This window comes from Lolium perenne, chromosome 4, assembly GCF_019359855.2.
Source record: "Lolium perenne isolate Kyuss_39 chromosome 4, Kyuss_2.0, whole genome shotgun sequence".
Classification (NCBI taxonomy): domain Eukaryota; kingdom Viridiplantae; phylum Streptophyta; class Magnoliopsida; order Poales; family Poaceae; genus Lolium; species Lolium perenne.
The window spans coordinates 141,908,645-141,980,733 of NC_067247.2; the positions used below are offsets into that span (position 1 = coordinate 141,908,645).

General features: G+C 43.2%; 2 protein-coding genes and 2 long non-coding RNA genes across 10 annotated transcripts; 1 reads left to right on the top strand and 3 right to left on the bottom strand.

The window, feature by feature from the left end:
• Nucleotides 1–17,305: 17,305 nt before the first annotated feature.
• LOC127348669 (uncharacterized) lies at nt 17,306–20,926 on the bottom strand. The gene is made up of 4 exons (XR_007879869.1): nt 20,665–20,926; nt 20,448–20,565; nt 18,900–19,025; nt 17,306–17,740 (listed from the first exon to the last, which is right to left on the bottom strand). It is a non-coding gene; the product is annotated as an uncharacterized lncRNA (long non-coding RNA).
• Nucleotides 20,927–28,884: 7,958 nt separating this feature from the next.
• On the top strand, nt 28,885–40,263 carry LOC127294073 (uncharacterized). Of its 2 annotated transcripts, XM_051323821.2 has the most exons (18): nt 28,885–29,076; nt 31,268–31,445; nt 31,567–31,702; nt 31,865–32,016; nt 32,314–32,397; nt 32,466–32,528; nt 33,163–33,300; nt 33,377–33,586; nt 33,687–33,800; nt 34,498–34,547; nt 36,018–36,180; nt 36,262–36,384; nt 36,758–36,886; nt 36,970–37,068; nt 38,910–38,999; nt 39,086–39,170; nt 39,263–39,393; nt 39,782–40,263. In XM_051323821.2, the coding sequence occupies exons 2-18, from the start codon at nt 31,317–31,319 to the stop codon at nt 39,944–39,946; spliced, it is 2,061 nt and encodes a 686-aa protein (XP_051179781.1). In that variant the 5' UTR covers nt 28,885–29,076; nt 31,268–31,316; the 3' UTR covers nt 39,947–40,263. The 2 variants fall into 2 exon arrangements, with proteins under 2 accessions (XP_051179781.1, XP_051179782.1); XM_051323822.1 differs by lacking the exon at nt 28,885–29,076 and having other exon boundaries at nt 31,253–31,445.
• A 527-nt stretch (nt 40,264–40,790) lies between these two features.
• Nucleotides 40,791–44,380, bottom strand: LOC127294076 (uncharacterized). Of its 6 annotated transcripts, XR_007846360.2 has the most exons (9): nt 43,982–44,380; nt 43,822–43,899; nt 43,670–43,729; nt 43,477–43,559; nt 43,189–43,271; nt 42,997–43,047; nt 42,325–42,461; nt 41,446–41,583; nt 40,791–41,157 (listed from the first exon to the last, which is right to left on the bottom strand). It is a non-coding gene; the product is annotated as an uncharacterized lncRNA (long non-coding RNA). The 6 variants fall into 6 exon arrangements; XR_007846358.2 differs by having other exon boundaries at nt 41,446–41,549; nt 43,822–44,380; XR_007846359.2 differs by having other exon boundaries at nt 41,446–41,565; nt 43,822–44,380.
• A 23,293-nt stretch (nt 44,381–67,673) lies between these two features.
• Nucleotides 67,674–71,601, bottom strand: LOC127294077 (methylthioribose-1-phosphate isomerase). Its single transcript, XM_051323824.2, has 9 exons — nt 71,419–71,601; nt 71,262–71,317; nt 70,300–70,455; nt 70,052–70,151; nt 69,198–69,340; nt 69,010–69,115; nt 68,403–68,541; nt 68,053–68,321; nt 67,674–67,932 (listed from the first exon to the last, which is right to left on the bottom strand). Exons 1-9 carry the CDS (start codon nt 71,482–71,484, stop codon nt 67,864–67,866), a joined length of 1,104 nt encoding a protein of 367 aa, XP_051179784.1. The 5' UTR covers nt 71,485–71,601; the 3' UTR covers nt 67,674–67,863.
• Nucleotides 71,602–72,089: the final 488 nt, after the last annotated feature.

The following is a 72,089-nucleotide window of genomic DNA, read 5'->3' on the forward strand; positions in this document are numbered from 1 at the left end:
CCAAAGCACGGACATGATCTCCATCATCTTCGGGCATGATCTCCATCATCGTCAGCGTAGCGTCATGGTCAATGGCGCCGTCTTCATGATTATCCTCCATGTAGCAACTATTACAACTACTTTGAAATACTACTCAACATGAAATTTAAAGACAACCATAAGGCTCCTGCCGGTTGCCACAATATAATAATGATCATCTCATACATATTCATCATCACATTATGGCCATATCACATCACCAAACCCTGCAAAAACAAGTTAGACGTCTCTAATTTGGTTTGCATATTTTACGTGGTTTAGGGTTTTCGAGAGAGATCTAATCTACCTACGAACATGAACCACAACGTTGATACTAATGTTGTCAATAGAAGAGTAAATTGAATCATCACTATAGTAGGAGAGACAGACACCCGCAAAGCCTCTTATGCAATTCAAGTTGCATGTCGAACAAGGAACAAGTCTCATGAACGCGGTCATGTAAAGTTAGTCTGAGCCGCTTCATCCCACTATGCCACAAAGATGCAAAGTACTCAAACTAAAGATAACAAGAGCATCAACGCCCACAAAACCATTGTGTTCTACTCGTGCAACCATCTATGCATAGACACGACTCTGATACCACTGTAGGGATTCGTTGCATAGAAAACAAAAAATTTCCTACCGCGAACACGCAATCCAAGCCAAGATACAATCTAGAATACGGTAGCAACGAGGGGATTATCGAGTCTCACCTTTGAAGAGATTCCAAAGCCTACAAGATGAGGCTCTTGTTGCTGCGGTAGACGTTCACTTGCCGCTTGCAAAAGCACGTAGAAGATCTTGATCACGGCGCCACGAACGGGCAGCACCTCCGTACTCGGTCACACGTTCGGTTGTTGATGAAGACGACGTCCACCTCCCCGTTCCAGCGGGCAGCGGAAGTAGTAGCTCCTCTTGAATCCGACAACACGACGGCGTGGTGTCGGTGGTGGTGGAGAACTCCGGCGGAGTTTCGCTAAGCGTGCGGGAGCGTTGGAGGAGAGAGGGGGCGGCTAGGGTTTGGGAGGGGGTGGCCGGCCACTAAGGGGGTGCGGCCAGGTGACACGCGTACAGCACGCGACCGTTGGGAACCCCAAGTGGAAGGTGTGATGCGTACAGCAGTAAGTTTCCCTCGGTTAGAAACCAAGGTTTATCGAACCAGTAGGAGTCAAGAAGCACGTTGAAGGTTGATGGCGGCGAGATGTAGTGCGGCGCAACACCAGGGATTCCGGCGCCAACGTGGAACCTGCACAACACAAACCAAGTACTTTGCCCCAACGAAACAGCGAGGTTGTCAATCTCACCGGCTTGCTGTAACAAAGGATTAGATGTATAGTGTGGATGATGATTGTTTGCAGAAAACAGTAGAACAAGATTGCAAAGAGATTGTATTTCAAGATAGAGAATTGGACCGGGGTCCACAGTTCACTAGAGGTGTCTCTCCCATAAGATAAACAGCATGTTGGGTGAACAAATTACAGTTGGGCAATTGACAAATAAAGAGGGCATGACCATGCACATACATATTATGATGAGTATAGTGAGATTTAATTGGGCATTACGACAAAGTACATAGACCGCTATCCAGCATGCATCTATGCCTAAAAAGTCCACCTTCAGGTTATCATCCGAACCCCCTCCAGTATTAAGTTGCTAACAACAGACAATTGCATTAAGTATTGCGCGTAATGTAATCAGTAACTACATCCTCGAACATAGCACCAATGTTTTATCCCTAGTGGCAACAGCACATCCATAATCTTAGAGGTTTCTCTCACTCCCCGCATTCACGGAGACATGAACCCACTATCGAGCATAAATACTCCCTCTTGGAGTTACTAGCATCAACTTGGCCAGAGCATCTACTAATAACGGAGAGCATGCAAGATCATAAACAACACATAGACATGAATTGATAATCAACATAACATAGTATTCTCTATTCATCGGATCCCAACAAACACAACATATAGAATTACAGATAGATGATCTTGATCATGTTCGGCAGCTCACAAGACCCGACAATTAAGCATAATGGGGAGAAGACAACCATCTAGCTACTGCTATGGACCCATAGTCCAGGGGTAGACTACTCACACATCACTCCGGAGGCGACCATGGCGGCGTAGAGTCCTCCGGGAGATGAATCCCCTCTCCGGCAGGGTGCCGGAGGCGATCTCCTGAATCCCCCGAGATGGGATTGGCGGCGGCGGCGTCTCTGGAAGGTTTTCCGTATCGTGGCTCTCGGTACTGGGGGTTTCGCGACGGAGGCTATTTGTAGGCGGAAGGGCAGGTCAGGGGGCCACACGAGGGGCCCACACTATAGGTCGGCGCGGCCAAGACCTGGGTCGCGCCGCCCTATAGTCTGGCCACCTCGTGGCCCCACTTCGTCTCCTCTTCGGTCTTCTGGAAGCTTCGTGGCAAAATAGGACCCTGGGCGTTGATTTCGTCCAATTCCGAGAATACTTCTTTACTAGGATTTCTGAAACCAAAAACAGCAGAAAACAGCAACTGGCACTTTGGCATCTTGTTAATAGGTTAGTTCCAGAAAATGCACGAATATGACATAAAGTGTGCATAAAACATGTAGATATCATCAATAATGTGGCATGGAACATAAGAAATTATCGATACGTCGGAGACGTATCAGCATCCCCAAGCTTAGTTCATGCTCGTCCCGAGCAGGTAAACGATAAACAAAGATAATTTCTGGAGTGACATGCCATCATAACCTTGATCATACTATTTGTAAGCATATGTAGTGAATGCAGCGATCAAAACAACGTATATGACATGAGTAAACAAGTGAATCATATAGCAAAGACTTTTCATGAATAGTACTTCAAGACAAGCATCAATAAGTCTTGCATAAGAGTTAACTCATAAAGCAATAATTCATAGTAGAGGCATTGAAGCAACACAAAGGAAGATGAAGTTTCAGCGGTTGCTTTCAACTTGTAACATGTATATCTCATAGATATTGTCAACATAGAGTAATATAATAAGTGCAATATGCAAGTATGTGGGAATCAACGCACAGTTCACACACGTGTTTGCTTCTTGAGATGGAGAGAAATAGGTGAACTGACTCAACAATAAAAGTAAAAGAATGGTCCTTCAAAGAGGAAAAGCATCGATTGCTATATTTGTGCTAGAGCTTTGATTTTGAAAACAAGAAACAATTTTGTCAACGGTAGTAATAAAGCATATGTATCATGTAAATTATATCTTACAAGTTGCAAGCCTCATGCATAGTATACTAATAGTGCCCGCACCTTGTCCTAATTAGCTTGGACTACCGGGATCATTGCAATGCACATGTTTTAACCAAGTGTCACAAAGGGGTACCTCTATGCCGCATGTACAAAGGTCTAAGGAGAAAGCTCGCATCGGATTTCTCGCTATTGATTATTCTCAACTTAGACATCCATACCGGGACAACATAGACAACAGATAATGGACTCCTCTTTTATGCATAAGCATGTAACAACAATTAATTTTCTCATTTGAGATTGAGGATATATGTCCAAAACTAAAACTTCCACCATGGATCATGGCTTTAGTTAGCGGCCCAATGTTCTTCTCTAACAATATGCATGCTTCAACCATAAGGTGGTAGATCTCCCTTACTTCAGACAAGACGAACATGCATAGCAACTCACATGATATTCAACAAAGAGTAGTTGATGGCGTCCCCAGTGAACATGGTTATCGCACAACAAGCAACTTAATAAGAGATAAAGTGCATAATTACATATTCAATACCACAATAGTTTTTAAGCTATTTGTCCCATGAGCTATATATTGTAAAGGTGAAGAATGGAAATTTAAAGGTAGCACTCAAGCAATTTACTTTGGAATGGCGGAGGAATACCATGTAGTAGGTAGGTATGGTGGACACAAATGGCATAGTGGTTGGCTCAAGTATTTTGGATGCATGAGAAGTATTCCCTCTCGATACAAGGTTTAGGCTAGCAAGGTTATTTGAAACAAACACAAGGATGAAGCGGTGCAGCAAAACTCACATAAAAGACATATTGAAAACATTATAAGACTCTACACCGTCTTCCTTGTTGTTCAAACTCAATACTAGAAATTATCTAGACCTTAGAGAGACCAAATATGCAAACCAAATTTTATCATGCTCTATGTATTTCTTCATTAATGGGTGCAAAGCATATGATGCAAGAGCTTAAACATGAGCACAACAATTGCCAAGTATCACATTATCCAAGACATTTTAGCAATTACTACATGTATCATTTTCCAATTTCAACCATATAACAATTTAACGAAGAAGAAACTTCGCCATGAATACTATGAGTAGAGCCTAAGGACATACTTGTCCATATGCTACAGCGGAGCGTGTCTCTCTCCCACAAAGTGAATGCTAGGATCCATTTTATTCAAACAAAACAAAAACAAAAACAAACCGACGCTCCAAGAAAAGCACATAAGATGTGATGGAATAAAAATATAGTTTCAGGGGAGGAACCTGATAATGTTGTCGATGAAGAAGGGGATGCCTTGGGCATCCCCAAGCTTAGACGCTTGAGTCTTCTTGATATATGCAGGGGTGAACCACCGGGGCATCCCAAGCTTAGAGCTTTCACTCTCCTTGATCATGTTGTATCATCTCCCTCTCTTGATCCTTGAAAACTTCCTACACACCAAACTTAGAACAACTCATTAGAGGGTTAGTGCACAATCAAAATATACATGTTCAGAGGTGACATAATCATTCTTAACACTTCTGGGCATTGCACAAAGCTACTGAAAGTCAATGAAATCAAAATATCCATCGAACATAACAAAACTGGCAATGCGAAATAAAAGGCAGAATCTGTCAAAAACAGAACAGTTCGTATTGACGAATTTTATCCAGGCACCAGACTTGCTCAAATGAAAATTCTCAAATTGAATGAAAGTTGCGTACATATCTGAGGATCACTCACGTAAATTGGCATAATTTTCTGAGTTACCTACAGAGAATTTTGCCCAGATTCGTGACAGCAAAGAAATCTGTTTCTGCGCAGTAATCCAAATCTAGTATGAACTTTTCTATCAACGACTTTACTTGGCTCAACAAAACACTAAACTAAGATAAGGAGAGGTTGCTACAGTAATAAACAACTTTCAAGACACAAAATAAAAACCAAGTACTGTAGTAAAAACATGGGTTGTCTCCCATAAGCGCTTTTCTTTAACGCCTTTCAGCTAGGCGCAGAAAGTGTGTATCAAGTATTATCAAGAGACGAAGTGTCAACATCATAATTTGTTCTAATAATAGAATCAAAAGGTAACTTCATTCTCTTTCTAGGGAAGTGTTCCATACCTTTCTTGAGAGGAAATTGATATTTTATATTACCTTCCTTCATATCAATGATAGCACCAACGGTTCGAAGAAAAGGTCTTCCCAATATAATGGGGCAAGATGCATTGCATTCAATATCCAAGACAACAAAATCAACGGGGACAAGGTTATTGTTAACGGTAATGCGAACATTATCAACTTTCCCCAAAGGTTTCTTTGTAGAATGATCAGCAAGATTAACATCCAAATAACAATTTTTCAGCGGTGGCAAGTAAAGCATATTATAGATTTTCTTAGGCATAACGGAAATACTTGCACCAAGATCACATAAAGAATTACAATCAAAATCTTGAACCTTCATCTTAATGATGGGCTCCCAACCATCCTCTAGCTTTCTAGGAATAGAAGCTTCGCGCTCTAATTTCTCTTCTCTAGCTTTTATGAGAGCATTTGTAATATGTTGCGTGAAAGCCAAATTTATAGCACTAGCATTAGGACTTTTAGCAAGTTTTTGTAAGAACTTTATAACTTCAGAGATGTGGCAATCATCAAAATTCAAACCATTATAATCTAAAGCAATGGGATCATCATCCCCAATGTTGGAAAAAATTTCAGCGGTTTATCACGTGAGTTTAATGATTTTAGCGATTTGAGCAGTTTCTCGCGCTTTGCATTAGAAGTGGAAACATTGCCAACACCAATTATTTTACCATTAATATTAGGAGGTGCAGCAACATGTGTAGCATTAGCATTACTAGTGGTGGTAATAGTCCAAACTTTAGCTATATTATCTTCTTTTTCATTTTCTTCTCTTTCCCACCTAGCACGCAATTCGGCCATCAATCTTATATTCTCATTAATTCTAACTTGGATGGCATTTGCTGTAGTAACAATTTTATTATTAAGATTCTCATGAGGCATAACTTTCGATTTCAAAAGATCAACATCAGCAGCAAGACTATCGACTTTAGAAGCAAGTATATCAATTTTCCCAAGCTTTTCTTCAACAGATTTGTTAAAAGCAGTTTGTGTACTAATAAATTCTTTAAGCATAGCTTCAAGTCCAGGGGGTGTGTTCCTATTATTGTTGTAAGAATTCCCATAAGAATTACCATAGCCGTTGCCATTATTATAAGGATATGGCCTATAGTTGTTACTAGAATTGTTCCGGTAAGCATTGTTGTTGAAATTATTATTTTTAATGAAGTTTACATCAACATGTTCTTCTTGTGCAACCAATGAAGCTAACGGAACATTATTAGGATCAACATTAGGCCTATCATTCACAAGCATAGACATAATAGCATCAATCTTATCACTCAAGGAAGAGGTTTCTTCGACAGAATTTACCTTCTTACCTTGTGGAGCTCTTTCCGTGTGCCATTCAGAGTAGTTGATCATCATATTATCAAGAAGCTTTGTCACCTCGCCAAGAGTGATGGACATAAAGGTACCTCCAGTAGCTGAATCCAATAGGTTCTGCGAAGAAAAATTCAGTCCTGCATAAAAGGTTTGGATGATCATCCAAGTAGTCAGTCCATGGGTTGGGAAATTTTTAACCAAAGATTTCATTCTTTCCCATGCTTGTGCAACATGCTCAGTATCTAATTGTTTAAAATTCATTATGCTACTCCTCAAAGATATAATTTTAGCAGGGGGATAATATCTACCAATAAAAGCATCCTTGCATTTAGTCCATGAATCAATACTATTCTTAGGCAGAGATACCAACCAATCTTTAGCTCTTCCTCTTAATGAGAAAGGGAACAATTTTAATTTTATAATGTCACCATCTACATCTTTATATTTTTGCATTTCACATAGTTCAACAAAATTATTAAGATGGGCAGCAGCATCATCAGAACTAACACCAGAAAATTGCTCTCGCATAACAAGATTTAGTAAAGCAGGTTTAATTTCAAAGAATTCTGCTGTAGTAGCAGGTGGAGCAATAGGTGTGCATAAGAAATCATTATTATTTGTGGTTGTGAAGTCACACAACTTAGTATTTTCAGGAGTACCCATTTTAGCAACAGTAAATAAAGCAAACTAGATAAAGTAAATGCAACTAACTAATTTTTTTGTGTTTTTGATATAGCAAACAAGATAGCAAATAAAGTAAAACTAGCAACTAATTTTTTTGTATTTTGATTTAGTGCAGCAAACAAAGTAGTAAATAAAACTAAGCAAGACAAAAACAAAGTAAAGAGATTGGGATGTGGAGACTCCCCTTGCAGCGTGTCTTGATCTCCCCGGCAACGGCGCCAGAAATTTAGCTTGACACGCGTACAACACGCGACCGTTGGGAACCCCAAGTGGAAGGTGTGATGCATACAGCAGTAAGTTTCCCTCAGTTAGAAACCAAGGTTTATCGAACCAGTAGGAGTCAAGAAGCACGTTGAAGGTTGATGGCGGCGAGATGTAGTGCGGCGCAACACCAGGGATTCCGGCGCCAACGTGGAACCTGCACAACACAAACCAAGTACTTTGCCCCAACGAAACAGCGAGGTTGTCAATCTCACCGGCTTGCTGTAACAAAGGATTAGATGTATAGTGTGGATGATGATTGTTTGCAGAAAACAGTGGAACAGTATTGCAGTAGATTGTATTTCAGTATAGAGAATTGGACCGGGGTCCACAGTTCACTAGAGGTGTCTCTCCCATAAGATAAACAGCATGTTGGGTGAACAAATTACAGTTGGGCAATTGACAAATAAAGAGGGCATGACCATGCACATACATATTATGATGAGTATAGTGAGATTTAATTGGGCATTATGACAAAGTACATAGACCGCTATCCACCATGCATCTATGCCTAAAAAGTCCACCTTCAGGTTATCATCCGAACCCCCTCCAGTATTAAGTTGCTAACAACAGACAATTGCATTAAGTATTGCGCGTAATGTAATCAGTAACTACATCCTCGAACATAGCACCAATATTTTATCCCTAGTGGCAACAGCACATCCATAATCTTAGAGGTTTCTCTCACTCCCCCAGATTCATGGAGACATGAACCCACTATCGAGCATAAATACTCCCTCTTGGAGTTACTAGCATCAACTTGGCCAGAGCATCTACTAATAACGGAGAGCATGCAAGATCATAAACAACACATAGACATGAATTGATAATCAACATAACATAGTATTCTCTATTCATCGGATCCCAACAAACACAACATATAGAATTACAAATAGATGATCTTGATCATGTTCGGCAGCTCACAAGACCCGACAATCAAGCATAATGGGGAGAAGACAACCATCTAGCTACTGCTATGGACCCATAGTCCAGGGGTAGACTACTCACACATCACTCCGGAGGCGACCATGGCGGCGTAGAGTCCTCCGGGAGATGAATCCCCTCTCCGGCAGGGTGCCGGAGGCGATCTCCTGAATCCCCCGAGATGGGATTGGCGGCGGCGGCGTCTCTGGAAGGTTTCCCGTATCGTGGCTCTCGGTACTGGGGGTTTCGCGACGGAGGCTATTTGTAGGCGGAAGGGCAGGTCAGGGGGCCACACGAGGGGCCCACACTATAGGTCGGCGCGGCCAAGACCTGGGCCGCGCCGCCCTATAGTCTGGCCACCTCGTGGCCCCACTTCGTCTCCTCTTCGGTCTTCTGGAAGCTTCGTGGCAAAATAGGACCCTGGGCGTTGATTTCGTCCAATTCTGAGAATATTTCTTTACTAGGATTTCTGAAACCAAAAACAGCAGAACAAAGAATCGGCACTTCGGCATCTTGTTAATAGGTTAGTTCCAGAAAATGCACGAATATGACATAAAGTGTGCATAAAACATGTAGATATCATCAATAATGTGGCATGGAACATAAGAAATTATCGATACGTCGGAGACGTATCACCAGGCTGTGGTCTTGAGGTGGCCGGCCCCCTCCCCTTGGCCCCTCATTATATAGGTGGAAGCCCCAAGTGTTGGACTACAAGTCTTCGAATAAGACCCGAACCCAAAACCTTCCATGTGATAGGGAAACCTACCCAAGGTGGGAATCCAACTTGGGGTGGGATTCCCCCCTTCCATGTGGGGGGTGGCCGGCCCCCTTAGGGGAGTCCACTTGGGACTCCTCCCCCCTTAGGGTTGGCCGGCCATGGAGGTGGAGTCCCTTTGGGACTCCGCCTTCCAAAGTGGTTTCTTCCGGACTTTTCTAGAACCTTCTAGAACCTTCCATAGAACCTTCCGGATCATTTTAAATCTTATAAAATGACTTCCTATATATGAATCTTATTCTCCAGACCATTCCGGAACTCCTCGTGATGTCCGGGATCTCATCCGGGACTCCGAACAAACATTCGAACTCCATTCCATATTCAAGTTCTACCATTTCAACATCCAACTTTAAGTGTGTCACCCTACGGTTCCCGAACTATGCAGACATGGTTGAGTACTCACTCCGACCAATAACCAATAGCGGGATCTGGAGATCCATAATGGCTCCCACATATTCAACGATGACTTTAGTGATCGAATGAACCATTCACATACGATACCAATTCCCTTTGTCACGTGATATTTTACTTGTCCGAGGTTTGATCATCGGTATCACTCTATACCTTGTTCAACCTCGTCTCCTGACAAGTACTCTTTACTCGTACAGTGGCATGTGGTCTCTTATGAACTTATTCATATGCTTGCAAGACATTAGACGACATTCCATCGAGAGGGCCCAAAGTATATCTATCCGTCATCGGGATGGACAAATCCCACTGTTGATCCATATGCCTCAACTCATACTTTCCGGATACTTAATCCCACCTTTATAACCACCCATTTACGCAGTGGCGTTTGGTGTAATCAAAGTACCTTTCCGGTATAAGTGATTTACATCATCTCATGGTCATAAGGACTAGGTAACTATGTATCGAAAGCTTATAGCAAATAACTTAATGACGTGATCTTATGCTACGCTTAATTGGGTGTGTCCATTACATCATTCATACAATGATATAACCTTGTTATTAATAACATCCAATGTTCATGATTATGAAACTAATCATCCATTAATCAACAAGCTAGTTAAGAGGCATACTAGGGACTCTTTGTTGTTTACATATCACACATGTATCAATGTTTCGGTTAATACAATTATAGCATGGTATATAAACATTTATCATAAATATAAAGATATATAATAACCACTTTATTATTGCCTCTAGGGCATATCTCCTTCAAAAATAAAGTAAAGCAAGACAATAAACAAAATAAAGAGATTGGATGTGAGAGACTCCCCTTGCAGCGTGTCTTGATCTCCCCGGCAACGGCGCCAGAAAATAGTCTTGATGGCGCGTGATGCACACGTCCGTTGGGAACCCCAAGAGGAAGGTGTGTCGCACAACAACAAGTTTTCCCTCAGAAAGAAACCAAGGTTATCGAACCAGTAGGAGATGAAGGCCACGTGAAGGTTATTGGTGAAAGAGTGTAGTGCGGTGCAACACCAGGGATTCCGGCGCCAACGTGGAACCTGCACAATGATACGTCCAAAACGTATCTACTTTCCCGAACACTTTTGCTATTGTTTTGCCTCTAATTTGTGTATTTTGGATGCAACTAACACGGACTAACGCTGTTTTCAGCAGAACTGCTCTGGTGTCTCGTTTTTGTGCAGAAATCCAACTTTCAGGAAAATCCTCGGAATTTATGCAAAAGGCCCTATTTTCCCAGAATACTGACGGAGCCAGAAGGACAAGTCAGGTGGAGGCCCGAGGGCCCCACACCATAAGGCGGCGCGGCCCAGGGGGGGCCGCGCGGCCCTGTGGTGTGGCCCCCTCGGCCGACCTCCGACGCCCTCCTTCGGACTATATATTGCCTTCAACCTAAAAATGCACGGGGAGAAGTCGAAGTCGCCAGAAAGCCTCCAGAACGCCGCCACATCGCGAAACTCCGTCTCGGGAGCCAGAAGTCTCCGTTCTGGCACTCCGCCGGGACGGGGAATTGGAGGAGATCATCGCCATCATCACCGCCGACGCCTCTCCATCAACCAGCCATGCTTCCCCCATCCATGTGTGAGTAATTCCCCCGCTGTAGGCCGAAGGGGATGGTAGGGATTGGATGAGATTGGTCATGTAATAGCATAAGATTTGTTAGGGCATAGTGCCTAGTGTCCGTAATTGGTACTTTGATGATATTGTTGCAACTTGTTATGCTTAATGCTTGTCACTAGGGCCCGAGTGCCATGATCTCAGATCTGAACATGTTATTATTTCATCATGATATTCATTGTTTATGGTCTTACCTGCAAGTTGTATGCACATGTCGCTGTCCGGAACCAATGGCCCCGAAGTGACAAGAATCGGGACAACCGGAGGGGATGGTAGTGACGTGAGGATCACATGTGTTCACGGAGTGTTAATGCTTTGCTCCGGTACTCTATTAAAAGGAGTACCTTAATATCCAGTAGATTCCCTTGAGGCCCGGCTGCCACCGGCTGGTAGGACAAAAGATGTTGTGCAAGTTTCTCATTGCGAGCACGTACGACTATAATTGGAACACATGCCTATTGATTGCTTTGTACTTGGACACCGTTTTATTATTATCTGCAAATGCCCTGCTATGATTGTTACATGAGTTTCTCTCATCCATGCAACGCCCGTCATCCGTCCCCGTGCCTACAGTATTTTAATCCTGCTGTTTACTATAATCACTACTGCTTTGTCTCGTTACTCACATTGTTATTTCACTATTTGCTATCTTGCTATAAAGCTGTTACTGATAAACCCTTGCGAGCAAGTCTGTTTCCAGGTGCAGCTGAATTGACAACTCCGCTGTTAAGGCTTCCAAGTGTTCTTTGTCTCCCTTGTGTCGAATCAATAAATTGGGTTATACTACCCGCGAAGACTGCTGCGATCCCCTATACTTGTGGGTCATCAAGACTGTTTTCTGGCGCCGTTGCCGGGGAGCATAGCTTTATTTGGAAGTTCACTTGGATTGATATTGTTCGCTGCAAATTCTCCATCATGGGTAAACCTCGCGATTCTAAAGTCGCCATACTACCATCCACTACAAGAAAAGGTACAACTCTGAGTACCTCTGCTACTCTTGATTCACCATCTGTGATAAGTCAACTTGTTTCACCGCCACAAGCTTCGCTTGGTGGTACTTCTGCTGAATCTGAAAACTCTCATAATATTGATAATGTTTCTGCTGTGCTTGATGATAGTGGTTCATTGGGATCCTTTCTAGATGCTACAATTGCTAGGTCTAGACAAATTGAAAATGCTGAAACTCCTGATGTCACTACACCTGTTAGTTCACCTGAACTTGATTATTCTAGTGATGATCCTGATGAAGATTATGTGGAGCTTAATGATGATCTTATTAATAGATGCAATGCTACTGCTGATGCAAGAAACATTAAAAAGTTTCTTACACAATATACTGTTAGACATAAGCTATCTCCTGATCCTGAATTTGCCACATCTCCTATATGCATTAAGGATAAAGATTATGATTTTTCTCTTGATCTATCTCATATAGCTATTGTAGAGAAAGCACCCTTTTGTGGTACTGAAAAAGAAAGTGTTGTAGAACACATGAATGAACTTTCTTCTATGAGTAGCTTGTTTTCTGATGATGACAAGATGCGTACTTATTTTGTCATTAAAAATTTTCCTTTCTCATTAAAGGATGATGCTAAAACTTGGTATAATAATTTGCCTCCTGGTTCTATTAAAAGTCCAACTGATTTGCGTGATGTTTTCTTTCGAAAATATTTTCCTGCTAGTGCTCAACATATTGCTTTACAGAGAATTTATAGGTTTGACCAGGGAGATGAAGAGAAATTACCTGCGGCATGGGCAAGATTTTGTTCTCTTATCAGAGCTCGACCTGGACATGATTTAGAAAAGAATGATCTACTTGATATATTTTATAGTGGACTAACCATTGAATGTAGTGCATATTTGGTTTGTTGTGCTTGTTGTGTTTTCAGGAAAAGAACTCCAGGATGAAGTATTTGAAGAATTATTGGCTAGAATAAGCCGGAATCATGATGATTGGAATACACCTGAACCAACTCCAATGCCAATATTGAAGAAGAGGGGTTTAATTGAATTGAATGATGAAGATATGAGGGAAGCTAAGAAGTCTCTCAAGGAGAAAGGTATTAAATCCGAAGATGTGAAGAATCTACCTCCCATAGAAGATATATGTGAGATAATTCCCCCTTCATCCATGATTGAGGTAAACTCCCTTCAACGCTTTACTAGGGAAGATATTCCGTATTCAAAACCTCTGCGCAATGCTTAGATGAGTTTGATAATTATATTGTTAAGCAAGAAAATTTTAATATGAGAGTAGAGAATCATCTAATGGAAAATTCTCAAGCTATTAGCAATTTGCATGATATTGTGGAGAGAACCTCCAATGATGTTAAGATGCTTGTTAAACATTTTCAAATGATTCAAACTCAAATTGATCAACTCACTAAAGTGCAAAATGACTTGCTAAATAATAATTCTAAAGAGAAACATGCTTATGAAGTAACAACTAGAGGTGGTGTCTCTACCCAGGATCCTCTATATCTGAAGGGCATCCCAAAAGAATTGAACAAGATTCTCAACGAATTGAACCTAGTGCTCATTCTAAGAAGAAAAAGAAGAAGAAACATAAAAATGTTGTAGAATCCTCTGAACCTGTTAATGATCCTAATAGTATTTCTATTTCCGATGCTGAAACTGAAAGTGGTAATGAACATGATAATGATAATGATAATGATAAGAATGATGCTTACGATAAAGAAGAGGTAGAAGATGAACACGAAAAGCATGCTAAAAATAAAAAGTATACTAAAGAAGATTTTATTGCTAAGAAACATGGTAATGAAAGAGAACCTTGGGTACAAAAGCAAATGCCTTTTCCTGCTAAGAAACTAAAATCAAAGGAAGAAGAACACTATAATAAATTCTGTGATTGGATGAAACCTTTATTCTTGCAAATCCCTTTGACTGATGCTATTAAATTGCCTCCTTATTCAAAGTATATGAAAGATATTGTTACTAACAAAAGGAAAATCCCCAATGAGGAAATTTCCACTATGCTTGCTAATTACTCTTTCAATGGCAAAGTGCCAAAGAAGTTGGGCGACCCAGGTATACCTACTATTCCTTGTTCTATTAAGAATAATTATGTTAAAACTGCTCTATGTGACTTGGGAGCCGGTGTTAGTGTTATGCCTTTTTCTCTTTATAAGAGGCTTTATTTAGATAAGTTGATACCTACTGATATATCTTTGCAAATGGCTGATAAATCTACTGCTATTCCTGTTGGTATATGTGAGGATGTTCCTGTTCAAGTTACTAATAACTGCTTGATATTAACTGATTTTGTTGTGTTAGAAATGCCTGAAGATGATAATATGTCTATTATTCTTGGGAGACCTTTTCTTAACACCGCAGGGGCTGTTATTGATTGCAATAAAGAAAGGGTTACTTTCAATGTTGATGATAAGGAGCATACCGTTTATTTCCCCAAGAGGATTGATAAAGTATGTGGAGTCAATACTATTTCTAATGTGAGAACTATCAAAATTGGAACTATTGATTGTCCTATATATGAGCCTAAAGAAGGTTATCAAAATCTTATGATTGGATCCATATCAATACAATTCAAGGTAACATGATTGATTTGAGGTTTATTTCTTCTTATGCTATGTAAAAATTATTCGGTGGCAAGACTTGATCAACCTTGTTAACGAATACCTTTTATATGCATAGAGGAGGTAAACAACATCTCTTTCTTCTTCCACTTGTCTTATTTGCTGTAGCACTTTTAATTTGCAAAGTTCCTTAGTTAATTAGAGATTTCAAAAAATTTCCTGGCCAGTAATAATAAACTTAATACCCAGAAATGTGCATTTTTCAAAGTTTTCAAAAATTCACAAAAATTATACCGTTGGTCCTATTTTTCGAAAATGCACCTGGGAGCACCAGAGGATGACCTGTGGGGCACCCCAGGGTGCCACACCACCAGCCGGTGCGGCCAAGGAGTGGGGCGCGCCACCCTGTGGTGTGGGCCCCTCCTTGCCCCACTACTTCATCTCTTTCTCCCAGACTCTTATCTCTCCCGAAAAAACTCGCACCAGCTTTCTCTCACTCGCGTTTTTGCTCAAGAGCTCAGGATTTTTCGATCTCTTTGCTCAGCCCAGATTTCTGTCTGAAATTTGGCACATTTGCTCTCCGGTATGTGACTCCTCCGATTATCCAAGTAGAATTTTATTTGGTTGAGTATATCTTGAATATTTTGCTGCTGTAGGTAACATGTTTAGTGAGCTTGCATGCTTGTTCTAAGTTGTATAAACTAGTTTTGATGCATGATTAGCACTCTAGCAAGTTCCTATAGTAGTTCCCCTTGATTATATGTCACCAAATCAAATTTTATATTGTTTGTTGAAAAATTTCAGAAAATGGAGTGGAATAGATATCAACTAAACCAACAAGAATTGGAGGTGCAACAAGTCATGAGAGTGAACCGTGAAGAGGGAGTATACCCCTCTTACTACCCGTGCACAGATTTCATGAGAAGCGCAGGAATACTGGAAGATGTTCAGAGTCTAATTTCTCGTGCAGGGTTAAATGGTTTTGTTGATGGAGAACCATGCCAATATGCAAAATTGACTATGTCTGTTGTGCAGGATTTTAAGTTCAATTGGTCGCGATCCAACCCCACGGTTCAGTATAAGATTTATAATAAAACTATCAACTTGCCATTCAATGATTTTTGTACAGCAATTAGAGTACCGCAATGGGGATCGTGCGAGAAGATACGGGGATCGCCGCGAGAGCTCCTAAGCCTCTTCGAGATGATTTGTCATGGAAGGAGTTTCTCAGAGGATGGTGGTAAAATTACTAGCATTCAACTCCCAGCTATCCGCTACTTTGCTTATTTTATTACTAAATGCGTTCTTGCTAGAAAGAGTGGTGGTAAACTATCTATTCAAGATTTAGCTTTTCTAGCTGCGGCACTGCAAGGTAGTAAGACTTATAATTTGGGGGCATTGATAGCTTATAGACTTGCTACTAACCGTGAGAAAGGTGGAATTTGTGGAGGTCTCATCGCCTCTCGTTTGCTAGCTTTGCATAATGTAGAACCTCACCATCTTGATATTCAACTTTCCATAGAAAAACTTGACATAGTCTCTATGATTAAACATGAATTTGTTTCTGCTTCATCTAATTTGGGTAGCCTGTTTTACAAGATGACATTTTATAAGAAAGTTTGGAGAATAACTAAGAAAACTGAGAAACTAGTAAGATTGCCTGCGCCTGTTCTATTTAACCTTGATTCCAGGGAAGATTGGTCAGTCACAGAAGGTGCACTGAATGCACACATAGAGGGAGGAGGCCATCATGCAAGAGGCAACACGGAGGAGGCCGAGGAACACCTCGACTCATCATCCGATGCAGCAAGTTCCTCGCATCAACATGTTGGATATGTGGAGCCTCCACGCTTTTCTTCTGCACAGGAACCTTACTATGACTACGCCATGCATTATCCACCGGCGAGGAACAGCGACCCTCGTTGGGGTTGAACTCCACTTAAGCCAAAAGCCTAAGCTTGGGGGGAGGTATACCGGCATCACTCATTCTTTGCATATTACTAGTTGAATGCCCGTGCGTTGCTACGGTTTTTAAATTTTTTTTATTTTTAATATTTTTCCATGAAATATATAAATATTTCTAACAATTCAATTGAGACCCACCCAAATTAGGATACATTGCTGAACACAGAAAAAAGCCAGCTTTATTTTGCCAATAATCGCAATACTACAAGATAAGACATGTTTATAGCACGATAAATGACAAGTCTTGTTTTTTTTTGCACAAAAAATAATGAATGTCAATAAATTAAAAAAAGAGTATCACAGCTATGGTGTCAAAATGTTCATAAGTAATGACAGAATTTTAGTTTTCAAAATGGCAAGATATATCTACAACCGCTCAGATAGTATATTCCTTCATTTAAATTAAGAATACTCTTGCGGTCTCTAGATATATACGATGGGTACCATTTGTCCTCTAAACATTCCACTTGAGGCCAAATGAATCCACAAACATAGATTCGTAACCATAGTCATCTCTTGCTTGATAAGTAAAATATATAGCTGACATCTTACACAAATGGAAAAGATTTACATGTGGAGCCTTTGTTCAACCACTGAACTCGGCCATGGCTGTATTTGTGTATCATGCAGCAGTCGTGCTCCCATCATGCTCCCATCAGGTGTTGCGCATGTCCGTGGACGAACCTGAGTGACCACCAGAATGGGGTCATCACATTCCCGATAAGACAGCCAGCTACCACCGCTTCTTGACCAGACGTGGATTCCTCCTCGCTAACACACATTTGGCATCCCTTGATTGCTAAGGATTGACTTCTCCGTTAACAAAGTTAACTGCAGAAAAGAAAGGCAGCAACAGAAATCGGTTACCCAAGTTGTCCAGCTGCAAAGAATTAAAAAGTGTAGTAGTGGGCATACACATTATTTTGCTCAAAACTGTTTCAGAAAGTTAAGGCTAACTCTGAATAACAAGTCAAGTGAAAAATAAATTAAACAGCACGCAACTCTAAATTTGTGTCAAATGAAAAGCTAATGGCACATATAAATTCGGGCCATGGTTATCGTTGTTGACAAAAACAAATACTCGTTGCAACCTGCCGAGCACCAAGATCCACTGTATGTCGCGTATGTCGCCAACTTACTGAAGCCACCAGGTAAAAATAGGGAAATAGATGAAGGCCTTAGTAATTGATTCAAAATTATCACACTTCTACACTTCTATAGTATATTCCTTCATTTAAATTAAGAATAGTAACTGTACTAACTTTAGAGACCTGCATTTTGTCCGTTACTTCCTTGATGAAAGAATATGTCCATAGATAAAAACTCTCACAAACTGTGCGCTTGAACATAACTCGGAATCTGGACGCAAGCTTTTCAATCAAGAACTTCGCTAATTTGCTAATCCTATATAGTATGGAATATCTTAAGTCCTATAGAACGTGTTAAGGACAACAACTGAGCGTCATAAGTCATAACACAAGATGAAACTCAACAAAGTGGTATCCAGACATGCGTGATGATCTCATAATAATGAATATTAGGAGAGCCAGTCGGGGGATATGAAATCTATCTGATGAAAAGTAAATGCCCAGGCCTGTGCTCGCTTTCTAGTCCAGCATCGATCTTAAGATAAATAGCTAGAAGGAGAGTAGAAAGAAAAGTTGTTTACAAACCTTCTATGAGACGTTATATCCACTACAACAGAACAACAATTTATCAGAAGAATTCTCAAATTCTAAGAGTGAGAGATTGACACTGTACCACAAATACAAGATCTTAGTCACGCTGGAGTCAATAAAAAATACCACTCCTAGTTGGAAGTTGGTACACAGAATTCCCAATAAAAAACACAATCGGGAGAGCGTGTAAGAAAATGCTGCATCATTATCTATCACAGCTTTATGGTGTCAACAACTACAAATGTTAGAATTTGCTTGGATGGACCATGACATTTAATTTTCTTGCAGCCTAGAAAACTGTTTAATCTTACCAAGCATGGGATAAAATTTGCAGCAGAGAATACATGAACAAATGGTGCGACCAGTGCAAGCCACCATAAAGTGCCAGATACGTCTTCTCCAATGACCAGTCGTGGTGCCTCCTGGAAAATTCCATGCTAGAAGCAGAAGGACAAATGACAAATAAGTTACCTTGTGCTACCAACAAACAAATCATAATTCAGTAATCCATAAATCTAGAAAAGAAATCGCATCTACCACCCACGCCTGAAGAGCACAACGCCACCACACGGTATTAGATTGCACAAAATAGATCATATATAATGGTGAATATCATTACCTTGGTCTAATATAATGCGAGAGCGACATAGATGGGGAGTGGGTCAGGGAGTGGGTCAGGTGGATGGCAGGGGGATATGACCACTTCGATAGTAGCCCATCAGCCAGTAGGAGGATTTGGCCTCGTGACTTGAGCACGATGCAGCAGAAATGTCGTACGTGGAAGACGTGGAGGAGTTCCTAGGCAGGGAGCTCATGTCGAGGTCGAATGGAGGCGGGCAAGGCGATGTCAAGTAGGGGCCGCGCTTGGGATCCAGACGGAGCCGATGTCGGCTGCGTCGCGAATGGCCAAGAAGACGTCGGCGGCGCGGCAGGCGTCAGGTCGGGAGGTGCGGGTTCTCCTCCGCCAGGCGCGTTCTCCTCTGCTAGGCCGCATATCGCATCCGCCACCGTCGCCATCTCCCGGTAGGCGGCGCTGATCTAGGAGGAGACGGTGCACAAGCCGATCCGCCGACGGGATTGACGCCAGGCCAGCATGCGCACCTCCTCCCTCTGCTCGGCCGCGCACGGCGACCAACCTCATGTGGCTCTGCCTACAAGCAGACAGCTTTGGGAGGGGAGGCCGGGAGGGGGACATGTGAGGGGCAGCAGGACCTGTGCTTTTACCCTGTGCTAGGGTTAGGTCGCAGCTGTTTATTCCTTTAGGGCTTGTTTGGTTGCAAGGGCTAATTAAACCATGCATTTATCTCAAATCCAAGTTAAACAATAGATCATGATTTTAAAGTAGATTTTGGAATTTGCAACTATACAGGCACCATCTATAAAGGCAAGCAGAGAGTACGTGTCCATGGCAGCAATCTCTTCTTTCAACCAAAAGTTCGAAAGATTGGGCCCTTGGTGTTGAGGAAGATCTCTCTATTCAGCTGGCATTTGAAAATGGCGTGATGCGATTATTTTGCTTTTTGTTTCCTTCAAACAGCTGTGAGTGTTCTGGTTACTTTAATTAAGAAATGTTTTGGTTAGCAATTATCTATCAAATAAACAGAGTTACTAATAGACACCAAAACAGAACTCTACAGAAATGCATGCCACAATTCGTGGTAAGGATACTCTATACAGGAAACAAGATGCAACCCTCCTGTTTTGGCCAAAATCTACATTGACGTTTTGGATTTTATAGGATACATTATGCAAGAACATGGCCAAAGGGGAAAATGTATTTATGAAAATTTCTAGATAAAACTTTTGCATAAACATTACAGAAAGCTATCATTATGTTTGTAAAGTAAAATAGAAATTACCTTCAAGGAACCGGAACTGCATGTGCGGTAGTAAAAGAATGACAAATTAGATGTATGTGCTGCTGCGTTCGTACATGCCATGCTACAGATCTTGCTACCATGGCTGTTCCTTGTGGATCTGGGGCCAGCAAATTCATCTTGAGGTCAGCAGGGGCAGCATCACGGATTCACGGTGGTGGGTAGATGAACGAGAAGAAGTAGTGCAGGATCGGCTTACCAAGTGGCGGCGGATCTGGCGACGGATCTGGTCGGCGGTGAGGACCATCCGCGTGGAGTAGTGCAAGGAGGACGATCTCGGTGGATGCGTCGCTCGCGGTCTGCGGAGTGAGGAGGATTTCGGCGGGGGCGTTGCTCGTGGCCGCTAGGAGGAGGGGGTCAGAGAGGGGCATCGCACCGTCGCGAGAGCGAGCCGAGGAAATCGTTCCCGACGTCTGGAGGTGTGGAAAGCGCTCCCGGGATTTCCGGGGCGGTGCGGCCCATGTTTTATCTACCCGAGGAATAAGCGGGATCCCGGGCGGATCCCCTGAAACCAAACGAGCCCTCGGTGCGAATCGTTATTTTCCACTTAGCGGTGGCAACGAAGGGTAATTATCTATGCCAAGTACCAGGACAATTTACGCTGCCATAGGATGTAGATTGAACGTTCCAGATGCTCCTAATCTCCTTCATCAAAACGCGTTGTATGACGTACGACCAACTGAAATATAATAGTAAAGATGATTGCTGGATACTTGTATATACTTGTTTTGTTGGTTTGAGTGGTTTTCTAATGAGAGGGAGATGATATTTGGGGAAGTGCTGTCTGAAAACAGATTCTGGACTGTTACCGAAAAAATTCCCAAAAATAGCCAGAACAGTATTTTGCGAAGCCAATATTTGTGCATGTTCCCCAGGTTGTTATCTAACTTTCATTAGTTGAACACTTTTCGATTTGAGCAGTGGAAGAATTTATTACAAATCGAGTACTGTACTGCTGTCAAGTTTGACGAATTTCTGCTGCTTTGTGTTTATGTGAGTCTTCTAGTTTGCTATTTCTTGTTTTTGTTTTGTTTCTTTCCCAAAACACAAAAAGACCAAAAATATTTCTGTTGTTTCTCTTCACCATTTGTTTACTTTGGTTTCTTGAATTTGTTTCGCTTTATTTGCTATCGTAGGTTTGCTACAAGAAAACCCAAAAAGATTTTGCTTTGTTTGCTTGTTTCCTTTTGTTTTTGTTTCTAATTTGAAAACACCAAAAATATTTGTTGTTCTTCTTTGGTTTGTAAAGTTCATCTTGAGTTCATGGTCTTCGGTGGCTGGAGCGTGATTTTCATTTCATATTATCCAAGCTACACAAGTGAAAGGCAATAATGACGATCTACGACAATTGGATTGTGGTGAGATGCTGGTATGAACTCTATTTGTTTTCATTCTTGTACATATACTCATCCATGTGAGCATACTTAGTTGGTTCATGTGAGGTATATGTCATTTGAGAAAGTCTAGTAGTTCATGATCTCTCATGTTTAGCTCCAATTTATTAATATGAGTAGCATGTCATGGATGTTTGCTTGCATTGTTTTATTCATAAGTAAGTATGTCATTGTGGTATCCTCCTCTGAATAATTCATTTATATCGACTTGGCACATGCTCACGCATGCATATGACTGAATAAAAGTCAATTAAGCCTCAATGATTTATATTGCTTCAGAGTTCTTGTATCACTTTTATGCCTCTGTTAATTTATTTTGCCGCAAGCATGATTATGACAGTTACTGCTCTCTTGATTTGTCGCTCCCTAGTCTATTGCTAGCCTTCACTTGTACTGAGCGGGAATGCTGCTCGTGCTTCCAAACACCTGAAAACCAAGTTGTTCCAAAGTGTCCACCATAAATACCTATGCATGGCATTTCAAACCATTCCAAGTAAATTCTCATTCGCTACCTTTAAAACCTTCAAAATGCTTCTCAATTTGTGTTAATGTTTCATAGCTCATGAGGAAGTGTGTGGTGTTTAACTTTCAACCTTGTCATTTATTCTTGACGGACTTTCATTATGGACTAGTGGCACATCCGCTTATCCGATAATTTTGCAAAAAGAGCTGGCAATGGGATTCCCAGTCCCGAATTAATTAACCTAAATAGACACTCCTCCATGGTATGTGATTGTTGGACGGCACCCGAAGGATTCGGTTAGCCATGGCTTGTGTAAGCAAAGGTTGGGGGGAGTGTCATCATAATAAAACTAAAATAAAAAGGCACCCCTTCATGGTATGAGATTGTTGGCAGGCACCCGAGGATTCGGTTAGCCATGGTTTGTGAAAGAAAGGTTGGAAGGAGTGCCGCATAAACATAAAAATAATTCATGGGAGCCGCTCTTGGAAGTCCGGTTGGCAAGGTAGTTGGTGTACCCATTACCATTCGTTGACAACAACAAACACCTCTCAAAATAATTTTACTCCTGTTTTAAAAATGAAAAGCTCTAGCGCATGTTAATCCCTGCTTCCCTCTGCGAAGGGTCAATCTTTTACTTTTGTATTGTGTCTCCATTCTTTCTTTGAGCACTATCTTGAGAGCACAACTGTCATTCTTAGTATAATATGCTTGTCCCAAAATATGATTGATTGTGGTATAACTTTGATGCTTTTATCTTTGACAATCACTACTTCTAGTCTGTCTATGAACTTCAGAGGTGCCTGGGCATTTATGTTTTGCCGATGAAATACGGGCAAGCGAGATACCACTTTATCATACTCTCTTATGAACATTGCAATCCTGCTTATAGACATGATTCATGATGCTTATTATTAATTGTTGGTACCTCTCCATGATTGACATAGCTGTTAGATGATCTTATTTGTATGCATCTCATTATGAACTGCCTAAGTGTTAGCCATAGCATGAGAATATATACATCATATGAGCAAATGTGTTCGTGAAAGTTCTTTTATCGCTCGGTTGTTAATCGAATTGCTTGAGGACAAGCAATAAGCTAAGCTTGGGGGAGTTGATACGTCCAAAACGTATCTACTTTCCCGAACACTTTTGCTATTGTTTTGCCTCTAATTTGTGTATTTTGGATGCAACTAACACGGACTAACGCTGCTTTTCAAAGAGAATTGCTCAGTGTCTCGTTTTTGTGCAGAAATCCAACTTTCGGGAAAATCCTCGGAATTTATGCAAAAGGCCCTATTTTCCCGAGAATGCGACGGAGCCGAGAAGGACAAGTCGGTGGCGGCCCGTGGGCCCCACACAAAACGGCGGCGCGCCCCTGGGGGGGCCCCGCGGCCCTGTGGTGTGGCCCCCTCGGCCGACCTCCGACGCCCTCCTTCGGACTATATATTGCCTTCAACCTAAAAATGCACGGGGAGAAGTCGAAGTCGCCGTAAAGCCTCCGTAACGCCGCCACATCGCGAAACTCCGTCTCGGGAGCCGGAAGTCTCCGTTCGGCACTCCGCCGGACGGGGAATTGGAGGAGATCATCGCCATCATCACCGCCGACGCCTCTCCATCAACCAGCCATGCTTCCCCCATCCATGTGTGAGTAATTCCCCCGCTGTAGGCCGAAGGGGATGGTAGGGATTGGATGAGATTGGTCATGTAATAGCATAAGATTTGTTAGGGCATAGTGCCTAGTGTCCGTAATTGGTACTTTGATGATATTGTTGCAACTTGTTATGCTTAATGCTTGTCACTAGGGCCCGAGTGCCATGATCTCAGATCTGAACATGTTATTATTTCATCATGATATTCATTGTTTATGGTCTTACCTGCAAGTTGTATGCACATGTCGCTGTCCGGAACCAATGGCCCCGAAGTGACAAGAATCGGGACAACCGGAGGGGATGGTAGTGACGTGAGGATCACATGTGTTCACGGAGTGTTAATGCTTTGCTCCGGTACTCTATTAAAAGGAGTACCTTAATATCCAGTAGATTCCCTTGAGGCCCTGCCACCTACCGTTTGGTAGGACAAAAGATGTTGTGCAAGTTTCTCATTGCGAGCACGTACGACTATAATTGGAACACATGCCTATTGATTGCTTTGTACTTGGACACCGTTTTATTATTATCTGCAAATGCCCTGCTATGATTGTTACATGAGTTTCTCTCATCCATGCAACGCCCGTCATCCGTCCCCGTGCCTACAGTATTTTAATCCTGCTGTTTACTATAATCACTACTTTGTCTGTTACTCTGCTATTTCATTATTTCACTCTATCGCTATAAAACTGTTACTGATAAACCCTTGCGAGCAAGTCTGTTTCCAGGTGCAGCTGAATTGACAACTCCGCTGTTAAGGTTTCCAAGTGTTCTTTGTCTCCCCTTGTGTCGAATCAATAAATTGGGTTATACTACCCGCGAAGACTGTTGCGATCCCCTATACTTGTGGGTCATCACACAACACAATCAAAATACTTTGCCCCAACTTAACAGTGAGGTTGTCAATCTCACCGGCTTGCTGTAAAAAAAGATTAAACATATGGTGTGGAGAATGATGTTTGTTTGCAAAGAACAGCAGAGAACAATGATTGCAGTAGATTGTATTTCAAATGTAAAAGAATGGACCGGGGTCCACAGTTCACTAGTGGTGTCTCTCCAATAAGATAAATAGCATGTTGGGTGAACAAATTACAGTTGGGCAATTAACAAATAGAGAGGGCATAGCAATGCACATACATATCATGATGACTACTATGAGATTTACTTAGGGCAGTACGACAAAGAACATAGACCGCTATCCGGCATGCATCTATGCCTAAAAAGTCCACCTTCGGGTTAGCATCCGCACCCCTTCCAGTATTAAGTTGGAAACAACAACAATTGCATTAAGTACTGTGCGTAATGTAAACAATACAAATATCTTTAGACAAAGCATTGATGTTTTATCCCTAGTGACAACAACACATCCATAACCTTAGAACTTTCTGTCACTGTCCCAGATTCAATGGAGGCATGAACCCACTATCGAGCATAAATACCCCCTCTTGGAGTTACAAGTATCAACTTGGCCAGAGCCTCTACTAGCAACGGAGAGCATGCAAGATCATAAACAACACATATATGATAGATCAATAATCAACTTGACATAGTATTCCATATTCATCGGATCCCAAGAAACACAACATGTAGCATTACATATAGATGATCTTGATCATGATAGGCAGCTCATAAGATCTAAACATGATAGCACAAGAGGAGAAGAAAACCATCTAGCTACTGCTATGGACCCATAGTCCAAGGATGAACTACTCACGCACCAGTCCGGAGGCGGGCATGGTGATGTAGAGCCCTCCGGTGATGATTCTCCTCTCCGGCAGGGTGCCGGAGATGATCTCCTGAATCCCCCCGAGATGGGATTGGCGGCGGCGGCGTCTCTGGAACTTTTCTCGTATCATGGCTCTCGGTAATAGGGTTTTCGCGACGGAGAGAATATATAGGCGAAGGGGCAGAGTCGGGGGACGCTCGAGGGGCCCACCCCATAGGGCGGCACGGCCAGGGGTGGGGCCGCGCCCCCCCTAGGGTGTGGCCGCCTCGTCGCCCCTCTTCGTTTCCTCTTCGGACTTCTGGAAGGCTCCGTGGAAAATAAGACCGTGGGCTTTTGTTTCGTCCAATTCCGAGAATATTTCCTGTGTAGGATTTCTGAAACCAAAAACAGCAAAAACCATGAACTGACACTTCGGCATCTTGTTAATAGGTTAGTGCCGGAAAATGCATCAAAATGATATAAAGTGTATATAAAACATGTGAGTATTGTCATAAAACTAGCATGGAACATAAGAAATTATAGATACGTTTGAGACGTATCAGCGTCGTCATCCGCGACGACGCGACACGGCGCTTCTCCTCTGCTCCGGTTCGTTGGACGACGGGGTCGTGCTGCCGCTCCCGCGTCGATGAGGACTACAGTCACATCGCGATCGACCCACGGAAGGCAGCGGCGTGGTCCGTCAGGGACCACGACGCCAACTACGTCGACCTCACCGGACCATCCGAGCTGCCGGCGCCAAAGGAGGAGAAGGCCGACGAGGAGGAGGGTGACGACGCTGACAGCTGGTCCTTCGGGTCATCCAGCGGCGACGAACTGGACTTGAGCGCCTTCGACTCCTCGCGCCGCTAGATGTTTATTTTTAGTATGTTAGTTTGAATTCGTTTTAAATTTGTACAAATTTCGTTCGAACTACGTGTTGCAAATTTGTATTTAAATTTCAAAATCTATCGAGGCTGACTGTTTGGGGGCGCTGGTGTGGGAGCAGCTAGCTACACTATTTTTTTTTGAGAATTCGCCCATTGGCATTTATTCAATCGACGATATAAAATCTAGCTGAACAACCTCAGCTAGAAATCCAGGGATAGTATCATAAGAGACTACATAAACATCTAAAGAAAGAGCAGCTCGCGCACAGGCATGTGCCACTTTGTTCGCTTCTCTTTTTACAAAACTAATTGAAAAACCCTGAAAATTCGAGAGTAAACACTTCATCTCTCTAACCAACTGGGAGCACGGAGACCGTTGCTCATTTCCTCCATTCCACACCTTCACTATTGTTTGACAGTCTGTCTCAATAGCAACTCGAAGCCACCCCTTCGAACGAGCCAACAGCATTGCATCTCTACAGGCTAGCATTTCTGCTATAAAAGGATCGGAAATATGCGAATACTTATGACCCTCCACCATAACCACCTCCCCAGCTTCATCTCGGACAACTATTCCTGCACCAGCCGATGATTCTAATGCAGAGATAGCTCCATCAGTATTTATCTTCAACCATCCAGCTGGTGGTCTTTTCCACCTTGGAATAATGCTATCAGTAATCACTGATTCAGTCATAGGAATATCCAACGACTTTACAAATTCATAAACCAGTTCCATAGATTTTAACGGCTGGTATTTCTCCTCTCCATGATTATATTTATTCCGACTTCCCCAAATTGCCCACATGACAGAAACCACTACAGCTGCATCATACTTCTTGATCAAAGAGGGATCAAGAATATCTCTTGCCCAGGTTGCAGGGTTCAGTTTTGGCAATTTCACTTCAAAGAAATCTTGAGCCGCCACCCAAAAGACTTTTGCATGCTCACATTCCGTAAGAGCATGGAACAGAGTCTCATTATCATGTCCACACATAGGACAGTTTCTCACCTCCTTAATATGCCTTCTATGTAATTCTCCTGCAGTTGGGAGCAAGTTTTTAATTACTCTCCACCAGAAAATACGAATCTTTGGCATAACCTTCAGTTTCCAGAGATGTTTCCAGGTGTTTGAATCATCAGTTGAGGACCCTGTACCATCATTAGAAATTGTATTGCGCCTAACCAACTCCCGGTACGCTGACCTTACTGAAAACACACCAGAATTATCCCAACCCCAAGCCCAAAAGTCTTCCTGGGAGGACCTCGGTCTTGGCATACTCAAAATAGCTGCTGCATCAGCAGGGAAAAAAATGCGCTGCACTTTCTCCTCATCCCATTGATTAGAGTCGTCATGTAACAAATCTGATACAAGTTGCACCGGATCATCATCAGCTCTACCCAAGGGTTTCATTGACGTAATTCCATCAATCCATTGATCATGCCAAATCTTTGTCGTTCGGCCATCTCCAATTCTACGAATTAGACCTTTTCGTAAAACCTCCCTCCCTTTACAAATAGCTTTCCAGGTTGGTGAGGCTCCCTTAGGACAAGAGGCAGATAAAACATCCCCTCCTTTACTGTACCTTGCAAGTAACACCCGACCACAAAGACTTCCAGGTCTTTCCAGCAACCTCCATGCCTGTTTGGCAAGCATTGCATCATTAAAAATCCCAAGATCCCGAAATCCAAGTCCTCCCTTGCTTTTTGGGATTGCCATCTTCTCCCACGACTGCCAATGCATTCCTCTTTTGTCCAAAGACCCAGCCCACCAGTATTTTGACATCACTGCCATTACTTTCTTGCATAAACCTTTTGTGAGTTTGAAACAACTCATAGAATAGGTCGATAAAGCTTGGATCACAGACTTCAAATGCACTTCCTTAGCAGCACACGACATTTTCTTCTCACTATATCCCTGAACCCTTGACCTAGATCTTTCCACTATATGGTCAAAATGGCGTTCAGTGAGCCGACCTGAAGCTGTAGGCAGCCCCAGATATTTCTCCGAGAGAGCTTCCCTTGTGATTTGCAATGTCCCTTTGACAACATTCCTGATACTATTGGAACAATTGGGACTGCAATAAACTGAACTTTTATCTTTATTAGCACGTTGTCCTGAACCTGTACTATAAACTTCAAGGATTATAGTCGGAGGATTATTGGAACAGTACCCTTTGAGAAGAGGCGGAGTACCGCCTCTGCCGTGCCATCAGCGTACGGGCGCACGTGGCACGCTGGAAAAAGGTGAGCCGCAACCGCAACTCACTCTCGCCTATCTCTCTCTCTCTCTCTCCCTTCCCCATCGGCTCGAACCGGTTTCCTCGCATCGCATGGCCGCGCCTCCCAAACCCTAACCTGCAGATCCTTTGCCCCACCCCTAAACCCTCCCCCAATCTCCTCCACCACCCCGCGGTGCTCGCCGGCGCGGGCACCGCCTGCCCTCCGCTGCTCCGCCGGCCGGAACGCTCGGCGCCTCCCCCGCCCGCCCGCCCACCTCCGCCTTCGCGCGCGAGGTACGTACGCTTAACCCATCCCCTCCTCTTCCGCCCCCTTCTCTCGGCGCGGCGCGGCGCGGCGCGCCTCGCCTCGATGGTTAGCTCGCGGAGCACTGTGGTGGTTCCACGCGCGCGCGGGGCGCGGGTTGTTCACTTATTGGGGGGCGAACCCTAGGCTGAACGTGTTCACGGGGTACGGAATGGTGCGGGCTGGTTGGTTATTTATTTGTGTATTTCCATGCGTGCTCGCTCGCCTCGCCTCCCCTAGCCGCGAGCCGCAGTTACCTTCCCAACTTGGAAATATTACATTTGCCAAGCATTAATGATGCCGGAAAACACTTGTATTGTGTGGCAATAATTCTCGCATGCTCGAGGGATGGTGTTTTCCGTTATGGATTGTGTGGCTGGAGATGTGGGAGAGTAGGCCGGAGTAATTCACTGGTTTTCTCTCTCGCCATTTTACTGATGCAAGTCTCCGCATGCTCCGAGTTAATCCCTACCGCCTTATTTTTCTCTATGCATATCCCTTTCTGGTGTATGAATTATGAGCCCCTTCTAGACTTTGGACAATGCCCTTCGCTCATCGGTGCCAAAGTCACATAATTCGTGTTTTGCACCGCCTTTCTTCTGTTCACCAGGGCCATATATACATAGGGCAGCCCACCATACGTGGGGTAATAATATGCAAGTAATGTTACACGTTCCATGCTTCATATTATTTGCTTCAAACTCAGTCAGTTGATATTAAGATCTTTTTCTGAAATACATGCTCAACTTTGGAATGAAAGAAAACCAAGCACAAGTATGAAGGGCTGTTCACACAAGAATCCACGTTTTTTTTACTTCTATTAGCGTCAAAGGAGGTTTTAGCTTAATTTTTTTTGAACGAAGGTAGGTTTTTCCTGTTCTGTTTCATCAGTATTACGTGCCTAATAGTTTTGACAAAATGAAACTCTTGTTTTCATTTGATGCTCAAACCTGCTCCGTGTCATGGTTGAACCAGACATTTCCTTTCTCAGAGATTACTCAGTATATTTGCAGTACTGGCACTACACGTTGTAATATATGGTTTCTTTCTGATTCCATGTCTGACATGCTTATTCTTTCATTCTAGTTGTTGAGTTTTGGTCAGTATCTTTGCTGAGTAACAACCAGAAAATCAGTTTTTTTTTGGGGGCCCCCATTTAGGAATTTCCATTTTCAAGAGGTTAGACTTAAGGAAAGCATCTGGCTCGGCAGCCAATGGGAAAAAGATAAGGGTAGGGAAGTGGTGCAGAGGAAGGGAGAGACGGGCTTTGGCAGAATGGTTAAGGGGAGTAGAGACTAGAGAGCGATGAATGAGCCGTGAAAATGATTTTGAAATCTGGAACAACCCTGAGCATTCAATTAAGCTAGGACTAGGAGAAATACCAAATGAACTAGAAATAATCCAGAAAATAACCCCATGGCTTCAGATCTTAATTTAAATCCAATTTTTAATTTGCATAAGCTAACTGGGTCGATCAAACTAAGCTTCTCTCCAAATCTATTTATATTTTTTTTGTGAAGAGGAAAACTAACGAACTATGTTTGTGGCTTTGTGCATGGTTTATGGGGTTTTGTTTTCCGACAAATAACCCCGTATTTTATTATTTTTCATTCGCTTGTATGTGTTCCACAATCGTATCCTGCACTGTCCATTAAGGTTCAAAACAGCGCTATTCCAAAATTTATAGTTTTGTCTCTGCCTAGCGCCTACCTCACCTGATCTCAAAAGCCTAGGCATCTTAAGCGACACATTGCTGCTTTTTTATCATTATTACTATTCATGCTTATTTTTCTATCTGAACTGAACATCGCGTACTTTACGTGGGAGAGTAGGTAAAAATGTACTGTGAGCAGCAAGAGGAACTTTGGTAATAGCTATGTGATGTGTATTTGCTTATCCGTGGTTAGTATAAGAATGAAACCCTTTCATATGATCCTCCGTTTTTCAAAAAATGCATCAATTGCGTGTGAATGAAGCTCTCAAAACTGTTTCTTCTTCCCATGTCCTTCAGCCATGTAGTTGAAATTTACCCAGTTTTTCTAGCTTGGTTTCCTTCTTTGGTCTGTTGTGCTGTTTGTATCTCAAAGTTGGTTGTCTTTGCAAATATTGTTTGAAAGACTTTTACTCTGTGCTTCAGCTAATTAATGACTCCTGAAAAATCTAGAATGTGTTTGTTTTCAGGTGCATATCTCAACTTGATCTGAGGGATATATGAAGCAGTGGATGTTTGATGACCTTCTCTATGGATTTGAACGCATCACCATTGCCTGAAGAAGATGAACAGCCTTATGAAGAACCTGTGGAGGTTGATTATGCACAAGAGGAACATGTTGAGTCTGCTGTTGAAACATTGCGAAGGGTATGTAATGCCAGTTCTGGTTATAATTTTCCATTTGTCGTGAAATGCTCACTTTGGATCCTGTACTATTTGATGCTGCTAAATGTTTCATTTTTATGAGAAATTTTGCTGTTGTTACTAGGAGCGTGAAGAGAGACGCATGAAGTTAAAGAGAGAGCAGCAAGATGAAGGGTCAAGGCAACATCCTCAGCAGATTAGGAATGAATATGCACCTCCAATCAAAGTTGGTAGAGGCCGGATTAAAGAGACACCTCAGGGTATGAAGAATCCACACTTTCCTAAGGAGTTATATAATTGTGTATACAATATATATTTCTATCTTGAATCCTTGCTTTTCTTCCTGACAACCTTTTGTTATGATGATATTGTTTCCTCATGAGTGGATTTCTAATAGTTGTATTTTCATGTTGTGATTTCAGGATGGTTGGATTGCCCTGCATTTGGTGAGCCAATAGATAGAATCATACCCTCCAAAGTTCCTCTGGATGAAACCTTCAACGAATCGGTTCCTCCTGGCAAAAGATATTCTTCCAAACAAGTAATAAACAAGCAAAGAAAAGCTGGCCGTGAAGTAAGTATTGGGTGGTTGATAATTTATAGGTGTACCATATATGTGTGTTTGGTGTACCTCGTATGCAAAACTGGATACCGTTCTGGATATCTGATATATAGCCACACAAGAGAAATATGCCAATTTGAAGTGCACTTAAAACATTTTTATTTTACTTAACTCTGAAGTATTAACCTTTTCTTGTTCGTACCACAAGGGTTTTAGGCGCACCTTTCATTTGTATGGATGGATTTCTTGTTAGTTACCAGCAGATAATTGTATTTCTGTTTAAATTTGTAACTTCTTCTTTTTTTACAGATAGGTTTAGTCATTGATCTGACAAATACTTCTAGATATTACTCATCAGCAGAATGGACAAACCAAGGTACCAAGTATGTCAAGGTGAGAGCTTAGCTTTAAAAAAACTTTGTATGTTGAAGAAAATCTTTCCTAACATATTCCTTTTTTAGATTCCTTGCAGAGGAAGAGATGCTGTACCAGATAATGAATCTATTAACGCATTTGTCTATGAGGTAGTAGCAGCAATTTTAATGATACAGATATTTATGTCGTCGATAAAATATACTCTGGATAGTGTATGTATTTGCGAAGGGGTCTGATTCTTAATTCCAGATATAATTTGACATCGCTTTTACCCCAATTGTTCCCATGTTTCTTTCACACCATGCTTTATACTGCAAGGTGGGTCATCTATGGCACCTTGCCTTTCATGACAGTCCACTTCTTTGGGATTGGTTGATAATTATCATGTTTTGTGCTACGTGAACACATTAGTTTTTTTTAGACCCATCATGTTACTCAATTTGAGGATCTAGCTCTTTTCCGTTTGTTATATTCTTATATCCCCTGTACCTGTTCATTTGGAGTTCCAGTTAATTAGAATAGTGCATAGTGGTTGCATTCTCATCTCTGTTTTCTGTAACAATATGTTGGGAGCACAAATTTGATTATATGCATGTGCATATGGATCTTTGTCGTTTGTAGGCTTCTGCGACTTTCTTGTTTTCTTAATGAGATATCCTTCAACTCGACTTGGTTAGTTTTTTGTACTGTAGAATATAATTGATCTGCATGTAGGTCATTTTTAACTACCATATTTATATAGAGTTCCTCATAAGCTACTTATGTAATATTTTGCTATTTCAGGTGATGACGTTTCTTGAACGACAAAAGCAGTCAAGGACTCCAAAATATGTTCTGGTTCACTGTACCCATGGTCATAATCGCACAGGCTTCATGATTATTCATTACCTCATGCGTACACACATCTCTTGGGTTGCTGAGGTAGGGCAATTAGACACTGAATGTATTTCATTCAGCGTAATTCCACTGTTTGCCTTGACATCAGTTTTCTTCCTAGGCAATAAATATATTTTCTCAAAGGCGACCTCCTGGAATATATAAGAGGGACTACATTGAAGCCTTGTATTCATTTTATCACGAGGTTCCTGCGAATATGATTGTAGCATGCCCTTCAACTCCAGAATGGAAGAACCCTTTTGATCTTGATTTAAATGGTGAAGCTAAGCAAGATGACGATGACGATGCTGGCGATCTTGCACCGGTACATGTATGTATTTTTTTCCTTTAGGTAAAACGATTCCAAGTAATTGTAGGCTGCTTCCCTTTAGTGTTTTCTTGCTCATGAGACACCACCTTGTATTTTGCAGAACGAGGTGGAGGAAAAAGTCATAACTAATGATGATGTGCTGGGAGATGCTGTACCTTTTGATCAGCAAGAGGCTCTACGCATTGTATGTTATCGGTTGCTTGAACTGGCCCCTGTAAGTATAATATCTTTGGCCTGCCCCAGCTTACTCTTTTTTTTTTTGTGTGTGTTGATTAATATCAGACTGAGGATAGCATCAAGCACCAGCGGTGCCATTTGTCGAGTACTCTCCCTTTCCAAAATATTACGCGCACACACTTTTCCAAATTTTGACTTTGACCAGTGATTATATAAATTATGTGTCACGTAATCCTCATATAGTTGAACTAAAGTTAAATCTTGTAGAATGCGTGCATCTTATATCTTGTATCAAAGGGAGTAAAGTTGAATGTTGCTAGTTCCATTTTTTGCTTGCTATTATTACCAGTTCCAGTTTTGGCCTTGCTTTTCAATTTTCAAGCAAGCAGACAGTACTTGACGTGACAGTTTTACATGGGCACCAGCAGGTTAACTATTTTACTAAGTTATGAAAGATTGTACAAAGATGTGATTTTGCATTTTCCAAGTGGAGTCTTGAAAGAATTATTAGGAAACTCAAATTATATAGTATATAATTTTCTATGGCATGGGAGGAACATGCTATCATGGGCAGGTGAAGATCATGTTTTAAGTGTCTTTGGCTCTTTGCCTGTGCATAGCTATTATTTTGTGCAATACTTCCATTTGTCACTTCCATCTATCAACCTTTTTGTATCTGCAATTTTGTGCATGTGGAACTGCCAAACAAGTTTTCTTACATCCTTTTTTTATAGGCGCGAGGGCATGCACAATTTCCAGGATCACACCCAGTTTCTCTTAACAGGTAACCAACAGTAAACCATAAGCTATGTAATGTTTAGAATGTTGAATCAGGTTTTTTCGTCCATCTTTCTGTTATCACTAAAATTTCTCTTACATTTTCTATTTGCATCCTGATTCTTGGCTATTTCCTTGTGTAGCTTGGAGTAGGAATTCTTATGAAGCATAATAAGAACTTGCAAATCAGCACCTAGTTTTAATTAATGCATGCATTTGTTGAGTTGAAATTACACAATTCTGGTTTTTTCGTAAGCTATGTAATGTTTAGAATGTTGAATCAGGTTTTTTCGTCCATCTTTCTGTTATCACTAAAATTTCTCTTACATTTTCTATTTGCATCCTGATTCTTGGCTATTTCCTTGTGTAGCTTGGAGTAGGAATTCTTATGAAGCATAATAAGAACATGCAAATCAGCACCTAGTTTTAATTAATGCATGCATTTGTTGAGTTGAAATTACACAATTCTGGAGATTGGAATCCTTGTTTTACGTATCAATTTCCTTCAATTTGTCCGTAAAGCCTGTCCCCATTCTCACATATTAGAAAGTGATGATTTGTTCTCAGTTAAGTCTTTCAGTCCAAAAAGTATTGGGATAGCTAAAAAGAGGTCAGGCTTCCCGAAAGCTAGGTGGGTATCACATTTATGCATGACATTGGATGTTCCTTTGCTTGACACATGCAGCGGGGCATGCTGTTTTTTGGGGGAGTGATGGGGCGTGCATGGTTTTCTTGTTGAAAAATTAAAATCCAAAATCAACTAACATTTGAACGCAGTGTCGAAATTACAAACCGCATTTACTGTTGTGTTACTTGCGTTGACATCTTCAAAACTAGATCACATGTTGATAGGTTCTGCTGAGCTTCTTTTGACAAAAATAAACTTGCATTTCTGGAGGGGCTACCGTTTCACCCTACAACTGGATCTGCCTGTGTGCTGATATCCTTGTTTGCCACAGCATACAGTTTAATTGTTATAATAAAGTACACTGATTTTTATATCATTTGTCTGATATTATTTAAATTGTGCAGAGTTCAAAAAGAGAGTTATAAATCTGGAGGCATTATTTTTTCGATAACGTAACTTATATATTGGATAAACGTGCATTGCACAAAAAATATGTTTGCTCGTAAAAAAAAGAATAGGTGTGTTTTTTGCTAATCTTAATTAGAAAACAATTGTTATTTCAAGGGTATGAAAACAATCAAGGGCCTGTAAATTTTCGTAAAGTTTGTCCTTGTACTTTCATAACATGAACAAGTGATGGCTAGTTCCGAGTCATATGTAGAAGTTAATACTAAGGCAGCGATTAGTTGTACAGTTATTTGTGAGAAAAAACTATTTATTTAGATATTAGGTAAACAGGCATATGGTTCAGCAAAATTTCATTGTTTCTGAATTCTCTTACGATATTGGTTTAGCTCCTGGTGACCTATGTAGCCCTTTTAATCTAATTCTCTTGTTTATTGCATGCAGTGATAATCTGCAGCTACTTAGACAGCGGTATTATTATGCTACATGGAAAGCTGATGGAACTCGATATATGATGCTTATAATGAGGGATGGTTGTTTTCTGATTGATCGGAATTTTTGCTTTAGGAGAGTTCAGATGCGCTTTCCCCGTAGGAACTTTAATGAAGTAAAGTTCTTCTTATGCTGGAGAAACAATTGTGGTGCATTTTTGCTTTAAAAATTAACATTATTTCTTTGCCAATTGAAGGGCTCACATCATATGACCTTGATTGATGGGGAAATGATTATAGATACAGTACCAGATTCAGGATTGAGAAGGAGGTACTTGGCATATGATCTGATGGCACTTGATTCAGTGTCTAAAACAAAGGTATATGCCGAGCACCCTTCAATACTTTATTACCTGGAAGCCAGTTTTTCCGTGTATTGTTAATGCTTTGCTTCTCTGCTGTGAGCCATTCCTAGTCATTTTACCTCCAACATTATATGAACGAGACTATAATGATCCTGTTGCCGCACATGTTTTTGGAAACATTAATCACAGTTTCCCTTTGTGTTTTCATCTGATTTTGTTGGTTGAAACTTTGTTGAAGTTAAGATTAAAGATGGCATTGACTATACATACTATTTTACCAGTATGAGTTACTTTTTTTTTGGTAGGATTTGTTTACAGCTAGCCCTTATCACCGCAAATTAATATTTGGCCTTAGTACTGCTTTCAATTCGTGGAATTTTTTATGCAGTTGCCTTTTGCTGAAAGGTGGAGATTAATTGAAGATGAAATAATTCGGCCACGCTATAACGAGAGAAAACAGTTTGAGAGTGGTGCTAAGAGCAGTCCGATGTACAGATATGACATGGAGCTATTTTCGGTGAACTTATCTAAACGTGCTGAATTTTCATGTTTCATCTCGATGAGTTGAGTTACATTTCTAATGCTTGGGTGCATTACCAGGCCCGGAGAAAGGATTTTTGGCTGCTGTCTACAGCAAAAAAGGTACTGAAGATGTTTATTCCAAAACTTTGCCACGATGCTGATGGCCTGATATTTCAGGTATGTTATTGGTGGCTTTACTTGAAAGCTGTAATAAGTACATAGTATTATTTATGTTGATAGAACCTCTTGGGAAACTACATTGTAACACAACTTTGGAGTTACTACTAATAGTAGAGGGAGAGAAAAGTATTGACATTTAGTCTCCCTGATGTTGCAAACTACCGGGACTTTCAAGTACTATTTGAACTGTTTATTCCAGTTTGTGCTTACTCTATTAGTCACCTGTGTACACAAGTAATCTGTTTGTGAGATGCTTGGAAGCATGAAAATGTGGTATATCAGTATACAGTTAAAGGCTTTTGTGGTAGCACTGTGAAATTAATTTATCAGTTTGGATGTTAGGTGCAAATTTATTTTCCAGTTCACCTTGCACCAGCAGTAATGTTTTTGGTGTAGGCCTGTTTGGTAGATCTTATCCTTATTTGTTAGCCCCTTTATTCTGATCGTCCAAGGATCTACTCCCATGAGGATCTTAGATCTTTCTTAGGAAAGGGTTTCACTCATTAGTTGGCTCCAGAAACACTAAAAGCGCATTTTGAGGAAATTAGACTATATTGTTCCTTGCTATAACTCTCTTCAGATTAAGTCATATCTTAATTTACGCCATACTACTTTTCCTGCACTCAGTACTGCTTCTAGCTGGCAGTACTTTTATGGGATTGGTTCAAATTAGCCACTTTGACAGTTGACAGCAGAATATAAATTAACACCATATATAGCAAATAAAGGGGCAAAACAGCCATGCTGCTCTGTACACCAATTTCTTATTAGTCCGCAACAGAGACAAAATTGCATCAACATCAAGGACGAATGCTACAATCAGTTAGCACCATTCATTGCTGAACAACCCAATAGGACAAAGTCTGCACACAAATGGAAATCGAATGGGTAGCCAGAGGTGTTTAGACGAACAGGCTGAGATGGCTGCAATGTGGACTTGGTTTTGGGTGGCGACTACACTGCAGTATGATCAGGGTTTTTTATGGAAATGTAGAAGGCCTCCAAGCTAGAAATTTGTCAGGTAGCCGTTCATCGCTCATTCTGGCAGCCTCTAGTAGCATGGTGGCTCTCATGGTTCGCCTGTTGCCTTCCATGGATGTACGGATAGAGCAATATTAGGGGAAAGAAGGCGAGAATAGAAAAAAAGCTGGTACTTTAAATAATGGCGATTACGTGTGATTAGGCGGTGCTTCTTTGGGTGGTTTATCTTGACCCCACGAGAATTTACAGTCAGGTCGCTCCTCCTGTCTACTTATACTGTTCCATTCACAACTGCCTGTGGATCTCCTTTTGGAGCTAGAGTTGTCTGGCTCATCTCCTTAGACCCCTATTGAGAATCTAGGATCATGTGGGGGTAAAATGTATTAAGAAGCGATGAAGGGAGGGAGAGCGTGAGAGCTTTCTCCCAAGCCTTGATGTGGGCCCATTGCTAGAGGTGTCTGGCTCATCTCCTTAGACTCCTATTGAGAATGTAGGGTCATGTGGAGGCAAAATGTATTGAATCTTTCTCCTAAGCCTTGATGTAGGCCCATTGCTATAGTAGTGCCTTTTCTGACATGACGTACTCATTATGCAGGCTTGGAATGCCTGTTAGTTCTAGATACGGCTGAGGGTTTGTACAACCGAGGGCTGTATTTCTTGATGCAGTTATAGACTTGAATCTTTGCAATGATTCCCTACCTGTGACCTTGAGCTTCTTTTGACTGTCTGTAACGGTTTATGCATGCTTTCTCCTCTCATTGGCGATTTCTATTGTGTTTGGGAATAATTCATTTGATGCTTCAAGAAGTACAGTTTGTCTTGTCTAACACATACTTTCATTTGTTCATGTTCATTAGGGCTGGGATGATCCGTACGTAACTCGAACGCACGAAGGTCTTCTCAAGTGGAAATACCCTGAAATGAATTCAGTTGACTTTTTGTTTGAGGTGTGTATCACCCTTCTGTTCTGAAATGTAATATGGTTAGTTTTTTTAAAAGGTGGTGTTTATTTCATCATACCTAACTGCTGCAGGTTGGCAATGAAAATCGCCAGCTGGTTTTCCTTTACGAGAGGGGCAAGAAGAAACTCATGGATGGTACTCGGATGGTATTTCCAAGTAAGCATTTCCTGCATTTTTTATGTTCATTTATTTTTTCTGATGAAGCTTATTTGTTCGATATTTATGCTAGTGTTCTGAAACATATGCAGATGAAGAGGATCCATCGTCCATCTCCGGGAGGATTGTTGAGTGCTCTTGGAATAAGCAGGAGCAATGTTGGGTCTGCATGCGCGTTAGAGCCGATAAATCGACTCCAAATGATATCAATACATATCGCAAGGCTGATTCTCCTAACCCTTTTCTAGAATTTACTTATTTTGCATATAAAACATTTATCTATCATTTCGACAAAACTCAGTAATCGATGGCTGCATTTTGAATCATTGACTTGTGAAGTTGCATCATAATATTTTATGCATAGAAGAAGTTCCAGTAGAACACTGCTTCTAAAGCTGGATAATTTGTTATTTTCATGGTTGCAATAGGTGAACTTCAAGGTTATCTCCTTAGCTTGTTAGCATTTTTGATTCACTTCCTTCTTGCTTTGCGTTCCATGAGAAACATTTATCTTTTCTTCAATGGATTTTAATAACTGAAGACATCACCTGGTCAAACTGAGGCAGTGGAATTACTATAATCTTCTGACAGTATTTTTGTGTTATCTGTAGGTAATGAGGAGCATCACTGATAATATAACCGAGGACAAGCTTCTAGAAGAGATCAATGAGATTAGCTCCCTCCCGATGTATGCTGATAGGAAGAAAGCTGATGAAAGAATGGCTCAACATGCAAAGATGGCACAACATCGGCGCAAGATGATGCCACAGCAGTAGTGTTAGTGTTGTTGAAATAGTGATAGAGCGCTGCTACCTGTCTCTCTCGGCAGGGGCTGGTTCCTGTAGGTTGTGTAATTAGTAGAAGTTTAGGGCCGTATGATGATGGCTGGCCAGCCAACTAATTCTTTGCACCTCTTTTGTGCCTACCGCCTGTATAGTTGTCGCTGCAGAGTAGTCCTGTAAATCTTGTAGTGTCATGTTCTATGTTCTTCTCCTATGGTTCTATTTTCATGGGTGTAGAATAGTCGTTTAACAAGGAGCATGTTCAAGTATCAATTGTACTGCCTCTTATCCTAGAGTAGAATGTTACATGATCTCGGTTGCCTCTATGTCCATTTTTTTATTGCAATGTGTGTTGCTAGGTAGTTAGTAAATTGAGACGTTTCAGTCTATCTTATTTTCTTGCTTGTTTAATGTGGGTTTTATTGTATTCTGCCCTATAAATACGTTCTTAAGTGCAAAAATTGCACGCGTGCTGGCTGGTCTGTTTGAGTGCATGCCTTCAGGACTAATGTTGGTGGAGCTCTTATCGCGTTCAAAACTTCAAGGGCGTGATTGGTTGCTTGCACCAAAATTTTCCTGTAAAGTGTATGAGGTGAAAACGAAGGCTGGGTCTGTTTGTGCACTAGGATTAGATATCAACAATGGTTTGTCATGCAGTTCTTGCCGAGTGATTGATAACTACTAGTGGTTGGGGCGCCTCCTCACCAGTCAGGTGCAGTCCAATCAACGGCTAAATCTTTTCATTTAGTTGCAGTCAACTCAAGTCATCTTGGATACACGACAATCTCATATCAATGTGTTCTTCCTACCTCACCAATAAATGAGACTGAGGTTGCGCTTGGTTTCTGATTGATTTCCATAATATGTAACTTAAAAAACTTGTTTATGGCAATGACTACCAGAAAACAACGTGTACATTTGATTTTTCTTGATGAAAATACAAAAAGTGGCTGATACATGTAACGATCGTTACACGGTTCACTTTACATACAAAACGATGCTTGAACAAAAACAGTCCTTAACTCACAATCAGGTAGAAACCTCGTCATAGGAAAATCCAGTGTTCAGATGAAGCTACGCCGACTTCTTTTCGTGTCATCCTGATGATGAGCTCAATGCTTTCCGTGGCACTGCCTAGAATTTTTTTTTGTTTGTTTATGTAAATCTTAGCCGGGCAAATCCCACTGTTTTCCATAGCATGGCACCTGGTATCATAGGAATAAATTTGTTTATGGACACTAAGATATATTGTCATTGTAGAACTACAGTCATATCATACTAAGTGGAGAGAAAACAGAGGCCAAGGTCAACGCACAAAGTACTACAGGTTACACGGAAGTTTGGATGCATTGGTCGATGATACAAAGAGCAAACTAAGTATTTGCAAATTCCAAATAGGATTGGGATCTAATGATACCATTCGGACATTCTGACTGCCTTGAAAGATCTTTAGTAACTAAATGAAGATATCCATTGCCGCATATATAAGATACCTGGTAAGACAAAAGATCCTGTCCTCACTTGTCAATGGAAAGAATCACCGATGGTGGCATCTCCAGGCTCCAGGTGTGTCACTCAAGTCTAGCTCTGCCAATAACTGAAGATTTTGCCTCCTATTAATTAGTACAAATCTGCACTCTTAACCAAGAAATCATTAAAACAAATCTTTTTTTCTAATGAAAGAAAAAGGCATTTACAAGTGAAATAAATATATTTGGGCGCGTGTGTATAACCCATGTTTGACGACTACCAAAAGCCATGACCTGTATGCAGCTAACCAGGTGTTTTCTACACAACAAGGAAGGGTGGATCTTTGTGTTCGGGAAGATGATGCACTGTCATTCCCCGATGTAAGAAAGGTTATAATCTTTTTCTTAAGAAATAGTTACAAATCAAGCTGATTGCAAGTGGACATTTTTAATTAGTTAATCCGATGATTTTTGCAGCTCTGGAAACATAATCAAATTGCAAACAAAAGGTGGCAAACTGTCAAATCCCCTGAAAACATAGCAAGAGGTCATTTAGTCAGCACGAAAGTGGGTCAAAACAACACATCCATGGCATTCCTGCATTAACGAGATGGTTGTAGGAAACCAGAATAATGTGAATCATTTTTAATACTCCCTCCGATTCATATTAATTGACTTCAATATGGATGTATCTAGAACTAAAATATGTCTAGATACATCCATTTTAGAGTCAATTAATATGAACCGGAGGGAGTACCAGTGTTGGGACCTATCGACTATTTTTCCTAAGAACAAATCCAGACTGGAGTCTTGGCCCTCCTAACCGTCCATTACCATTTACCAATGAAGCAATAGGCAATATCTATATAATGTTATAAAAGATCTACTGGCAGAATTTCTTACCAACATTGTCAAAATTGCATCTCTTCTTATCCCGAGAAAAGGTCCTATTGGTGAAGATTCAGAACTGGAAAAGCAATAACACCCCTTATGCTAGCAGAGTTCGTCAACAACATTGCTAGCCGGTCAATGCCAAGGCCCTATAAGTTCAAAGGTTCGACACAATTATTTCGCACAAGCCACATTATTTAATAATACATGACAAATAGTTGAGTGAAAACTTGCCAGAGATAAAATTACACCACGAGAAAAAACAATTGAAGACAATTTTAAGGATCATGCCATTCCAGAAGAAGGTGGCATCCCCATATTCCAAAGAAGTCAGTAAATATTCATCCAAGGAAACTTCATACGAATACTCGTCACCACCCCCTTACCCTTGGCAAATTTAACCTTCTTACCCATTGCAACAAGTTTAGCTTTACTCTGTTTTATTTGATTTTCAAAACGACTTCTCTGCCACAGAAAATGATGTGATCTTTACAATCTAGAATAGTGAAACAAGTTTATACACAACTGGAGACATGGATGTACATCAATTAGCTACACGCCTACAACAAACTTGCCTTGTTATTCAGGAGTATACTTTCTCTAGGGTGCACCGTACATATTTTTCATTACAAATGTTCTATGTGTACAAAAGTTTGGGGAAATTTGGCAAAGTGAGGCACTTACGGATCAACATTCCATTTAATAGAATGAAGTTCTTCTCACTCAAGAATACTTCTGTGCTAACGTGAAGGAGAATAATATGGAATCTCAGAAAGGAAACATAATGCAGTGCATATCAAAATCGATGGAAAGTCATGCAAATGGTGTAAGGTGGGTTCATTTAATAGAATATCATTAGATTCATTCCAAGGATACATCTGTATGCCACTGAAAACTGATCCAAACACTCCCACCATTGCCATTAAGTCAATTCTATCAATCTTTTTCACCAGATACTCCTGAAATATTAAGGACAAAATTTAATGTCAACAACAAACAAGTGATCAAATAATGTTTTGATGCAAATAGAACAAACTAAACTGAAATTGTCGGTTTCCATTTCATACAAAGGTTAGTTACTCGCCGAACATGTGACAGGTATTACATTATACTGACAAAAAAAAGCTCATGGAATAACCCATGCACCTTGGACAGTGGCCTTACAGCTTTGCCTAGATCCACCCCAAATCTGGTGATGAAACAGTTATCTTGCCAGCGACATGAGAGATTGCTTCTATTGCTCCTTTCTAACCACATTTAAGAAAAACATAGGGAAAGTCAGTGCGAAGAAAAAATTCAGAATGAACTCATATCCATGGTTATAATGAAATAAACTCTGATCCAATGCAACACTCACACTGGATTGCTGTTGAAAATCACCTTTCCCCATTATTCAATTTGCTCCATAGCTGGAGAGCTGGAGATCACACGGCAAACGCAAGAATTGAAACATTACTGCAGCCAAGATAATCTTCTACAATCAGATAAAGGTACCAGATATCGTTGTACCTCTTTGGCTGCAGCTGAGGAGGAGCCTGGACGTTATCTGCTTTTGTGCGGCCATCTCTGAGTTTCCACATCTGAATCCTAGAACCAAATTCCTAGAACTGGTCAGCATAAGATCCAAGGCCGAAAATATACGCCAAGAAACAAAAAATGTAGATACTACAATCCAGAATCGGGACATCTATTGGCTGCTCCCTTCCGAGGCCGAGGAGCTCGATGCCTCCTGGTTCTCCATGCAGCCCCCGTGCTCCGCCTCTGCCATGGCTCCCATTTACCACCACCTCATCACCGCGGCACCCTAGCAGGACAAAATCACCCTTGCGAAGGCGATGAAGCCGGGGAGGTAGAGGGCGACGACGGCAAATGCGGTGAGGTGGGTGAGGCGTAGCTTTGCCGGTGGGCATGGGGGAGGCCGCACTGACCCCCGCTCGTCGTTCCCCGCCGCCGGCTGCAGGCTCGTCTTGCTACTTCCGATAGCCGCCGCCGGCAGGAAGAGAGGGACGGAAAAGAAAACAGTGTTCGGGATGTGGAGTACCAAAGTTCGGCGGTTTTTTTTGGCGCTCGCGTGCAGTACAAATGGACGACACAGTACGGAGTAGTACAAGTCCAAAGGGGTCTTTTTTTGCGCGGCACAGACCACATAGGTCCTTTTCCATGGCAGATGGGTCTTTTAGCATACGAGATGGCCGCACTTACTTGTACTCAATGTGCGCTATGTTGGCTGACAGGGAAGAAGTGGCTATGCGTTCCCTCCCTCTTCATAAGGAGGGATGTTGCCCCACCCCCCTTGAAAATTCAAAAAAAAGTAGCCACCTTCATTGCTCACCTTGTTTTGGCGCAGCTCTCCTCTCGCGAAACCTACTTTGATGCTGGTTTTTGTTGCAGGTGTTGTAGCTTCGACCTCGAATTTGGCTCGGTAGTTTGATTCCGGATTGTTAGAAATATATTTGGTATAAGTATATTAGGTAGTCTAGAATTTGTAATCTCTACCTACCATATCTCTAGGAGAGTTATCTTAGCCTCCAAGTCTGTACCACTATATATACTCCCCCGAGAGGCTCAATACAACATCCATCATATTCCGCATATCTCTCTCTATATCCTTCAACATGGTATCAGAGCGGCGCCGACCTTGACCTAGCCGCCGCACGCGCTTCCGCCCGCGCCGCCCCCGGGGAGGTCAATCTCCATGGTCTACTCCGGGGGCCGCGCAACCCGTATGAGGGTTCGTTCGCCGATCTGTTGATCCGCTGCCCTCGAGTCTTTTTTTTTTCAAATCGGTAGATTGGTTTTCCTTTTGCTCCGCCGGTCGCTCGACCGGCGTTTTCTTTTTGGTTTTCCGATCATAGATCGGATTGAGCCGCCCACCGCCGCCGTCATCACGCGCCTCTACTCCAACATCGGCGTCGACTCTGCACCGGCTCTCCTCCATCATCCGCCCTACGCCGGCCACCGCGGTCGACTCGCTGGCTGCGGCGCGCTGCCTTGGTAGGTTGCGGCCGGCTCGCCGCGTCGTCTCTGCCTCGGCCGGTCCGGCCAATGGCCGGTTTGACCGGGATCGTGGCCGGCTGGTCCGGTCCATCAACCGGTTCGACCGGGCGCCGGCCGGGCGGATGAGCGGAGCCCTAGACGACCGGGCCGTGGCCTGGTCCGACCTGACCAATGGCCGGTTTGTGGGACTGTCGTGGTCCAGCGGCCCGATCGGCCAGGCGGCCGACCGGGCGGATGAGCGGAGCCCCTGGACGACCGGGACTGTGGCCGGTGATACGTCTCCGACGTATCGATAATTTCTTATGTTCCATGCCACATTATTGATGATATCTACATGTTTTATGCATATTTTATGTCATATTTATGCATTTTCTGGAACTAACCTATTAACGAGATGCCGAAGAGCCAGTTGTTGTTTTCTGCTGTTTTTGGTTTCAGAAATCCTAGTAAGGAAATATTCTCGGAATTGGACGAAATCAACGCCCAGGGGCCTATTTTCACACGAAGCTTCCAGAAGACCGGAGAGCTGACGAAGTGGGGCCACGAGGTGGCCAGACGATAGGGCGGCGGGCCCAGGTCTTGGCCGCGCGGCCCTGTCATCTGGGCCCCTCGTGACGCCCCTTGACCTGCCCTTCCGCCTACAAATAGCATTCGTCGCGAAACCCCTAGTACCGAGAGCCACGATACGGAAAACCTTCCAGAGACGCCGCCGCCAATCCCATCTCGGGGGATTCAGGAGATCGCCTCCGGCACCCTGCCGGAGAGGGGATTCATCTCCCGGAGGACTCTACACCGCCATGGTCGCCTCCGGAGTGATGAGTGAGTAGTCTACCCCTGGACTATGGGTCCATAGCAGTAGCTAGATGGTTGTCTTCTCCTTATGTGCTTCATTGTCGGATCTTGTGAGCTGCCGAACATGATCAAGATCATCTATCTGTAATGCTATATGTTGTGTTTGTTGGGATCCGATGAATAGAGAATACTATGTTATGTTGATTATCAATTTATATCTATGTGTTGTTTATGATCTTGCATGCTCTCCGTTATTAGTAGAGGCTCTGGCCAAGTTGATGCTAGTAACTCCAAGAGGGAGTATTTATGCTCGATAGTGGGTTCATGTCTCCGTGAATCTGGGGGAGTGAGAGAAACCTCTAAGATTATGGATGTGCTGTTGCCACTAGGGATAAAACATTGATGCTATATCCGAGGATGTAGTTATTGATTACATTACGCACCATACTTAATGCAATTGTCTGTTGTTAGCAACTTAATACTGGAAAGGGTTCGGATGATAACCTGAAGGTGGACTTTTTAGGCATAGATGCATGCTGGATAGCGGTCTATGTACTTTGTCGTAATGCCCAATTAAATCTCACAATACTCATCATATCATGTATGTGCATGGTCATGCCCTCTCTATTTGTCAATTGCCCAACTGTAATTTGTTCACCCAACATGCTATTTATCTTATGGGAGAGACACCACTAGTGAACTGTGGACCCCGGTCCTATTCTTTACATCTGAAATACAATCTACTGCAATTGTTCTACTGTTCTCTGCAAACAATCATTTTCCACACTATACATCTAATCCTTTGTTACAGCAAGCCGGTGAGATTGACAACCTCACTGTTACGTTGGGACAAAGTACTTTGGTTGTGTTGTGCAGGTTCCACGTTGGCACCGGAATCCCTGGTGTTGCGCCGCACTACATCTCGCCGCTATCAACCTTCAACGTGCTTCTTGGCTCCTACTGGTTCGATAAACCTTGGTTTCATACTGAGGGAAAACTTGCTGCTGTACGCATCACACCTTCCTCTTGGGGTTCCCAACGGTCGCGTGCTGTACGCGTATCAAGACTGTTTTCTGGCGCCGTTGCCGGGGAGATCAAGACACGCTGCAAGGGGAGTCTCCACAATCCAATCTCTCTACTTTGTTTTTGTCTTGCTTTATTTTATTTACTACTTTGTTTGCTGCACTAAATCAAAATACAAAAAAATTAGTTGCTAGCTTTACTTTATTTTGCTATCTTGTTTGCTATATTGAAAACACAAAAAAATTAGTTACTTGCATTTAATTTACCTATTTCATCATGTTTCCTTTTAATTTTACTGTAAAAGATATACCTGTGGGACAAGGGTCTATAATTGGGAGAGATAATATAGAAGAATTTTTCACCCACGTTAGTATGCATGAAGATCTTAAAGATATACCCCTTGCAAAAGCTGTCCCTACTTATGAAGATGCCTCTATTTGTTTGGTACGCATAATGGAAGCTAGATTTATTAGTCTCAACCCCATGATACAACACATGTTTCTTACACTTTCTGATATGGAGAGGGGAGAGAAGAGAGATTTTGTTCTAAAAGTCTTAGTGCGAGAATTTGCGGATATAGCTAAAGAAGCTAGAAAAGTTTTTAGTAAGCATGATAGGCTTGGTATGATCACCGATTTTAAAAGAACACTTGAAAAGACGGATATGGATAGAATTAAGTATACTAATAATGTTAATACTGGTGGGGAGATCAAAGCACCAATACCATGTAAGCTCCTAGCGATGTATGAAGCACTAGAAAATAACTATGCTTGGCTTGTTCCTGAAAATTTGTTTGATGAGAGTAGCAAGCCCAAGACTAATGAAAAGGGAGCCGCTGAAACTTATGTATCCAATATACTATGCATGGTTGAGAAAACTCCACACCCCGCTGTAGATGCACCATTTTTTGATAATACTTGATACACACTTTCTGCGCCTAGCTGAAAGGCGTTAAAGAAAAGCGCTTATGGGAGACAACCCATGTTTTTACTACAGTAATTTTATTTTATTTTGAGTCTTGGAAGTTGTTTACTACTGTAGCAACCTCTCCTTATCTTAGTTTTGTGCATTGTTGTGCCAAGTAAAGTCGTTGATAGTAAGGTTCATACTAGATTTGGATTACTGCGGAGAAACAGATTTCTTTGCTGTCACGAATCTGGGCCAAATTCTCTGTAGGTAACTCAGAAAATTATGCCAATTTACGTGAGTGATCCTCAGATATGTACACAACTTTCATTCAATTTGAGAATTTTCATTTGAGCAAGTCTGGTGCCTCAATAAAATTCGTCTTTACGAACTGTTCTGTTTTGACAGATTCTGCCTTTTATTTCGCATTGCCTGTTTTGCTATGCTTGATGGATTTTTCGATTCCATTGACTTTCAGTAGCTTTGTGCAATGTCCAGAAGTGTTAAGAATGATTATGTCACCTCTGAACATGTATATTTTGATTGTGCACTAACCCTCTAATGAGTTGTTTTGAGTTTGGTGTGGAGGAAGTTTTCAAGGATCAAGAGAGGGAGATGATACAACATGATCAAGGAGAGTGAAAGCTCTAAGCTTGGGGATGCCCCGGTGGTTCACCCCTGCATATATCAAGAAGACTCAAGCGTCTAAGCTTGGGGATGCCCAAGGCATCGCCTTCTTCATCGACAACATTATCAGGTTCCTCCCCTGAAACTATATTTTTATTCCATCACATCTTATGTGCTTTGCTTGGAGCGTCGGTTTGTTTTTGTTTTTGTTTTGTTTGAATAAAATGGATCCTAGCATTTATTGTGTGGGAGAGAGACACGCTCCGCTATTGCATATGGACAAATATGTCCTTAGGCTTTACTCATAATATTCATGGCGAAGTTTCTTCTTCGTTAAATTGTTATATGGTTGGAATTGAAAAATGATACATGTAGTAATTGCTAAAATATCTTGGATAATGTGATACTTGGCAATTGTTGTGCTCGTGTTTAAGCTCTTGCATCATATACTTTGCACCTATTAATGAAGAAATACATAGAGCATGCTAAAATTTGGTTTGCATAATCGGTCTCTCTAAGGTCTAGATAATTTCTAGTATTGAGTTTGAACAACAAGGAAGACGGTGTAGAGTCTTATAATGTTTACAATGTGTCTTTTATGTGAGTTTTGCTGCACCACTTCATCCTTGTGTTTGTTTCAAATAACCTTGCTAGCCTAAACCTTGTATCGAGAGGGAATACTTCTCATGCATCCAAAATACTTGAGCCAACCACTATGCCATTTGTGTCCACCATACCTACCTACTACATGGTATTTCTCCGCCATTCCAAAGTAAATTGCTTGAGTGCTACCTTTAAATTTCTATCCTCTACCTTTACAATATATAGCTCATGGGACAAATAGCTTAAAAACTATTGTGGTATTGAATATGTAATTATGCACTTTATCTCTTATTAAGTTGCTTGTTGTGCGATAACCATGTTCCTGGGGACGCCATCAACTACTCTTTGTTGAATATCATGTGAGTTGCTATGCATGTTCGTCTTGTCTGAAGTAAGGAAGATTTACCGCTAAAATGGTTAGAGCATTGCATAATGTTAGAGAAGAACATTGGGCCGCTAACTAAAGCCATGATCCATGGTGGAAGTTTCAGTTTTGGACAAATATCCTCAATCTCATATGAGAAAATTAATTGTTGCTACATGCTTATGCATTAAAGAGGAGTCCATTATCTGTTGTCTATGTTGTCCCGGTATGGATGTCTAAGTTGAGAATAGTCAATAGCGAGAAATCCGATGCGAGCTTTCTCCTTAGACCTTTGTACAGGAGGCATAAGGTACCCCTTTGTGACACTTGGTTAAAACATGTGCATTGCGATGATAATCCAGGTAATCCGAGCTAATTAGGACAAGGTGCGGGCACTATTAGTATACTATGCATGAGGCTTGCAACTTGTAAGATATAATTTACATGACACATATGCTTTATTACTACCGTTGACAAAATTGTTTCTTGTTTTCAAAACCAAAGCTCTAGCACAAATACAGCAATCAATGCTTCCCTTTTTGAAGGACCATTCTTTTACTTTTATGTTGAGTCAGTTCACCTATCTCTCTCCACCTCAAGAAGCAAACACTTGTGTGAACAATGCATTGATTCCTACATACTTGCATATTGCACTTGTTATATTACTTTGCATTGACAACTATCCATGAGATATAGATGTTATAAGTTGAAAGCAACCGCTGAAACTTCATCTTCCTTTGTGTTGCTTCAATGCCTCTACTTTGAATTATTGCTTTATGAGTTAACTCTTATGCAAGACTTATTGATGCTTGTCTTGAAGTACTATTCATGAAAAGTCTTTGCTATATGATTCATTTGTTTACTCATGTCATTTATATTGTTTGGATCGCTGCATTCATTACATATGCTTACAATAGTATGATCAAGGTTATGATGGCATGTCACTCCAAAAATTATCTTTGTTATCGTTTACCTGCTCGGGACGAGCAGAAACTAAGCTTGGGGATGCTGATACATCTCCGACGTATCGATAATTTCTTATGTTCCATGCCACATTATTGATGATATCTACATGTTTTATGCATACTTTATGTCATATTTATGCATTTTCTGGAACTAACCTATTAACGAGATGCCGAAGAGCCGATTCTTTGTTTTACGGTGTTTTTGGTTTCAGAAATCCTAGTAAGGAAATATTCTCGGAATTGGACGAAATCAACGCCCAGGGGCCTATTTTCACACGAAGCTTCCAGAAGACCGGAGAGCTGACGAAGTGGGGCCACGAGGTGGCCACACGATAGGGCGGCGCGGCCCAGGTCTTGGCCGCGCGGCCCTGTCATCTGGGCCCCTCGTGACGCCCCTTGACCAATCCTTCCGCCTACAAATAGCCTTCGTCGCGAAACCCCCAGTACCGAGAGCCACGATACGGAAAACCTTCCAGAGATGCCGCCGCTGCCAATCCCATCTCGGGGGATTCAGGAGATCGCCTCCAGCACCCTGCCGGAGAGGGGATTCATCTCCCGGAGGACTCTACACCGCCATGGTCGCCTCCGGAGTGATGAGTTGTCTATAGCAGTAGCTAGATGGTTGTCTTCTCCTTATGTGCTTCATTGTCGGATCTTGTGAGCTGCCGAACATGATCGAGATCATCTATCTGTAATGCTATATGTTGTGTTTGTTGGGATCCGATGAATAGAGAATACTATGTTATGTTGATTATCAATTTATATCTATGTGTTGTTTATGATCTTGCATGCTCTCCGTTATTAGTAGAGGCTCTGGCCAAGTTGATGCTAGTAACTCCAAGAGGGAGTATTTATGCTCGATAGTGGGTTCATGTCTCCGTGAATCAGGGGGAGTGAGAGAAACCTCTAAGATTATGGATGTGCTGTTGCCACTAGGGATAAAACATTGATGCTATGTCCGAGGATGTAGTTATTGATTACATTACGCACCATACTTAATGCAATTGTCTGTTGTTAGCAACTTAATACTGGAAGGGGTTCGGATGATAACCTGAAGGTGGACTTTTTAGGCATAGATGCATGCTGGATAGCGGTCTATGTACTTTGTCGTAATGCCCAATTAAATCTCACAATACTCATCATATCATGTATGTGCATGGTCATGCCCTCTCTATTTGTCAATTGCCCAACTGTAATTTGTTCACCCAACATGCTATTTATCTTATGGGAGAGACACCACTAGTGAACTGTGGACCCCGGTCCTATTCTTTACATCTGAAATACAATCTACTGCAATTGTTCTACTGTTCTCTGCAAACAATCATTTTCCACACTATACATCTAATCCTTTGTTACAGCAAGCCGGTGAGATTGACAACCTCACTGTTACGTTGGGACAAAGTACTTTGGTTGTGTTGTGCAGGTTCCATGTTGGCACCGGAATCCCTGGTGTTGCGCCGCACTACATCTCGCCGCCATCAACCTTCAACGTGCTTCTTGGCTCCTACTGGTTCGATAAACCTTGGTTTCATACTGAGGGAAAACTTGCCGCTGTACGCATCACACCTTCCTCTTGGGGTTCCCAACGGTCGCGTGCTGTACGCGTATCAGCCGGCTGGTCCGACCCAGCAGCCGGTTTGACCGGGACTGTGGCCGGCTGGTCCGACCCAGCAGCCGGTTTGACCGGGACTGTGTCCAGCTGGTCCGGTCCAGCAGCCGGTCCGACCGGGACCTGCGCCGACCGGGCCGGTCGTAGAGCCGGTTGACCGGGCCTGGCACCGCCTCCATCTACCGTGGGGCACGGTTGCACGCGATGCACATGGGACGCCGTTTGCGTCGCAGCCGACCGCCTTCGTCTGCACGGTCTCCATCGCCGGTTCGTCTTCACCTTCATCGCCTAGGACATCAACGACTCCGATCTGCGGCGCGTAGTCCATGCCATGGCACGTGTAGCGCCGCCGTCGGTCTGATCAACCGACCCCGCACACATCTCCGCCAAGCACGTCCCCGAGCACGCGCATACCACCGATTGAGCATCGGGTTGCCGCTGCGTCGACCCTTCGGGTCGCAGCGCCGCCGCCTTTGGTCCATGCTGCTAGCCAACGACGCGCCTTCTGAGGCGCGTACGTCACTGGTGGCGAACCGCCGCTGCACCGACTCGCGCCCTGCAGCTACGCCGGCCCCTCAGGCCGTGGCGTCGCCGCACGCGGTCACCTTCATCGTCCCTCGCGCATCGACGTCCGAGGCCACCATGGTGGCCCCCTTCGGCGCTGAAAGTATAGAGATGGTAAACCTAGAGGGGGGTGAATAGGTTTCTACAGATTTTAATCCTTTCTTTACAATATTAGGCTTTGCGGAATATAAAGGTGAGCCTAATGCAAACTAGGTGAAGCAACCTATATGAAGATACAACTATCTCGAGCACGAAGGCTCTCTCAGGCAGTTTAAATCACAAGCAAGGAGTTCGGTTAGAGATAACCGATAGCACGCGGAGACGAGGATGTATTCCCGTGTTCCCTTGCTTTGCAACAAGGTACGTCACGTTTGGAGGGGTGGAGGTCCCACGAAGGATTCCCCACGCCACAAAGGCTCACCCTATTCTCCAGAGCCTATCCCACGAAGGAATAGCTCACTCACTTGTGGTAGACTTTGAGGTAGCCTCCAAACCTTCACAATCTTGCCCGGAGCGAATCCACAACCCGGATGCTTCCGGACTCCTCTTGCCCACCTAGGGTTTCCAAGGAACCCTAGGAAGCAAGCTTCTCGATGAATACAAGGGGGAATGAGATTTGGCTTGGTAGAACAGTAGATCGGGTCCTCCTCCAGTGATTCCCGGAGGGATTTGAGTTTGGGTGGAGGAGGAGGGAGATCGGAGGCTTTTGGTGTTTCTAATAATGGAGTAAGAGAGAGAGAGAGAGCTCAAGAACAGCTTGTAGTATATTGCCCAACCCTTCCAAGGTAGGAGAAGGGGTATTTATAGTGTTCTTCAAAATCTGGCCGTTGCAACTTGCCACCTCAGCATTTTCCTCGACAAACCCGGTTGACCGGACCACAGACCGGAGAGCCCGGTCGTGAGGCCGGTCAGACCGGATCAGCGACCGGATCTCCTTTGCGTCGTCCTGGCGCTCCTTCGGTTGGTGGCCGGTTGGCGCCCGGTTGGCGCCCGGTCGACCGGACGGAGCGCCGGACCCGCCGATCAAGAGTCTTGTTGACCTCGGCAACCGGATCTGCTGGCTCTTCGTTTGAAGCCCGGTTGGCGCCCGGTTGACCGGCCAGCACGCCGGACAGGCCGGTTGCTGGCCCGGTTGGACCGGGCTGCAGACCGGATTTCTCCTGTAGACCCTTTTTGATTGTTGTCAAAGTGGGGGGTCTCCTTTAGCCTTCTTGTTCCTTTGATACACCATTTATGCCTCATTGCCTAATACCTGAGATTATCCTTATAAACATATTAGGCCAAATACTTTAGCACGGTGTCATCGTTACCAAAATAATGGATAAGGGTAAAATACCCTTACAATCTCCCCCATTTTGGTATACGATGACAAACCGAGCTAGAGTCACAAATAGATATTATGATTAGCTCTAAACCTTGATTCCATATAAGATATTACGACAGCTCCCCCATAATGTGTGCACTTGGAGAATTTGCATTTGAATGCAAAGTGCACCAATTGTGAAACATGAGAAGCTCCCCCAATATCTTTAGGAAACAAGCATGGTATGGAGATGTGCATATCAAGATATATAAGCATAGCACACATAATCATCCTAACATAGAGTAGCACACATAATAGTCGTCCATACACATCCATACACGATTTATTGGAGATAGCAAATGGTTCTTGAAAAACTCAAAGTAAACAAGCACAAGCCATATAAAATCCAAATAAAGCAACTCCCATGGCTTGTGATCAAAGAACCCCGTGGTCCTAGACTTTACTCTCTTCTCCCCCTTTGGCATCGGAACACCAAAAAGGCGAAGGAAAGAGGAGAGATGCTATCGCACCCATCAGTAGTGACCAAGCCCCATGGAGGAGGAGCTCTCGCCAGCATCGTCGCGTGCAGCCGCATCAACCTCATCGTCATCACCACCATCATCATCATCAGCAGGAGTGGGAGCACGAGCAGGCCTAGTAGGGAGAGCACCATGAGCATAGACGGAGAAGTTGAAGTTCTGGATCATCTCATCGGTAAGAGGAGGCATCTCCCACTGAGGTGCTACCACAGGCTCCATCTCAGGTCCAGGAGGAGGAACAGGGTGGTTCCTAGAGGCCATGAACTCAGTCTGGCGCCTCCGTGTCTCCTGGGTCATAGTAAGGGTCTGATGTGCAACATCATTGCTGTTCTTGCACATTTGCCACATGTTGGAGAAGAATCGAGCGGCCCCATGCTGGGAGCACCGATAGTGACTGGAGCTAGCATCATGATCATGGTGTGCCTTGGAACGGCGCTCAGTGGTGGGCATCATGGAGGGAACGTCTGGACGAGTGGCCTCCTGAATGGGGAACCTGAATGGGTCCATGATGACTCTTTCACCAAGAACATTCTGAGGAGTGGGAACAATGTAGTTGATGAGCCGCTGAACATACTGAGCGTACTTGGGAGTCATGCGGTCCATAATTGCTCTCTTCAGTTCACAGTAGATAAGATCACAGCCATCAATCTTCCTTACCCTGTCAGGATGACAATAGTACATCAAGTTGAGGTGATAGTTCCGGACTTCACTGGAGTCGCCAGACTTGCTGATGAGGCTCTCACGGAACATCTTGGCAAGTACCAGATATGAGTAGTACATCCCAGAGATAGTGGGAGGTCCAGGCGTAGGGTTCGCAGGATAGCAGAAGGAGATGTCACCCTTAGTAAGCTTGGACCGTGAATGAATCTTGTACCCTGGAACACTGTCATCACCACAACCCATGGCTGCACGGAACTGAGAGTAGGAGCATGAGTACTTCTCCTTGCCGGTCATCCAGGTGAGAGTGCGGTCCGCATCATCATGGAAGAAGACGGTGCAGTGAAACTGACGGACAAGGAGGGGACAGAAGGTAGGATCGTCTTGGGTATCATCAGGCTTGAGGCACACAAGGTCATACAATCCCATACCCTTCAAGGTTTGAACCACAAAGCGGTACTTCGTGGCGTCATGCAAGGCAAGCTCGTCAGGATTGATGGCCTTGGGTGATACAATATTACCATGCTTCATAAACTCATGAGAATCATAGTAACCATCCCAGAGGGCTGCTTGTGTCTTGGTCCAGAAGGCCTTGTCCCCACGAGTGTAAGTCGGTTTCTCAAAGCGATACGGATTCACTGTCCTCCATTCCTGCCACTCAACACGGTTTGCATTGCCAACATTGATAGTTGGTACTATCTCATCATCCTCTTGGGCGACATGCTTATCTTTTTTCTTGCCACCAACAGACTTGCTTCTATCCCCAGCTGAGCTGCCAATGTCAGTACCCTGATGAGCTTGAGGGGGTATGCGACCACTAGAACGGCGGGGAGGATCAGCAGTCCTTCCTCTCTTGGCAACATTGCCACGGTGTGGCTCACCACTCCAACTACCTGTGAATGAGAAAATAGAGCACGGATAGCAGTGGGGCAAGTGTACATGTCATCAGTAAGAGGGAAGCCAAAAGAGCATAGCATATATTCAAGTGTAGTGATGGGATTGTGCGAAAACTGGGCAAGCCGGCGCACAGGCCGGTCCAACCGGGCAGCAGACCGGACAATCCGGTTGGTGCCCGATTGACCGGGCCGTACGCCGGGCCGGCCGGTTGAGCGGCCGGTCGACCGGGCTGGTGACCGGATCTGTCGAGGTGTGAAGTTTTGCCCAGATTTTCTACCACAAATTCATGCAAAAACTCATAAACTTGAATATAGACTATAGCAATATAGTGGAGTAAGTGCATTGTGGTGTGAGACACTCTAAAGGCATGAGGACTTACAAACCCTAACCCTAACCCTAATTTTTCTCAACTTTCCTCAACATGTGGCAATGGGAGAGGGAAAGCAAGAAGGAGAGGGAATGGAAGGGAGATTTACCCGATGACATTGTCCTTGTTGCCCAAGTGAGCAAGAAGAACACGTGAAGAGGGCTTGAGGGCCAAATCCCCAAGATCTCCCAAACGAGCTTGAGAAGGACCAAATCCTTCGGTGAAGAAGCTTGAGAGATCCCGATCTACGATTGGGTGTAGTTTGGGGAGAAACTAGTGGTGGGAAGGACCTAGGCTGTGGTGGAGATGGTCAGGGCGCCGGCCATGGAGTGTGGAGGTTGGGGAACAATGGGGAAGATGACCCCAAGGGGTATCCCTTCCCAAATATATAGTAGGCTGCGCGGCCGGCCAGGCGTCCGGTTCGACCGGACCTGGCACCGGCTGACCCGGCCCCGACCCCGGTTGGCGCCCGGTCAACCGGACCATCCGGTCAGGGACCCGGTCCAACCGGGCCAGGGACCGGCCAGCCCAGACTTGTCTAATTTTGCCTCGTTTTTGCCCCTATGCTTTGTGTAAATGTGTGTGAGTGCTCAAATGATGACATGTACATATAGATAGATAGATGATGATGAGATGAGCATAGACATGGGGTTGGAAACACAAAGTTCTCTAGGCATACCCATTGGAGAGAAAATCCAAACAAGATGTGAATAGCAACAATGGGCATGATTCGAAGTATATATCAAGAATCATAAGTCATTTTGAAAATGATGTTCGCAATAAGATCATTTGGCCTTATATAGTCAAACCAAGTTGTAATGAAGGCTCAATGAGGGGCGGGGGATTACTCCCCCTATGTGAAAGCGCAAATGTCATGTGACCGCGAAGAGACATGCTTGGGTCCATATAATGACATTGGGTCTATTTATGTTGCACACATAGGTATGCATCATACCAAGACATGGTAGGATGACTATCCCCATATGTGCTATACCTCTAAGCTAGATAGCAAGATAAATACAAGAATATAGTGCAAGAAGTTAATCAATCCAAGTTTTTAGGATCAAGAATACCAAGTTCTCCTCTCAAGTTAACAAAGCGGGCTTCATCCAAAGGCTTAGTGAAAATATCCGCCAATTGGTAGGTTGTTCCCACATGAGTGAGATCAATATCCTTATTGGCAACATGATCACGTAGGAAGTGATGGTGAATGTCAATATGTTTGGTGCGACAATGTTGAACCGGGTTATTGGCGATCTTTATTGCACTTTCATTGTCACAAAGAAGAGGCACCGTACCAAGAGACACACCATAGTCTTTCAAGGTTTGCTTCATCCATAACAATTGAGTGCAACAAGATGCCGCGGATATGTATTCGGCTTCGGCAGTGGAGTTTTGTTTCTTGGATGACCAACTCACCAATGACCGGCCAATAAATTGGCAAGCCCCGGAGGTAGACTTCCGATCAACCTTATCACCGGCCCAATCGGAATCCGAATAGCCAATGAGTTCAAAGGTTGACCCCTTTGGATACCATAGCCCGAGAGTAGGAGTGAGAACAAGGTATCTTAGTATCCGTTTGACCGCCACTAAATGGCTCTCCTTGGGAGCGGATTGAAAACGAGCACACATCCCTACACTTAGCATGATATCCGGCCTAGAGGCACAAAGGTAGAGCAAGGATCCTATCATGGAGCGGTATACCTTTATGTCCACATCCTTCTCACCGTCACATGAACCAAGTTGCCCCTTTACGGGCATGGGTGTCTTCATTGGACTCGCATTGGTCATGTTGAATTTCTTGAGCATGTCCCTCACATACTTTTCTTGAGAGATGAAGGTGCCTTTTGCAAGTTGCCTCACTTGGAAGCCTAGAAAGAACTTCAACTCTCCCATCACGGACATCTCAAATTTCCTAGTCATCAATAGCTCAAAAGCTTTGTTATGATTGGGGTTAGTTCCACCAAAGATAATATCATCAACATATATTTGACATATAAAGAGGCCACCCCCTTTAACCCGCTTGGTGAAAAGGGTGGAATCGACCGTACCCATGCAAAACCCATCATGTAGTAAGAAATCCCTAAGGAACTCATACCAAGCACGTGGAGCTTGCTTGAGACCGTAGAGTGCCTTATGGAGTAAATACAGGTGGTTGGGTCGGCATGGGTCTTCGAAACCCGGGGGTTGAGCCACATATGCGGTTTCTTTTAGGGGACCATTCAAAAATGCACTTTTCACATCCATTTGATATAATTTTAAATTGTGGAAAGATGCAAATGCAAGCAAAAGACGAATAGCTTCAAGGCAGACTAACGGCGCAAAGGTATCCTCAAAATCCATACCTTCTATTTGGGCAAACCCTTGCGCCACTAACCTTGCTTTGTTTCGTATGACAATGCCATTCTCATCTTGTTTGTTCTTGAATACCCATTTGGTCCCAATGACATTGATGCGATGATCCTTGGGTCTCTCAACTAGAGACCATACTTCATTACGAGTGAAACACTCCAATTCTTCTTGCATGGCAATTACCCAATCCGGATCGACCAAGGCTTCATGTACCTTAAGTGGTTCAAAACTAGACACAAAAGCATGATGTTGACAATAAGTGATAAGTAATGCATGGTGTCTACGAGTTACCACTCCTCTTGAGATGCTACCAAGGACTTGATCCACTTTCATGTCACTTGCCCTTGTAGCGGCCTTGATCTTCCGAACGGTCCCTTCATGATCAATGAATTCATCTCTTGCTAGTACTTGATCATGAGGAACCACTTGAGCTTGATCATGAGTTGAGGATGTTTCTTGATCATCATCATGGTCTTGCTCCGTGGAATGAGGATCTTCTTCTTGTTCTTCGGATTGTGACTCATCTTGAGTAGAGGATGGTTCTTGAGTTGCACTTGATGGTTCGACTTGAGTTGAGCTAGGCTCCACTTGTGGCGTGCTTGAAACATCTACTCCATCATCTTGATCATCATTATGAACCTCCATGGGCCGGATGTGTCCAATGCCCATATGCTTGATGGCACTAGATGGATCATCATCATTACCTGCAACACATGGAACAACTTGCTCCACTTGGGAGCCATTATCCTCCAAGAACACCACGTCACAAGATACTTCAATAGTCCCGGTGGACCGGTTGTAGTATCTATAGGCGTGAGAGTTCTCCGCATATCCAATAAATATACCCTCTATGGTTCTAGTTTCAAATTTACCGAGCTTTCCTTTGTTGTTTTTAACAAGACATTTGCATCCAAAAACACGAATGTACATAACATTAGGCTTGTTACCGGTAAGGAGCTCGTATGGGGTTTTGTTGTGGAGGGGACGGAGGAAGAGCCGGTTGGAGTAGTGGACGGCCGTAGAGATGGCTTCTCCCCAAAAGTTGTGGGGTGAGTTGAATTCACTCAACATGGTTCTTGCCATCTCAATGATAGTCCGGTTCTTCCTTTCAACAACACCGTTTTGTTGAGGGGTGTATGGCGCCGAAAATTCATGCTTGATGCCCTCATCATCAACAAACTCTTGCATAGTGTAGTTCTTGAACTCGCTGCCATTGTCGGTCCTAATTGCCTTGATCTCGGATTCATACGTACGTTGAGCTTTCTTGGCGAAGGTGATGAACTCTCTATGGGTCTCGTCCTTAGACTTAAGGAGAAAGACCCAAGAGTATCTTGAGTAATCATCAACAATGACAAGTCCATACTTGCTCCCACCAAGAGTATCATAATGTGATGGCCCAAAGAGATCCAAATGAAGGAGCTCCAAAGGCCTAGATGTGGTAACAATACTCTTGATGGGATGCTTCTTCTTGAGTTGCTTTCCGGCTACACATGCACTACAAACACGATCTTTCTCAAAAGAAATGCCGGTTAGTCCCACAATATGCTCACCCTTTAGGAGTTGTTTAAGATTCCTCATGTTAACATGACCAAGGCGGCGATGCCACAACCAACCTTCGTCATGCTTGGCCGCCATTAAACATGTGGAGAAGGAGGGGCTCTCTTTCGAGAGGTCAACCACGTAAAGGTTGTTCTCCACATATCCAACAAGGACCAATTTGAGATTGTCACTCCTAAAGACTTGCACATAATATTTAGTGAAATATGAATTGTAACCGGCATCGGCAAGATGATATATAGAAAGTAAGTTATAGCCAAGGTGTTCAACAAGCATAACCGTCTCAAGGCACAAGTCCTTAGAGATTGCTACCTTGCCATACCCAAGTACCTTTCCCTTTGAGTTGTCACCAAAGGTGATGCTTGACTTCTTGTTGATATCTTCAATGAATTGATCAAGCACACCTTTTCCTCCGGTCATATGATTGGTGCATCCACTATCAAACACCCATTTTGGACCACCGGAGGAATACCCCTACAAAATCAAGTAGAGGATTTAGGAACCCATCGATTAATGGGTTCCTTTGCAATGGCAACAATATCTTTTGGTACCCAAATTGAGTACTCTCTATAAGCATAGCCATTAGGAGGGCCAACATAGTTAGCATAGACATCACCATAATAATCAACAAATAATGCATAGTGATCGTTTGGCCCCGTGCGGTCATCACTAGTGGCTTTGCCCTTTGAGGCTTTGCCATTGTTAGTGACCTTCTTGTTCTTATCTTGAGCGGGTTTCTCCTTCTTGTAGTTGTTCTTCTTGTGGGACTTGGGAGCATATCCAAGTCCATACTTTTGATTGTTTAACCTTTGCTTACTCAAGAGGTCATCCAATCCCATCTTGTTCTTGGAGGTGGTGAACTTTGCAAGTTCCTTTGTTAGCCTAACATTTTCCTCAAGAATAGATGCTTGCTCACAAGAAGATTCATTAGGATGATAGTCAAGACCATATTTGGTCACCAAGGACTCAAGATATGCATTGGTCTCAACATGCAAAGAAAGTTCCTCTTGTAAACGAACATGTTCCTCAACAAGTTTAGCATGCTCACTAGTAAAGGAAGTGGAGGAACAAGCAAACTTTTCAACATCAATGGGATCCTTCATTGATCCAAGAGCCTTTTTGTAGGATTCTTGAAGTAAATCATGGTTCTCTCCAAGTTTTTTGAGCTCATCCTTGACAAGCTTGTTAGCTCTTTCAAGGTGGTCAAGATCCCTAGTGAGAGAAGCATGAGCAACTTCAAGCTCCTCCTTTGAGGCATTGAGCTCTTGGGTCAATAATTGAGCCCTATAAATAGTTTCTAGGTCCTTAACTTTATCAAGTTCATAAGTTTCAATTTGTTGCTTAAGGCCTTGAGATATGCACCTTTCGGTTTTTAGCTCTTGTCTTAGGAGATTGAATCTCCGTTCCTTCTCATTCAAATGATATTCTAATTCCTCAATGGACTCATCCTTTTCTTTGAGTGAGTCCATCAAGAAATCAAACTTGACAAGAGCTTCACCACGAAGGGTGCATCTAACATCATAGAGTTCCTTAAGCACAATTAATTCATCTTGATTTTCGTTCTCATCATCAAGAACACTAGATAGGGAAGGTGGAGGTTCCATTACCTTGGTTTCCCTTGCCATAAGACAAGAGCCAATGGTTGTAGATGAGGTGGAGTCATCGGAGTCATCATCTTGAGTTATCCTTGCCATGAAGGAGGATCCAACATCATTCTCCGTGGAGTAGTCCTTGGAGTAGTCATATGTGAAGAGTGACCCGGGCTTAGAGAAAGCCAAACCGGCCACCCCGGCCTCCTTCTCCTCATCTTCCTCTTCATCATCGGACAAGTACTCGGCCCCAACAAAAGCTCTTCCCTTGTTCTTCTTGTATCGATCATTGATTGGGTTTGGCTTCAATCTTGGCTTGACCCTTTTGATGAATCTTGGCTTGTCCACCCTTTTCTCATAAGGGCACTCATTTGCAAAGTGGCTATCTTCATCACAATTGTAGCAAGTTCTCTTCTTCTTCTTGTCATTGAGGAGCATAGGGAACTTAGCCTTGTACTTCTTGGCAAAGAAAGCAAAGTCGGTAGCCATGTCACTAGTTGAAGTTATCTCTTCATCTTCTTCAATCTCATAGTCTTCCTTGCTTTCATGATCAGCCCTAGCTTTGAGAGCAAGGTTGTGTGGCGCTTCATGGTTGTGTGAGGCTTCATCAACACGGTTCATTGCCATGAGCCTCTTTCCCGCTTTGGCCATGTTTTCATTGGCGGCCACATAGGAGACTAGATCATCGGAGTTGAGGTCGGCACTCTTGGTCATGATTTGCAAGTTGAGTGCAAGGTTGGTGTCTTCTTGTTTGACGGCAATCATAGCAATGACCTTGGACTTTATGAATGCTTCATTCATCTCGAAGCCGTCATTGTACTTCTCAACACCGAGTCCCTTGACCCTTACTCTAAGAGCACCGAGTCTTGCATAAGCATCGGCCACGGACTCTCCTTCTCAAATCATGAATTGATGAGCCTCTTGCTTTGCGGTCTCATAAAGAGCGGATTGGATCAAATCGGTTCCCTCTTGGAGTACTACGATTCGATCCCACAACTCTTTAGCGGACTCTATGTCATTGATTTGATCAAGGAGCTTGCGGTTGATCCCACTCCTGTCACGGGCGGAGGCGTTGAGTTGACAGTTGTAGAATTCGGTGGAGGTCAACCGAATGGGATCTTGTGGCTCCCGGTATCCATGAACAATGATCTCCCACAACTCCACGCTGCAGCTGCGAATATGAGATTCCATAGAAGATTTCCAAAAAGGAAAGTGAGTTCCATCAAAATGGGGAACATTCCCACTATGAGGCATGGGTGAAGTGTTTTTGGGATAGTCATGGTTGACTTCGCGATAGCTCCCTAGTGAGGCCGAAGCCGTACTAGGAGGCCCACTAGTCAAGTTCTTAAGCATGGTAGACATCTCTGCCATTTGGCTTTGTAGCTCATCCTCCTTTTTCTTCTTCTCGGCATCATATGCCAAGAATCTAGATTTCATCTCTTTAACCGAAAGGTTAGAGTTTTCATCTAGACCCTCGAATAGTTTTTCCATCTCACTCTTAAGGCGGTGAAGCCCTTAATAAGAGTCCAGGCTCTGATACCAATTGAAAGTATAGAGATGGTAAACCTAGAGGGGGGTGAATAGGTTTCTACAGATTTTAATCCTTTCTTTGCAATATTAGGCTTTGCGGAATATAAAGGTGAGCCTAATGCAAACTAGGTGAAGCAACCTATATGAAGATACAACTATCTCGAGCACGAAGGCTCTCTCAGGCAGTTTAAATCACAAGTAAGGAGTTCGGTTAGAGATAACCGATAGCACGCGGAGACGAGGATGTATTCCCGTGTTCCCTTGCTTTGCAACAAGGTACGTCACGTTTGGAGGGGTGGAGGTCCCACGAAGGATTCCCCACGCCACGAAGGCTCACCCTATTCTCCGGAGCCTATCCCACGAAGGAATAGCTCACTCACTTGTGGTAGACTTTGAGGTAGCCTCCAAACCTTCACAATCTTGCCCGGAGCGAATCCACAACCCGGATGCTTCCGGACTCCTCTTGCCCACCTAGGGTTTCCAAGGAACCCTAGGAAGCAAGCTTCTCGATGAATACAAGGGGGAATGAGATTTGGCTTGGTAGAACAGTAGATCGGGTCCTCCTCTAGTGATTCCCCGGAGGGATTTGAGTTTGGGTGGAGGAGGAGGGAGATCGGAGGCTTTTGGTGTTTCTAATAATGGAGTAAGAGAGAGAGAGCTCAAGAACAGCTTGTAGTATATTGTCTAACCCTTCCAAGATAGGAGAAGGGGTATTTATAGTGTTCTTCAAAATCTGGCCGTTGCAACTTGCCACCTCAGCATTTTCCTCGACAAACCCGGTTGACCGGACCACAGACCGGAGAGCCCGGTCGTGAGGCCGGTCAGACCGGATCAGCGACCGGATCTCCTTTGCGTCGTCCTGGCGCTCCTTCGGTTGGTGGCCGGTTGGCGCCCGGTTGGCGCCCGGTCGACCGGACGGAGCGCCGGACCCGCCGGTCAGTAGCCCGGTTGACCGGGCGGCAACCGGATCTGCTGGCTCTTCGTTTGAAGCCCGGTTGGCGCCCGGTTGACCGGCCAGCACGCCGGACAGGCCGGTTGCTGGCCCGGTTGGACCGGGCTGCAGACCGGATTTCTCCTGTAGACCCTTTTTGATTGTTGTCGAAGTGGGGGGTCTCCTTTAGCCTTCTTGTTCCTTTGATACACCATTTACGCCTCATTGCCTAATACCTGAGATTATCCTTATAAACATATTAGGCCAAATACTTTAGCACGGTGTCATCGTTACCAAAATAATGGATAAGGGTAAAATACCCTTACAGGCGCGGGTCGCCTCCGTCCGTGCATGGTCTTCGTCACGCCGCCGGGTCTTCCTCGCCTACTTCGTGTACCGCCGCCGCGCCTCCACCTCAGGTCGCTGCTGGGCTCGCCAACCACTTCAGGTTGCGCTGAGCTCGCCGATCACCGCAACGCCCGTCTAGGCGTCCAGCATGACCACCCCTGGTCACCGCGGGGTTAGCCGCCTTCTACGTTTTCGTACACTACAGCTTTGCCGCCAATGTCCTCGCCTCCTCCCCGACTACGTCACCTGCTTCTTTACTCCGACACCCGTTGTCGAGACTCGCCTCTTCCCCGACTACACCACCTGCTCCTCTACTCCGACACCCGTCGTCGAGACCTCCTCCACTAGTCTACTCCGACATGGCGCGCACTTTGTAATGTTCCCTACCCCCGCACGCCCGGTACTGGCAACACCGATACGTGCCTTCGTCCCCGACGCGTCCCCGGGCCTGGCAAGCTCGGACCGGCGCCTCGTCTTCATCAGCTTCGACGACGTCTTCATCGGCATCGCCTCTACGACTGCTTCGACGCGTCACCGCCGAGTTCTTCTATGCGTACTCGGTTCTGGCAAAACCAGAGTATGCCTTCGTCCCCGACGTGCGCCTGGTTCTGGCAAAACCATGGTTGCACTTCGTCCTCGACGGCCCAGACTACATCGACTTCGGCATCGACGTGCGCCGCCTGCTCTGGTCCGCTTTGAGGCTTCGATACGCCGGTTCTTCGCGGCTATCGGCACCAAGATCATGGCCATGCATTCTGACCACAAGCCCCACGTCGTCCCTGTCTTTGATGTCCGCACCCGGCGCGTTACCCTGCTCGGTGCCTGGTGGGAAGAGTCGTTCCCTTGTGAACCCGTATACATGGCCGTCGGAGACAAGCTCCTTGTCCTGGACAAGTACTGCGCGGGGATGCTTTATCCACCTTGTGAGGGAATGGATTGGGCTTGGTTAGAGCTTCCTAATGATTTCTTCATGCTCCAGGGCATCACCTCCTACGCCCTGCACCCTGACGGGCAGACTGTTTTTGTCAGCGTGAAGACGGCCACTTTCTCCCTCGATACCGAGTCCGACCATCCAGAGTGGAGGTTTCATGGCGACTGGGAGCTGCCTTTCACTCGACGTGGTTACTTCGACCCCGGTCTGGACGCTTGGGTCGGGCTCTCTCTAGCGACCCCGACACGCTCGGCTACATTTGCTCCTGTGATGTTGTGTCCACTGATTTCCCCGACGCCTCCAGGAACACGCAACCCCCAGCGTGGAAGCTCAGTAAGGAGAAGCTCTTCTGTGTTAACCCGGCTGAACATCACATTGGAGCAAACCTTGTGTACATGGGAAGAGCCAGAGGCTTCTGCCTCGTGCAGTACTTCCATGTTGAAGACCTTGACATGGACGATGTGAGCAGCAGCTCTGACTCTGATTGCGAACTGGAGCAGTTTCATCACTTTAGGCTTCGACTAACCACCTTCTCTCTCAAGTATGATGACAAAGGAGACCTGCGGACTGAAACGCCCTGCCGGGTTAGATGCTACCAGCTGCCTAGAGCATCAAAGATCCTTTGCTTTCGTAATCCTCCAGCATTCTGGATGTGATAAAAGCGCGCCATGCGCATATTTTGTGCATCAAAGATCGGAATAATCTAGCTAGTGATAGCATCTTAATTGGATGTAAAGCCATGAGCATATTGTAAGAGTACTCGATGATTACAATTGTGGTGCCCTGTGACTCGTGATTTATGCATTATAAATACTGCAACAATGATCAGATGTTTTGTGAATTTCATAGATACTAACCTACAGTTGTATGCCACAGATGTAGTAGATTCTTAGCAATTGTTTTATGTAAACCCACAGATGTTTGCCACTAAAAATGTTTTAAAACAAGTTCTGAAAGATGGAAGCTCGTAAGCATGGATAATAATACTCTTAACTTAAAAGGTGGCAATAGACATCAAATTCATGCAAGCATATCCTGCACCGATGTCATCGCAATGCAAATCTATAACGGGAATATGGACACCCAAACTTTGTTACTGGAAACCCATGGCCGGGGTCTACAACTGACTAGTACCGAAGATAATGGTTCCACAATATATTGAATTCGATTCACTAGAAAAAGATGTAAGCTCTGATAGGCATGGATAACAAGCAAAAACCGATGCAGCGCTGGCAGAATGCCTACATGCGACTTGCTGAAGATTAATCTTGAGCCTACTTTGCCGACAGAAGACAGAGGGGATGGGGTTTGTGGCCAGAGATGCACAAGGTACACTGCTAGAGGATCAGGAGCTGGGCGAGTTCTGTTGGCGAACTGTGCTTTACAGACTGAAGCGATGGCCTGCTCTGAAGCAATCCAGGCGGCGCCTGGAGGAGTATGGGGCATATACAAATCGGAACTGTTTCCTCAACTCTAGCCTATGCACTTCAGGCAGTACTGACTAAGATCTATATGCCGAAGTAGTCATCTCCTGCGACATAGGAGGTTTCCTACAGCTCAATTTTATGTTCTCTGATGTGGCAAATCTGCCTGGTTAATGTAATAGTGCGGATCTCTACATGCCGGGAAGAGCGGACAGAAAGAGGAGACCTTTGCTCTATCTCCTTCTTCCTCTTCCCACCCCATCTGTTAGCTGCTTATGGTGCAAATCAGCATGAATTTCGGCTTTTGTGGCCGGAGTCTATACTAGACGATAGCAAACATACCCTGCATCAATGTCATCCCAACCCAAATCTGCAATGGGAACATGGACACGACCCGTTCCGAACTTTTTTTTTTTGGAAACCTGCAGCAGTCCAGAACAGACTACTAGAATATAACCGTTTGACAATATGTCGAACTCAACTCACTGGGAAAAGATGCATATTTCTATATTTCCTTATGGTTAGCATTCATGGTCGGAATACATCACATCAGCGTGAGTTGCCACGCAACTTTATTTTTCTCACTTGGAGATATCTTATTGTTCGGAGTACAGCATGAGCCTTCTTATAACCAGTAGAATGGGCCTCCACCGCATTCATGCCAAGCCGGAGAGCATTACTTAGCAGCCTTAATGAAATCTTCGATGTCGAAAGTTCCATCAGGATCAGACTTTGTGATTACGCCCTGTGAGTCAAGGGGGAAACACACAAAAAGTTAGCCAACCATTGTTCTGTGTGTACAGACCACAGCAAAAGAGCATAAGCACATTGAAATGCTTAAAAAGTGCAAGCATATAGATCATACCTTTTCTGTTATGATTGCAGTAATTAGATTTGCTGGAGTGACATCGAAGGCGGGGTTCCAGACTGATATACCTGACGCTGCGACTTGCTTTCCAAGACCACCTTCAGAGTTCAACAGCTCTTTAGGAGATCTTTCTTCTATGACGATTTCCTTCCCAGATGGGAGGGAGAGATCGATGGAAGTTACTGGTGCCGCCACGTAAAACTGCACACCGTGATGCTTTGCAGAAATTGAGAGGTTGTATGTGCCGATCTTGTTGGCCGTGTCACCTTCATATCCCAAAAATAGAGTGAGCAACAAGAAAAAAATGGTCTTCAGTTCATTTAAGAATTTTCATTGTGGATAGTTACCATTTGCAGCTATACGATCAGCACCAACTATTACAGCTTGAACTTGCCCATTATTCATCAATGCAGCTGCAGCAGAGTCTGCTATCAGTGTTGCAGGTATTTTTTCATGAACTAACTCGAAAGCCGTAAGCCTCGAACCCTGGAAATTTGAAACAGAACGTTGAGAGATTTTTATGTCTGTGAACTCACTACTAAACCTATCATAAGAATAAGTGCTGAGGAAAAAAGGTAGCAATCTGTTCTTTTCCAGTAATATCTTTGACCTTAAATGACCTAGACAGTTAGTACCTTGAGAGCAAGATACATAACCTAGACAATTAGTAAGAAAATCTAAGATGTGTGACTAAATAAATTTTCAGCGCTCTAGCATGATACATGACCTAGACAGTTAGTAGCAAAATCAAAGAAGTAAATCACTGTGCTCTTAAAAATATTGGGTACAGCTATGAGATCGATTTATGTCTAGTACAAAATAAATGAGCTACTCCCTCCGATCCAACTTACTTGTCTCAGATTTTCCTAGATATGACAAGTAATTTGGATCGGAGGGAGTACATTATTCATAAAATTTCTACTACATGTGAATAATGAAATGAAAAATCTCTACCTGGTTAAATGGACGAGTTTCAGTGCAGAAGGCCTTCTCTAGAACTCCTCCAGAGTGAAGAGCACGAATAACCCCAAGGGCAGTTCCATAACCAGCAGTTGCAAGACTAAATTGCAAAGCATGAGTATAATAAGATAAGGAATTTGAGCATCTTAGAAGACAAATTTAATTTCGGTTTACAGGTATACCTGCCAGTATTACAATGGGTTAGAACAGAGATGTTTTTCGAGCTTCCAAGCTGCAGTTGAAGGAACTTAGCTCCATGCGAGCCAATTGCCTTATTATCAGCCACATCATCAACTAGCATAGTCTCCGCAGCTTCGATAAAGACCTGGTTGGCGAAAGGATTATAAAACATGTTAGCAAATGTAGGTCAAATGGGTTCACCTGGCAGTTCCATCTATTAGGAAAATATTCTAAATTCATCATGTTATGTACTTAATGTTATATCACTAGACCATATACGAGGATGCTAAAATCAGGCAAGGTGGCAATCATCAACAGTTTTCAAATGCATCTAAGAGGAAAACCCGGGGTTTTATGACCTGTTATCACCTGGTAAGTTATAATGATCAGTATTTATGCAACTATGCTTGTTATCATTTGTAAGTTGTAACCTGTAGTCCAGTATGCAATTAACTGGGTCAATTGTGCACACAAGATAGTGCTTGTTTCTTGTTGGTTAACGAGTGCAATCAGTACTCTCGGAATTGAAAGACTTCAGCACAGAAGGTGGACGCAAACAACTCTGCCCGGAACCAACCAATGAATAACCAAAAGATGCTCACTAGGGATATAATCAGCTACAAAAGGTGTTGGACTGTTGGTTTGATGCTTACAAGTTTGGATGTTCAGCCCCATACCATGTCATACCATCAGGTCTATTCCAGTTTAGATTTATAATCGAAGAAAAATAACTTGCACAGCCAATTAACTCTATGCCTCTGGTTCAGCACGTAGGCACAATTCAGGATGAGTCTGTTTCTGTAAACTGTAGGTACTTAACTACAAGTGAGCAGACATAATTGATATAGCTTATCACCTGAAAGATTAATTTGGCATCCTTTGCTGTTTCAGCTGTCCTTGACACTAAACTCTGAAGCTTTGTTGCAGCGTCAGACAGGTTCACTGCAGTGGGCCGGCTGACAAAGAAATTAAAAAAACATCGATTAGCTATGCAAAAAGAAAAGCAGAAGTAGACACTGATTTAAAAGAACAACATGAAGAGTGGGACCAAACTCGCCAGCAAGGTGCTGAACCAAAAACACGGAATAGTTGAACTATGTTTACCTAGATACAAGATACTCCAATTTCTTGGAAATGAACGAGGCAGCCTCTGCAGGTGTACTGGTGAAATCCTGATCAAAAACTTCGACAGCTAATGATAATGCTGCTGCTATGGCTATTGCGGGAGCACCGCGGACAACCATATCGCTGATTGCGTTCCTGAATAATGTTAAAGAGTTGAATGTTCAGGAACACAAGCATAAATACAAATATCAAAGATCTATGGGAGATGGCACTTCCAACCTCAAAGCTCAACTATTTTTTCAATTCTTATGCATCCCTAGACACTTGAATTGGCATATGTGAGCACAAAACAAACTTGTAGAAATTTTAACAAAGGTCTCGTGCTATTGTTATATTTATATAATTATATTCTATGATTTCTTTAGTGTTCATCAATGTAGCATAAACATTTATGGTAGAAGAAAATCACAGTACAAACTTTATAATTGCACAAAAAACTACTCAACGATTCTTGAAATATTTGTGTAGCATTACAAATTTTAGAGTAATTAAACAAATATGTTCAGACTGTTTTATTCAAGTTCATAATGTTAAACAATGTATACATATTTTCTGGATATGTTTTCACTAATTCAATTCCGACGCATTCTAAGCCTTTTGAGTTCTCCACAAATTATTTTAAAAACAAAACGAATTTACAAATTCTCGGTTTTCTTTTCTTTAGACCAGTTATCAGTTTCACTTTTGCACTGACTCAATTCTTTGTCTTGGGCTGTTTCTTTCTCCTTTATCTGGCCTGGCCCATTTCAACCCAGCCGAACCAAATCCCACTTGTAAGCCCTAGCGCATCCGCAGAGCCAGCAAACACCGCCGCCACGACCCCCCTCCCCACTTCTTCCTAGTATCTTCAATCCAGAGTGCCTAATCAAATTTCCTATCTTCGGACCCTTCTACTAAAGAAACTAGGATGTAGGACGTAAGGAGGAGAACAGAGAGCTCACCATCCATCGGTGGAGTCCTTCACATCGATGTAGACCTCCTCGAGAGGCAGCTTCCTCTGCAGCGCATCACAACGAAAATCAAGAAGCCAATCAATCCAACAACAGAGGAACTCGCCCCCACTTCACATGGAACATACAGCACTTCGCAGAGGCGAACCTGATCGAGAAGGCGGAGCGACCCTCGGTCGTAGAGGATGGCCTGCAGCGCGCTCGATTCGCCCATTCCGCGAGGCAAAGAAATTCGGCCGAAAATTTGGAGTGTGCAGAAATTGGGGCGGCTCCTCGGGGGAAGCAGAACAAGGGGAGCACGACAGGAGGTGCTGCTCAGTCGATTGGGACTCTTGTCGCCGTTTATATTCGCCGCAACCAAATCTCGAACGCCTCTACTCTTTTGCCATTAAGCCCTTTGGTGTTTCGAATTTGTGCGATACCTACTCATATACGGATTCAAATATGAGTGTAGACGGTAGTAATATTATTAATGATAGAAGACTATGATGAAATGAATTTGATCAATAAATATGAATTATGAATTATAAATTTATCATTAAAACCCCCTTCTAAATATGTATCCTATAACATATATATTTTAATATATAATTTATATTTTGTTAACTAAATTTATGATCAAAATTTTTAAACCTACGTAAAGGCCTAATAAATCGATATGGAGGGAGCAGTATCCGTACTTGTACACCACTTTTTCTTCACCCTCCGGTGGTCCAGCAATCAATATACACACGGTTTGATCAAGTGTCGTACAAAAATTGGGACAACAGAGCGTCGTCGTTGCTCGGGTATTGGGTGAAAACACAAATATAAGATTTT

What these genes read in the sequence shown, in the direction of transcription:
- LOC127294073 (XM_051323821.2), top strand. Translation starts at nt 31,317, where the DNA reads ATGACCTTCTCTATGGATTTGAACGCATCACCATTGCCTGAAGAAGAT. An exon ending in GGTTGCTTGAACTGGCCCCT is followed by an intron (nt 33,801 to 34,497) that starts GTAAGTATAATA and finishes CTTTTTTTATAG; the next exon opens with GCGCGAGGGCATGCACAATT. An exon ending in ATGACATGGAGCTATTTTCG is followed by an intron (nt 36,887 to 36,969) that starts GTGAACTTATCT and finishes GTGCATTACCAG; the next exon opens with GCCCGGAGAAAGGATTTTTG.
- LOC127294077 (XM_051323824.2), bottom strand. Translation starts at nt 71,484, where the DNA reads ATGGGCGAATCGAGCGCGCTGCAGGCCATCCTCTACGACCGAGGGTCG. An exon ending in AAACTCGTCCATTTAACCAG is followed by an intron (nt 68,542 to 69,009) that starts GTAGAGATTTTT and finishes TCAAATTTCCAG; the next exon opens with GGTTCGAGGCTTACGGCTTT. An exon ending in CTGCAATCATAACAGAAAAG is followed by an intron (nt 67,933 to 68,052) that starts GTATGATCTATA and finishes CTTGACTCACAG; the next exon opens with GGCGTAATCACAAAGTCTGA.